The sequence below is a fragment of the Mugil cephalus genome, chromosome 3 (genome assembly GCF_022458985.1).
Source record: "Mugil cephalus isolate CIBA_MC_2020 chromosome 3, CIBA_Mcephalus_1.1, whole genome shotgun sequence".
In the NCBI taxonomy this organism is placed as follows: Eukaryota; Metazoa; Chordata; class Actinopteri; order Mugiliformes; family Mugilidae; genus Mugil; species Mugil cephalus.
The window spans coordinates 14,757,681-14,829,769 of NC_061772.1; the positions used below are offsets into that span (position 1 = coordinate 14,757,681).

The 72,089-nt window shown below is 43.3% G+C and overlaps 2 protein-coding genes across 2 annotated transcripts; both read right to left on the reverse strand.

Moving 5' to 3' along the window:
• Window positions 1-3,646: 3,646 nt before the first annotated feature.
• lpcat2 (lysophosphatidylcholine acyltransferase 2) lies at window positions 3,647-14,516 on the reverse strand. The gene is made up of 14 exons (XM_047581365.1): window positions 14,196-14,516; window positions 13,653-13,795; window positions 11,721-11,938; window positions 11,118-11,230; window positions 10,744-10,804; window positions 10,485-10,543; window positions 10,362-10,396; window positions 9,786-9,840; window positions 9,271-9,353; window positions 7,241-7,366; window positions 6,990-7,143; window positions 6,509-6,607; window positions 5,191-5,332; window positions 3,647-5,005 (listed from the first exon to the last, which is right to left on the reverse strand). Exons 1-14 carry the CDS (start codon window positions 14,304-14,306, stop codon window positions 4,827-4,829), a joined length of 1,578 nt encoding a protein of 525 aa, XP_047437321.1. The 5' UTR covers window positions 14,307-14,516; the 3' UTR covers window positions 3,647-4,826.
• Window positions 14,517-15,372: 856 nt separating this feature from the next.
• On the reverse strand, window positions 15,373-29,574 carry mmp2 (matrix metallopeptidase 2). The gene is made up of 13 exons (XM_047580633.1): window positions 29,264-29,574; window positions 28,844-29,070; window positions 27,948-28,096; window positions 27,177-27,305; window positions 26,265-26,438; window positions 25,489-25,662; window positions 24,602-24,775; window positions 24,274-24,429; window positions 24,038-24,164; window positions 20,083-20,219; window positions 19,454-19,613; window positions 19,057-19,166; window positions 15,373-16,520 (listed from the first exon to the last, which is right to left on the reverse strand). Exons 1-13 carry the CDS (start codon window positions 29,417-29,419, stop codon window positions 16,417-16,419), a joined length of 1,977 nt encoding a protein of 658 aa, XP_047436589.1. The 5' UTR covers window positions 29,420-29,574; the 3' UTR covers window positions 15,373-16,416.
• Window positions 29,575-72,089: the final 42,515 nt, after the last annotated feature.

Sequence of the window (72,089 nt, forward strand, 5' to 3'; positions counted from 1 at the left end):
TAACCTGAGCATTTGATGGGGGTCACAGCAATGATTCTGTTTCGTCCAGGCTTTTTGCCTCCGTGTACGTGTATGAAAGTGCACAATCATGCACTGCCACCTCTTACAGCATCAGGAAAGGCTACATCAGAAAAAAAAGCACGTTAACCTTGCAGTACAACTTAGATTAAAGTTGCCTGCCGCTTTAGTGCGAGCCACGATTTTAAATTCTCAAAGCTCATTGATACCTCATTAAAAGAGTGACATTCTGACGTTAAGGTCTTTCGTCCGCACAGAAGAAATTAAAAAAAAAAAATCTTGCTTGTCATTCCTCAGACTTAACGCACCAGGTCATTACTACATGGCAAACAGGTCATGTTGTTAGCACTGAGTGGGCTTTGTTTTGTTGTGCTTTCTGGTTTAAATCTCTGCAGGCCTCACTAAAGGAGGAGTGTCATTAAGTTTCACCCTCTGGGCTTTACTAGTATCTAAAAAGATTTAAGTACCCCAGCAATGTTAAGTCTGTTTCCCCTACATGCTGTATAGGTTTGTTGAGATAGTAGCGTGCGTCACATCACCTGACAGCGAGTTTGTTTCCTAAACAGCATCCTCTCAACATCTGGAAATGCACTACAATTGCATGAAACGTCATGTTGAGCCGGCACTAATGCTGAAACACATCATAGTTTTTCTCACTTCATTCCCAGACGTTAAAAGGAGAAAAGCTGTTTACTAGCACCTGACCATGTTTTGTCATCGTCTCGTGGAGCATAGAGAGTCGTGTCTGACTGAATTCCGTAAATACTTCTGCACCTTATTTGGACGTTTTTCGCTCACGAGAGAAAGACAAATGTCTTTTCCACAACCTTATGCTGACCCATCCTCGAATATTACACAGGAAAAGTTGCTGCCCCGTCGTCCAAAAAGCCGTCTGGAAAAGAATCAAACGCAGAGATGTGAAACACCCAAAACATTGAGCAAGAAAACAAACCTGGGCTGTAGATAATGCCTCAGATAATGGCTACGATACCGGCGCTGCTTGACTGATGTTTTATACAGTTTCTCAAACCTTGCCCTCACCAGGACCTTCACTGTTTCTATAAACCATCACACAGGAAATGAGAAACAATAACCTTCCTGTGAGAATAATGGGAGAGAGAAAATCAACAAGGTGTCATCTGGTGCGATAAGGAAATGTAACAATGAGGTTTGGAGGAACTCCCCAAAGAGCTGGAGGAGATGGGCTGCCAGGCCCGAGCCCGCAGGAGTCAAGGGTGGTGAAAGATGCGTGTGTTTTTTGGATGTGTGCTTGTGTGTGCATGGACCGCGATAAAAATGCCTAAAAATCCACACCATCCCACACCTGGGTCATGCTGCCAAGCATTGTTGAAATGCGGTGGTTCCAGCAGTAGTGGTGTTAAGGTTTTCTGTTGCAAAACACATTTACAGTCATCTATGTATGACTGATGGAGCGTGACTGATTTTCAGGGCTTTATTCCAGCCATGAGTGGGCTGTACATCTTTCACTTTTTATCCAGCATTTACATCATCTCAGCATGCTCTGGAGCTGCAACCAACAGTTTTCCGTAGTGTCGATGCGCATTCCGCTGCCCCTTTGAATCCCTACATGCATGTTTGTCACGCAGGACGAAGGAGGGGTCACGGGGGTGTATGCACACGCCCAAGTATCCTGTTGTTAAAGTCAGGGAAGTCTATTCTATAGGACCACGAAGTTAAAATAACTGTATATTTTTTCCTCTTACACAACATTCCCATGACATCCTAACACCAACAAAGTCAAATCGCTTATCTATTATTTTTTTTTATTATGCGTTAAACTATTGCACCGAACAGTAAATCAGTCTGTGTTTTTGTAGTCGCACGTGTGTTTGGGAAGGTCTGCATATTCTGTGTTTAAAGAGGTGCCAGAACTATACAAATAATATTCATAACCTTGCAGCAGCATAAAACAGTCGTTAAACATTATCCTGAAAGTTTGTGAAACACGCGCTGGACTGATTCTCAGCCAGGTCTTGTCCTGATTTTGCCTCTTAGAAGCTGGGCCACCTGGTTAAATTGAGCCACATAGTTGTGTCACATCAACTTAATGGCGAGGCCTGTCGGCCCTGACCTTTCCTTCCAGCCTGGCACAGTGAGTCCACCGTCCGTACGAGGCCTGGGTCCAGCCCGCGTCCACAAACAGATGCCGCTCACTCACTCAGGTCCTGAGAAGACCAAATCGGATTACCGACACATATCTCCCACAATCTACTGCGACAGGATCACCCCGCAGGCAGGGCTGAAATGGATACAGCAATATACAACAGCCGTCCAGAGGAGAAGCGGGAGGATGGAGGGGGCGCGGGGGCCAGAGAGGAGAGCGGGAGCTGCGGGCAGGGGAAGGAGTCGCACTGTTGTGCCGCGCTGCAACAATGTGATTTAATTGATTCCATGCCACCTCATCAATTTTGATTAAAATGAAATGAGACTCTGTACGTTTGAAAAGGTTAAAACAAATTGAAGGTGGAAATCACAGCTTGTCTAACAGCGGGCTTTTAATGAAGAGATCCACTCTTCATCATTCATTTCAGCCTCCTCTGTGCATATGGAGAGAGAGAGAGAGAGTGTGCATTTTGAGTGTGTGTCTGTGAGTGTGCGAGCACGTGTTTGCGCGCTGAACGTAACACATTTGCGTTGTCTCGTGAGCTGACAGCCAACGAATGTGTGACAAAGCAAAGGAGCCACGAGGTGAAAATGATTGGGATTTGAGATGTATTCAAATTCAGAGGTACAGTCAATACAAAACTGAATTTCTCAAATTTTTATTACATATAGATATAGTACGTCTCATTCCCATCTCATAAACTTAAACGGGTGGGGTTGGAGAGAGACCAGACCAAGATAAGGAACACACACGATGCTGCATTGTAAAACTACTGCACATAAATTCTCATTCCCAACTTCTATAACCGCTTGTCCTCCAGAGGGCTGTGGGCCTAACCCCACTGCACATAAATTAAAATCATACTTAATTCTCAAAGACTGCTAATGTTTTCTGTGCTTTGAACAAAAATGATAGATTTCCTGAACTGTTTTTTTCTTTACGTTCCGTTTTACTTTTAGCATTTCAGACCTACGTTACATTTGCTGCAGCACCTGCGTTTCCTTTACACAATTAATGCTTCACTTCATAACATTTCAACGTCCAGACCTCCACATACCTCCACATACCTCCATGTAGACAGAATACCTCCCTACCTACATCATTAAATCATTCTATAGATGTTTACGGCTTTCAAAATCATTCCTCGTTGCTCAGCACCGGGCTACACACGAACACACTTGAGCGTTCTCCTACAAACGCATGTCTGACCTCAAATCTGAACTTATTCCTCATTGACATCAAAGGAAAGCACGGGTCAAAATGACAAAAGGCATTGAAACTTACAGGCGAATGGACGGAAAACACTCTCTCACACACACAGACACTTATTAGCACGCACACGAAACAGAATTGTGATAGGTAACTGCTGGCACCTTGTGGTGGTTTTGGAGAACCAGCAGCGCAGCTGCAACACACTCATCACGCTAACACCCTCATTACAAACAGAGTCATTACAAGTTTCCTCTGCGCTGAACATGAAAAAAAAAACTAACAAGGAAAGGGTTTTGTTTCCGTGTTTTATTTTAAAAAGCAAACTTTGCAGTGTTAACAAAAAAGGAAGAAGAAGAAGAGAAAACATCACATAATTGCAATACACTGTACTAAATAAATAACAATGCCTCTAGCTAATCTGAAAGCATACCCCGCCGGAATATGCTGTTGTGAAGAAGCACTGTTGCCTTTTTGCTCACAAATTGCCCTATTTTCAGTGGTTCATTTGCTTTAGTAAACGTAAAGCTGCACAGACACGCTGCTGTCTCAGCAACAACAATCTTCAGTAGAAATGCAAATAGGTACACATGCAAAGCAAACCTCTGGCTAATTATACAGCCTTCTTACAAGGTCTGTGTCCCTGAGCGCTGGAAAAAAAAAAAAAAAGTGTAATGCACAGCGTCTGTGCTCATTGTAGCTTTAATATGGAATATCTCTGAGTTGCCAGACTGGAAATATCTTCATAAAATTTTTTTGTACACTAATTAAACAGTAACACAGAAGCACGAGGACTCTGCTGTAAAATGTGTCGGTTTGGCAATTTTTCCACTCATTTAAAAAAAAACTAAACAAAACAAAAACAAGACAAGGGATAAGGTACACAAGGCTGTGTTAATATCAGCGCCAGAAAGGGTAAGCCGTCGAACACACTGAGGAAATCTGAAGGAAAATTTGAAAAAGTTGTTTTGCCCCGCCCCCTGACCCCACCATGAAAAAACTCATATTTTCCTTGACCAGGGCCCCCAACATTTTCTCTAAGACTAAAACTCTAAATGTTTTGCAGTTCAGACGATTAAAACATTGCTAAAACACTGATGGCATGTTTTTTTTAAACATATACAGTACATATTTTCTTTTTTCATATTCAATATTCAATAGATTTTTCTTGAGATGTTGACACGTTACCAAAAAGCACACACAAAACTTTACAAATGTAAAAAGTCACAAAACAATTTCCTTGTGCGATGACTTGGGGAAGTTTTTTTTTCTTTTCTTTTTTTTTTTTTTTTAAATCTCTCTAAGGCACTAAAATTGAAAATAGAAGCACTCTAAAACCATGTATAAAAATGGTATGGCTCTGGCGTGGCAATGACTTGGATCTGCTAATTATATTGCAACGAGATGACGGGTGACAGATTTGCATTTCTTTCTTTTCTCCGCAGTCAAGAAAAGGTCACTGTTATCCCAGGTCTCAGTCGTCTTTTTTGTCAGAAGCGCCGTCTTCCTGCTTTCCCTGTGAGCAGGCCTGACCAGTCAGTTCCAAATCACCAGGACACGCCTCCTGGATCGCTTGGTATCTCTGCAGCTCCAGGTAGGTCGTGAAGAGCTTGGCATACTCTGGATGGGTCGTAGCAAAGGACTGAAATTCGTCTGAAGAATCACAGGCACAGAGGGGGAAAAAAAAAAGACATCAGGACACAGTGTAGTATGAGGGAGGTGACATCATTACTGATAAAAACCAGCGTTTCATTTTTTTTACTGCACATATCGCGCCGACAGCGAAAAACACTGATTGGAAATGCCGTTTGAGATTTAAAAACTAAAACGCAGCTCACTGAAGGTGATGAAACCCGAGCCATCAGCATCAATCTCCTTGAAGAGCTTGACCATGTTTATATCCGACACACCCAGAGCAGAGCGCAGCAGAGCCGTGAACTCCTCTCGGGTGATTTTCTCATCCTCGTCTGTGTCGAACAGCTGTGCGAGAGAGCAGAGCCAGCAAAGGAAAAAATTGGCGTGCGCATTTATAATGTTTTGCACATTCAAGACAGACAAAAGTGTTATTAAAAAAGACATAAAATACAGCCAGATGGGTCAGGAAATCCTACAAAACAATTGCGGGTATTTGTTTGTATAAATCGGTTGCGCAAAAAACAACAACAACAACAACAAAAAAAAAAAAAAAACGCATTTCAGTTGCATTACATAAACACCAAAAGGGTTTCATCTGACCTTACGGTCAGCAAAATGACTCCATGCTGTTCACAACAGACAGACATTGTTAACTTGACGTTATCCAAGCCTCGCTGAATGTTGCCTCTGTTCTTCCTACAGTACTGTTGCTACAGACCGACAGGCGAGGCGGGGCTGGGAAATTTAGAGGAAACTTACTACAGTTTTCTTTAGCTTATTAATATGAAGAATTTTTTTTAAAATATGTACTGTGTTGTACTGTTTGTGTACACATATATGTGTATATATATTTATTTTTTGCAACTACAATGAAGCTACAATGAAAGTCGTACAAGGATAAGAGTTATAAAATCCAGTCCAAAATCAATATCAGCAGGAAATCTGGGATGCAAATGAGTGAGTGCGGAGAGTGAGAGTTTTCATATGCAAAATAAGACCTAAAATATTTAGCTACCGTGACACGGTGTGGTGGACGCCAGTGCATTTCTGTTTACTTGTATAAAAGCATATACTCAGAGGACAAAGTTCAGTAAGTAAGCAGCAAGTGAAATCGTCACGAAACTTAATAAACTGACTTGTGTCTTGTCACACACAGGACTATAAACCAGGACACTGGAATCCAGGCCCCATGTGGGATCGTTACTTTTTTTTTTTTTACACCAATGTGTTGTTCTCACTTGCTTTTTGTATAATGTCGCTCTTGTCTCTCAGATTTTAGGCTTAAGAAACAATCTACGTTTATTCAGTTTGGGTTCAAATACACTTTTTTTTTTTTTTTTTTAAATACTGTACAAGGTAGAGGCTTGTGGTTCAAATTGCCACCGGAAGGGTGAAATGTTCAATTGAAATTGAAGCTAGAAGTAATTGAAATAATTTATATTAATTTCTAAATTCACATCCCAGGACACAAAAATATTTAGTTTACAGAACGTCAGTGTCCTAACATTATATCTGCCTTACCTGAAAAGCCATCCGTAGAACATCTTCTGTATTTGCTGGCCGGCACAAGATGGTCACGCCGATAACGTACTCTCTGAAGTCGATGGTGCCGTCGCCGTTCTGCACAGATCACAGAGACAGAAATAAGAAGACCTGTGGTGTTAAATGTGCAGCTGGATGTACGTCACTGTTACAGTGTTCTAATATAGCGACAAATAAATGCAAACAATCTGCATATGATACGAATGTGTATTGTCCAGTGTTTACTATATGCATCCCTCGTGTTGGTAGTGATGAATTTAGAAGTGGAGCAACAGAATCCGCATTATCTACGTCAAAAAAAATCATTATGCACCGATAATTTGAACATTTGGATCTTTTTCAATATATATGCTGTGTATTTAATAACAGTCTCAACTGATAAAAGTGGATAACATACAAACAGAAGCTTCTATAGACTTCTATAAAAGGGAATTCTCCATTCTCTATCCACGTCCCTCACCCTGTCAAACAGTGCAAACAGCTCCTCCAGGGCTGGGTTGCGAGGGAGCTTCAGGAACTTGGCAAACTCCTCAATGCCGATGCGTCCTCCCTTACAGGAGCTGGCCATAGTTGCAAAACCCTCCAGCTCCTTCCTCACGTTGTCCCACTTCAGACTAGATGAGCAAAGGCAAAACAAAAGATTAGGTGCAGTTCAGTGTTTTTTTGTTTTTGTTTTTTTTTTTAAAAAACCCTTGCGTGAGATGCTCTTACTTGAGTTTGCGACTAATCTTGGTGAACTCCACCAGGCCAGCCTCCATGGGAAGTGTTAGCTCGCCAGCTGAGATCATCAGGCGACAGTCTTCGTATGTGTGGTCAGTCACCGGAACCCCCAAGGCACTGAAAGCAGAAGGTTTGCGTTCATGGTGGTCAGCTTGAATATTAACTTTGTAATCCCCTTCGAAGGTTCTCAGTCATCCAGGTGGTAGTATGTACAAACCAAGAGACTTGTAGAGCTTTTTGAAGAGCTTTTACCACTTTTTAAAGTAGCTCCTTCAGTTCAAAAAGACCGGTGGGGAGGAACACCTGTGGTTGTTGTCCACCTGAAACTCGCACGACTAAAGTCTGTTAACACTTTGGTTTTGGATATGGTTGCCATGATTTGGAGATGTTGATCCTTTCTGCACCTCAGGGTCCAGTACCTGGGTCCGGAGGGTTAAACGGTGCAGGGGGAAGGGCTGTAGCCTCCCTGTTAACTGCTTCCCTCCAACAAAGTTCTTATCGTTATCAGCGGTATTTTGTACATAGTTAGGAAACAAGTTCCGTAACAACAGCCAGAAGGAAACATTAGTCTTAAGACAGGCATGTCAAAATCAGTTTGGCTCTGGGGCCGGATCCAGACTTTCTGTTCTCAGGTGGGCCGGATCAGTAAAAGAATGTCAACTCCAAATATTTAGCTTTGTTTTTCAGTACTATGCTTTATCATTCAGCCTACATTTGTAGCCTACCCTACATATTATAATCACGGATGACAAGGGATCTTTTCTAAGCACAACACATTTATTCAAAAACAATGGGAAAAAAATGATTTTTCATGTTTGGCCGTGAATGTGTTAACAACTGGTTTATTTTAACAGTTGAGTGAATGCAGTTTTACACCTGAACCAACTCACCACACTAAACAAACTCAAGTGGGAGCTATAAAAAAAATATTTTCGCCTTAATTGTCATACTGCTTTGAAATAAATGAAAAAAGAAATACAAAATAAAATAAAATAAATAAAAAAGTTATAGCAGTGCATGGGCAATAGGATTAGACTACATCAGATCAAACTACTAGGCTGGGCCTACTGAAGTTGAGAATATACTGCACAATATTAATTGTCTTTAATATGACATACTTGTCTTTATGGTGAGTGGCGCCGAATATTAAACTCTTTGAACACTGCAACTTGCTGATTACATACCAAGCACACTGGTTTTGCATTCACTTCTGTGAATAAATACTTCTCGGTCCATTTCTCCTGGAAAACTCTGCACTCCGTGTCCACTCTTCTTTTTTTTGACAGTGCCATTTTGTTGCCATCTTGTTTAGTAGTGGTGAATGGTGAAGCAAGATTGCCGGTTTATTTTTACTTGGACACATCACGTTGCGAATGTTTATTTCCTGTGACTAACTCGTGTCAGTGCCGCATGCTTGACGTGAGCGCTTTTACACATTTACTGCCCTCTAGCGGCCGGAGGGAGCATTTGGTTTGTATTTATTTTAAAAAATAACAACTTTTAATAGAAATTAGCTAGAGACTCGCTTCTTTTTTTGACATACTCAGAAATTTACGCCGGGCCGGATTAAATGACCCAACGGGCCGGGTCCGCCCCGCGGGCCGTATGTTTGACATGCCTGTCTTAAGAGATGGCAGGAACAGACTTATGTTTGTCCCAGTTTTGAAATTGCCAAACCTCATGGTCATTACGCAGACATTTTGTAAACAGAAGGCATCAGTGTGTTTGGAATTAAATAAAACAACTGAGCTCTAACTTTGCATATCACAGCTCAACAGGCAAGTTAGGGAGAGGTCTGAGGCTCTGAGTGTGTTGGTACCGGTTCAAATGACTCAATATGCCTCAAGTACTTGTTGCTTTTAATCGTAAACGAAACTGCACTCTGTTCTGCCCTGCACCGGAGCAATACAGGGGGAAAATGTGCGCTTTTAAGCACGGAAACTATTTGTGTAGCGTCTTTTAACAACCGCACAAAGCACTTTACATAATACGTGACAGGCATGAGAACAAGCCAAACTCACTGGGCCATGGTTTCTCGCACTCTGCTGGCAAACAGCGCCGGGCTTTTCTTCTCCTCCTCCGTGGGGATGTGGGGCGGCAGGAACTGACACAGAAAACAAACAGATGAACAAAGGTCACATGCAAGGTCAGACTGAAAGAAAACACATTAAGCTGGCATGAAAAGTCATGGAAGCCAAATCTCCTCCTGTAGAAAACCCTGCACCCTGGAATATACCGTGCACCGATCAGACACAACATTATGACCATCTCCCTGATGCTGCGTAGGTCTCCCTTGAACTAGTCATTGTCACAACACAGCAGAGCACTATATTGTCACAAGATGGTGAATGTTATTCACTGCCCCTGTCAGTGGTCATAACGTTATGCATGATCGGTGTAAGTCAACAGCAGTGATCATGCAACCAGCAAAACTGCACAAACAGTCACCTTAGAAAGTCTAATGTAAAAGTTATTGAAAAGAACTGAAATGCTTGCTGAACTGAATTCCACCATGCGAGATCAGAGCGCTCCTTACCTCGATCTCTACTGTGGTGTAGAGCTGGCACAGCGTTAGAAGCAGCAACGTCTTCCTGCACAAAATCGAAGCAGGACAGTCTGTTATCGTTCAAGCCCTTTTGCAACAAAACAAACAAACACACCCAAAGAGAAACTGAATGCTGTTCATGATACATTTCTGAGCCCATGCCTGATCTTGGTCTCTTTTGAAAGCCGAGGCTTTGAAGTTGCTATCACAAAAGTCAGAATCACTTTAAGTGGTATTGTTCTTGAGTAATCAAAATTGGGTTAGGCTGAATTTTTTTTTTGTTTTGAAAAAATGCGTGGGTTGTGTCGACTGTGTTGGTTGAATCCTATAATGACTTTTATCAATGCAATCAGAAGAAAATGACACACTTGCATGCAGCATCTACTCGCTCATGTACAGAGCCGCAATTGGTTCAAAAAGCTACCACTGTCCTATATAACACCCGGAATCGTTCAGTACTGACAAAAGGTGTCACCATTACTTTAGCACTTTAGTCAAAAAACGCACATACTGAAGGAGAAACATCAGAAATCTCCCAGAGGCACTAGAGTATCAAAACATACTCACGAGTGGAAACCTTGCCAAGTCCAGGTCACTGTATCCTGAAGGCAGAAAACACAGCGTAATAATTCATTTGTATATGTGGTTCTGAAAATGTAAGGAGATTGATGCGATATCACCATCACTCACCAGTGTGTTAGGATATCTCATAATCACAGGCTGCACAGGGACCCCTGGGATAAATGCACCTAAAGGAGGGACGGGGAACATGACTGCATGACTGTACCGTACTGACATCCTGTTTTGTGAATATCAGTTAACAAGAAGGTAATGCACCGTCCACAATAAATGATGCATGAATGAAAAAGTGTAATATCAGGAGTTCTCTCCGTTGTCTCAGTGTTTGTAGCGTTGTTGAGTTGCATAAAATCCAGGTTTCATATCTCACCCTGTTTGAAAGTGATGAGACACGAGCGATTTGTACACGTTCCCTCCGGAAATATCAGCACCTGAGGAACAAATAATTTGTTAAAATCATGTGCTCTATAATGTTTTATGAAATATGCAATGTTTTTGCTGCTGCTTACGATGTACAAAGTAAACTTCTGAGTTAATTTGAGTCATCATTCACAGTTTGCTTTTACTCAGACAGTGATAAACCCCAGTGTGGTCTCCAAAACTAAGAAAAAAAAACCTGTGAAGCAAAACCAACATCTTGAGGTTTCTACGCTGACGAACTTCTTGATTCTGCAGTTAAAAAAAAAAAATTCACGCTCACACGTGGTTAATTTTAAGGCTGTGTTCGTTTGCGCTGCGACAAACCTGTGGCCAGCGGCCTCCTGACTTGGCTCTGCTGTCAATCTCTTGGATTGTGTTCCTTCTGGAGTCTGGGTCCTTTCTAGACACAAGCACCGGCTGGAGACAACGCACAAACCCTGAAGAGAAGGTGAAACACGGACATAAGCATACATGCTAAGAGGAGGAAAATTAAGTTTGGTTTTTATTTATTACTTCTCGTGCATCTCTGGATTGGTTTTGTTGTTTATTGGTGTTAAATAAGTCACATCTATTACAATAGTCACCAGTGATGTCACTGTGTGACGGATATTAAACCTCTTTCTGTCACTACTATCGTAAAGATGGAAGGACATTCATATTCATAATGTTTACAACTTACAACCCCCTCAACTGATAAGTATACACAGTAGTCTGCGTGGCTTAATGACTACCTGTTACAATTCTTACAAGCCATCTGTAAATGAGCACATCCTCATAAAGGGTGTGAAACCGAACAGTCAGAGGAAGGCAGGCTGACATGTTTTCTCGAGTTCACACACACCATGGAATGAGTTATAACAAGAACTGGGGCCCACACGCCTTTACTTTCCTGTCCTGAAACAACAGTGCAAGTGAAAAGAGTCTCACTGCCAAAGATGGGCGTAGCCAGGTTCTCGACGCGGGACACAGTGGAGGGCAGGCCGGCCACGATGCAAACGATCCCGTCAAAGAACGTGGAGTGCGGGGCCACGGCCAGGATGGGAGCCTCGCTGCTGCCGACCTGCTTGCCCTTCACCACCACTCTGAAGCCCATGCAGAAGAAGTAAGCCCTCCCCAAGGCAGCCATCACACTTCGACACATAAACCTGGACGTGACAACAAAAAAAAAAATAAATATGTATTTCGCACCAGCAGTGCAACATCTAATTGACACCAGAAACAAATACACAGCATTTTAGCTACTTTTTCTGGTTAATCTCGTAAATGCTTTGTAACAAACACACACACGAATGAATGTGTTTTAGAAACAGGAAGAATTGCACCATCGTGTACTTTTTTGTGACCCAGAAACTGCAACAAATGTACTCTCCGCTGTTACTTCCTCAGACGTTTGAGAATGGGGAGAATGTAACAGAATGGGGTACTTCGCAACACTGTGACAAAATGACGAGCGGCACTGTGGAGCCTTAAAAATGTGGTCAGGGAGCGCAAACCTATGACCACCTAAAGCTGCATTAAACCTTGTGCGAAAGCGATCAGGAAGTTTAAAGGGGTGCAACACGGGGTTTAGAATAAAAAGCTTTAATTTAACCCATTACTTTGCCAAGTTATTACAGCTAACATAGGACCCCTTTCATGATGCAGGAGCAAAGAGCAATACGCTGTAGAGCATATAATGGTCTAAAGCCTGGTAGGTGACAGTGGTTGAGGAGAGCTGGTGAGAACCAGCGAGTACTGATGTTGCAAATGATAAGGGGAGAGTGCTTTAAATACGCCTTATAGTGTCAAATACCACGCTGTTGAGATATTGATTCTGACCTTCTCAGAGGAAAATGGTTTTTCAAGACTTGAGAACCAACTTGTGAATATCTGAGTGCACGAACCGTAAAGCTATTAATATGTGAACCCAACAAGATAAGCTCTTCTCTTGTTTCCGTCAGTCACCTGCACCACGTTATTCATAAATGTACAATATGTCATGAGCGTGGCGGTCTAAGGTCACAAGAAGTCAGCTATGTGCAACATGGCACGGTGCAGCAGCAGCAGCTACTCTACCGTTTGTTAGGCCGCACGCCTTTGACACTTAATTGTGCACATTTTGTCCAACTGTCTAACATGTCCAACTGGAGGACACAATAACATGATTACGCGTGATAATATAAGAATTAACATCGCTTCATATTACTGCTGAGCATTAGATGTTGCGTTTTCTACACCTCAAGAGATGAATTGGGTTTTCGGTTCCCCTCAGCCGCGTCCCCAGTAACACCCCTGACTGTTTCCTTCCTGAGAGCTGAGGGGAACTGAGCTAATGTAATGCTAGAGGGACAGATATGATCTTGGAAAGTATGATTCAGCAGACGTGCATGCAGCTGCACATTCTTCAAGTCACGTCAGGCAGAATTATTTTGAGAATATGCTGCCTCTGCTCTGCTTTCCTGTCCAGTTTATGAAGCCAGGAAATGCAGCTACCTCTGCTACTTCTTGCTCCTGCAGCATATATGTTTAAAAAAAAAAAAAAAAAAAAAAAAATCTTCATATTAGTGCATGCACTAAAGGGATTAGCGAGTGCTCCTTCTGCAGGTGAAGCATGACAATGATGATAAAAATAGGAACCATGAGTATTCGTGGTTGCCTTGCCTAGACAGATGTTTGCATGACACTGCAGTGATAGGAAAAGCAAAAGTGAAATTAAGCGTGAGCAACATACACAGCTTGTGCTTGATCATTCTTTTCTTTTCTTTTCAATGTTATTTCTGATTAAATAGGCTTCATAGCAAATGGGCCGTGCTGGTGAGGCGTGGGCAGCTCTAAAGGGAGGCTGTGTTGCAATAGGATGGTGTCTGTAGCCATAGTTACCGTCTCCAGCCTGTCATTGGCTCCACTGCTCCTTTCAGAGGATGCTTGAAGGTTATCAGGACAGACACTGGCCATGTCACCAACAGGACCAGGGACAAGAGGACGGCGCGGACGGGGACCAGGAAGATTCCCAGCAGGACACACTGCGTGGAGAGAGGGGAGGGTACACATTCACAGCCACAAAGTTACAGGCCTACACCGCCCAGCTGCAGCCCGCACGGCTGTTGGCTTTGCAAAGCTCGGGGGGTATATGCACGAGTCTAGAAAGCCGCATCACCGGACAGCTTTCTAGAAACCAAAACAACGAGTCTCATTGTCTGCCCTGCATTTACAAGCCAAAGCCTCGCAGGAGAAGATTAGAGGCCCTGGGTTACACGCCGTGTGTGTGTGTGTGTGTGTGTGTGTGTGTGTGTGTGTGTGTGTGTGTGTGTGTGTGTGTGTGTGTGTGTGTAATCTCACACAGCTGCGTGAGCCGCGTTAACCAAAGGCGACGGCTATTCCTTTGAGTTCAATGAAGGTGTATCGCGTTTCAATCATACTCACTTTGATGACAGCGGCTTTGGTTAGTTTCGTGTCCTGCACGAACGGGTTGATGACCGCGGGCAGGAGCAGAGATTGCTGCCTCGGCAGGGCGAATACTCGCTGCGGCGGCATTGCAGTCCGATCAACGAAGAGGTGGAGACGACTAAAAAAAGAAAAGAAGGAAACCTTGCAACCGATGCGCCGTTATGTTATCATCTCACTTCCTCAACTGCGGCCTTGCTCTCATTTCTCTCCCCTGTGAGACGACGTTGTTGACACGGCGAGCGCAGACCCGAGAGCAGCGAGGAGAGGAACCGGACCGCCGCGTGAAGCTCCACCTCCAACGTGGTTGCAGCAGAGCAGGGGTCGCGTCCCGTCAGTGCGGTTTTGCTGTAGATTTGCATCGATTCCTTCCCTGTGCGAAAACTCATTTTTGTATCGCAGGGATTCTGTCTCTGTGCACATTTTTTTTTTTTAATTTAGAAGAGATCAAAGCGTATATTGAATATTGCGAAGAGAGGAATGAGATGAGGAAATATGAGGTAATAAATGCACAGCAAAGCACCAAAAAATAACAGTACACCTAGTAATATGCATTTATTACTATGGATACGATTTTAAGGGAATGATGTCGACGTGCTTACCAGTTCTTAAAATGTCCACAAGATGGCGCAGTTTCCTAACAAGTTTTTAAAGGATATGTCGTGCCCTAAAAAAGAGCAGTATTTTTGCTTTACTCTTTTAAAGAACTTTTAAAGAAAGTTCTCTTTTATAGAACTTTAAAGAACTGCTTTGAGGTAGCCTACTTTCATTTTTTTTTTTTTTTTTTTTTTACAGCTTTACACTTGTACTTAATATTAGGTGGCAGTAAATTTGAATTTTAAGCCCAGGGTGTGTTTGTTTTGCATCAGCTGCACACATTTTAATACTACACTCTATGTTTGCAACCTGAACTAGCCAGGAATATATAAAGTAGATTAAATATTTACAACATTTAAATTCTGCTTAAATGACTGCCATCATGACAACAAGTAAACATGAATATAAACATGAACCCTGGCAGAGTCATTCTGCTTGGATTGTTAACACTTTAGTTGTGAAATGTGTATTTCTGGTGTAGTAATACTTTGAATTCAGAACTTGTTTTATTTACTTTTATACATTTAGGATGGATTTAATGAAAAGGTCGAGGCCCGTGTAGTTTATTATATTGACCATCTTTATTAACGACAGTAACAAAGTGCACAAGCATTAAAAACCACACAATGACTATACTGTTAAAACCCAGGAAAGAAAAAAATAATATATTTTTATTAAAAAAAAAAAAAGATAATCAAACAATACTACTGCGGTACTCTTGTCATGATTCCATCATGCAGCAAACCTATACAGCCTCTAGAGGCAACCTGTGCCATTAATCCTTCTGTACCATAAGTGAAGGGAAATGCAGCGTGGAGTTGCCATGGCAATAATTTGGTCTCCATACTGTGCAGTTCCCTTGTACAGTCCTATACAAAGTGCTAACCAAATGAAGAATAATGTGTGCCTGCGGATACTACTTTCTGACATCCAGTGGATACCAAGTCGCCCCACCAGACAGTTACACAGAGTATAAAATATATGTATATAGGACTATATGCAAAAAGCAGTCTCTAAAAGCACCATTTTCGGTCACATCGTGCAAATTCATTTTTTTCAAATGTATTGCACAACAATCAGAAAACAAATTAAAACGGATACATTTATAAAATTGCATTTAGTATACTGGACATAGACGTACTTCCAAGCCAACATGAATTCATTGACAGCCTTTCAGAATCAATTTTGTATAAAACGGCAATATCTCACAGCACAGCATCGCACTGCGTTCAATGCAGTGTGGACATACCTGATGTCTGACTTTTAAAACAAATGAACAGAAAAAAATACATAAGAACAACATAACAGGGGGTACATGTTGTGACAAATCTGCATCAGCATAACAAATGTCAAAATCACACAGAAATATAGCAAACATCCAGTTGTGTATGTTCAGCCTGTCTAGAGGGTCAAAAGCTGGAGACTGGTTATACAGGCTGGAGGGACATGTGCCCCACGGAAGCGTGCAGAGTTGCCAGGATAAAAAACTTACAACAGTGTGCACTGCGGCGACCTTAAGTTGTGTGCGATACTACGACAACGCCCCCGTGAGCCGAGGCCGTCATCGAGGGCATTGGTCATTTGCGAGGCGTTTTGGGAGTGCTCAGCAACCCAGCCAGTCCTTTGTGATTTCTCCCAGCTTGACAATCTTCAAGCTGCTGTCTTCTAGTTTGAAATAGTGGCTGCCTTTGAAGAAGTAGCTGTAATCTGTAGAAGGCGAGCACAGTACATCGAGTTAAAATATTCATATTTAAACACAAATGTAAACATATATTTAAACAAACATATATGTGAACATGAAAACAACCAAAGTGACAAAATACCCAATCGGGCTCAGAGTCGAGCCTCGCTCTTTCTGAATTATGCTAATCGGGAAGCATACAGAGGTGCTTCTGTGGCGGGTCACAGACTTGCCTTATATAAATATGTTTGTGTGGGGAAGGGGCTATTGGGTGCTCACTGTAGTGTGTGCATGTTAGCAATGGAAAAACCCCAGGTTGCTAGCCATAGGCACAAATCTGCACAAGCACCACTAACCTCAGGGATACATGGCTGACGGTCTCAGCAGAAGTTTACTGGTGGTGTAAATTCACCACTGATTATGTCTTGCACGATGCCATTTCCTCCCGCAGGCAAAACGAACATAAACTCCCATGTGTTATTCACTCACAGCAAATTAAATCATTGCGCAACCAAGATAGAGCAACTGTACTCTCCCACTGACTGTCTCCTATCATCATCGAACCACACATCACTCCCTGAATTTACAACTACTCCCTTTTGGTCTGTTTTATTTCTCCACATTCTGTTTTCAGTCGGTTCCTCTAAACAGTTCATTTCTGGTTAAATGGCGTCATTGATGGTTGGGTTCTGGTATATGAGGAGTTTTACTGACATGGGCACAGTGCCAGACCCACTCGATAGAGAGAGACGGGATTTTGCTGCAATGTTATGAAAAGGAATGCAACACTAGTAAAGTAGCTCACATAAAAACAGCAGTGTTGTTATTGAGACCTAACAACCACCCCCACAGAAAACCTTTTCTACCAGCTTTAGGATTCAAACAAAGGGTTAGGCCCAGGAAGCCTTTTTTAACTGTGATCTGTGTTGGCTTATATCTGCACATTTTTTATAGATAGTTTTCAGACTGACTGCTACATTAGTGTAGTATTTATTCAGTGCGTAAGGCAGACCGACTTCACTGCCAACATTTTTTTTGTGGTGGAAATGCTCCAGCAAGGAGCTGCCAGGCAATTCAAATTGGATGTGCTTTAAGTGATGGAGGGATGGATGGATGGATGGATGGATGGATGGATGGATGGATGGATGGATGGATGGATGGATGGATGGATGGATGGATGGATGGATGGATTTATGGATGGAGTAGAGTAACTGCAAAAGAGTCAAACGCATCTTCTGAGTGGAGTTGAATGTGTTAAGAATGTCTCTAATTGGTTGTGAGACCATCCAATTGCTAAGTTTTTCTCTCTTTAACAGTTGAAACACGCTCAATAATGAAACCTGTTCAGTCTGTTATCAGACTCATATTCTGATAAGAAATTAGTGTGGTTGCTCTTAATCCTGTTATTTCAATAGTTATATTTAAATTATCTAAATTGTCACAAAGTCACTGTCACTGTTGTTAAAGTTGCACTTTACTGGTAACAAAAGCTCTGTAACATTATATGACTATGGGCATGTCAGCATTCAGGTCAAAGCACTTCTGTTTTAAAGCTATGAGCTACAAAGTTACAAAATCGTCAAGAGTGGCCACTTAAATTCTTTAAGAGTTGTTGAAGTGTTGATAACTTATTGACATTGTTATGTTGTCATCTGTTTGATGAAACTGACATACTAACACGTGATTTGTTGGTGTTAACCCAACTTTCGAACACTGAAAAAAGCCATCTCAGCTTTGTGCCTCCCTGGCTAGTTTCATATTGTGTCTGAAACATACCATAACCATGCTGGTGTTGCTGTACACTCATAGTTTTGGCATAATGTAATCATTGGACCTAAAACATAGACTGTAAATAGAGATGGACAGTGGAACAGCTGTGAAGCTAAAGCAAGTAGAGCTCCTCCTGATCACTGGCTGCTCCACATTAGTGAATGGGATTTGGGCCAAACTAAAACACTAAAGTACACATCAAGTTTTTATTTCAGTTAGGTATCTGATGCTATAGAAACAGGATGTGGCCTCATGATGATTACCAGTTGCCATGCTAACTGTCCCATAAAGCAGTCCCCTAGGACCATGAGAGTAGGAAAAAATAAGTAAATAACTACAGTATATAATCCAACATTTCTTTGTAAATGGTGGCGGTAGAGCAGTAATGATCAAAACATAAGTGAGTCTAGAGGAATTGTGGGAGGCTTATCAATAACACAGCTCCACTCGCGAAACGTACTGCACAGACTCACAAGATGGCGCCACCCACATCCCCAGAAAAGTTAAGTCAATTGGGTCAATCCAAGGAAGTGGGGGTGCATTGACCATATTTATATACAGTCTATGGCTTAAAACCAGTGCTGCTTGTAAGTTAGAGTGAAAAATATTATGCTTTAGATGTATGACATACTTCAGAAAATGGTTTACAGTAATGTCAGTATAACCTGTGGCAAAAGACCATGCAACAACCATTTAGCCTCATGCAAGTCATTTCATACACAGTATTTTTCAAATTATACAGAAGCTCTTAAAACACAAAAAAATAAAAAAAATAAAAAATAGAGATATTACCAATGCCATTAAGACTGAAGGCAGCGTCGATGCCATCTGGGATACCATTCCAGGACTCAGCGATAAGTTTTGGGAAGCCAGCGTCCATTCTCTTCCTATCTTCGTCATATCTGCACACAAAACAAATACAGTGCACAATTTAACAAGTATTCCAGAGTTACCAGAAACACATACTTCCCCTTGGAGATAAAACACTAAACACACGAGCACTGTGAATTCTGATGTTGTGTAAGCACTAACAGAGCTTCACGGTGCAGTTTGACTCACACCTAACTCAATCCAGACGCAGATTCCGCAATAGTGCAACAAGAGGCAGTGGCATCAACAGCGCAAGCTAATGTGAGTCATACAGTGGGTGTAAACTCATAAGTGCTGTTTCAAGTTTCCCTCTCCTTACCGCCAGAATTTGTCCCCAGCAAACAGATAAGTCTTCTGGTTCTTCCTAAAGTTGAAGGCGGCGTCGATTTGCTGCACGTCCGTGGGGAGCTCGAGGCTGGAGAGTCTCTTGGGGTAGCCTCTCTCCAGCTGATCAGCTTTGTAGACCCACATCTCGTTGCCTGGGAGAGAGGAAAAAGTTAAATAATCACACAACCGCAGCTCAAGTAATTCCAGATACATACTGTATGCTATGCTAATTGGAAAGTATTTTAACACAGGACCTTCAAATCAATGTTTTATCCATTTTCATAATGAGATCATCTCTCTGTGTTTGTATTGTGCAAATCTCATCAGTATTCAGGAAAGCTGTCATATTAGTAAAATGCTGGGAATGCTTCATAAACCACTAATAACTATGGTGGAATATCTCAATGTCCCAAGAGTGCACACCGCAAACAGAGAGAGCTCAGCCAACATTCCTGCTTCTCCTAAAGTTTCAGGTTGAAGAAATGGCTGACCATTAAGGGAAAGGCATCCAAGCGGTAAAATAGCGAAGAAGTCTCTTTATCACTCATTGTAAGTGGAGCTATATACCATTTAGAATGATCTGAACTGACTGTGTTTTTTCACAGTTTTCTAGCAGTGTACCTGAGAAGAAGACCGTTTTTTCCTCCAGTGGGTTTTCGTAAGCTGCATCTATCTTGCCAGGCAGGTCAGGCCAGTAGGTGGCCACGAGCATAGGGCCGTTGGGTTTGCTTCTGAAGTTGACTGACCTGAACAGGAACCTGGCAGAGAAAGAATGAGTGGGTGAGCGACCGTGAGGTAGATGAGGTGAAGATGAACTGAGGGAGAGAGTGAAAGATGAACTGACGGGGCCGAAGTGAGGGGAGAGAGGGAGTGTGTGTGTGTGTGTGTGTGTGTGTGCAATGGGGGGTTTAGCTTAGTGCAAGTGCTTCACTGGCCGAGCCAGCCACAATGGCCTGATTCATGAGCATCTGGTTCTCGTTAGGACTGAGGCTGGAGACGCCAGCGGAACAAGACCCATCTTGCCCGGATTTCCAATACACAGCTGCACAACAACAGCAGCTTCCCAACCTCTTTTCCACTGACCTATTTTTTAGAAGGAAAAAAGATCTGCCGAGTGAAGTTGCCGATTAAAGTCAACGAACGCACATGAGCCGTGTACATACATGACACATGCCCCGTGCTACGTTTATCAGGATGAAAGATGAGACATGTTCCAGTCGCAACTAACCGCGTATGAATTTCATTACTTTAGCCATGCTCTTTGCTAAGTTCGTGTCATGCACCAACAACGTCCAGGCGGTTTTCGGTCTGTATCAGAGCTTTCATTTAATCCTTTCCTCCCTTAGTCCTCTCTTCCTGTATGTATTCAATAAAAAGGGGGAAAAAACTTTTTGCCTCTGGGCCTGTGAAAAGGACGGATTTGCAGGATTTGGCGAGAGATGTCTTCAAATAACTGCAAATGTTTTAGATTTTTGAATGTGTTTCAGTTTTGTTGTCTTACTCTTATTCTTGAACTTTATGAATATATTAAGCAGCCAAAAAAGCAGCATCTATTACCTTTATCTTGCATTTATGCATTACACTTTGAGTAGGAGCTGCTGTAAGGAAAAGTAATTTTCCCTTGGGATCAATAAAGTAATTCTGATTCATTTGTTGTTGTAACCTTGTTATGACTGTGTATTTATGTGGGTAGTCGATTATTTTATGATGCGATAACGCATCATAAAAAAAGCAGTGCAATGCTCAAATGTATTTTATGTATCACACAAGTTTTATAGGACATTTTTAAATAATGTTGCACATGTGACTTCCCATACATGGACTAAAATATAAAACATGCTGTACTGACCTAAAGCTCCCATTATAACAGTTCTACACAGTCATTAATTATACATATTTACATTCGGTATTTATCTCACTGTTTGGTCGTTTTGATCTGCAGTGGGCAGAGTTGCGTACACAGAATAATAGTATCACAGAAAACTGATACACGCATGCAGTGAGTGTTGACCTCATCTGTTCATTAAAAAAGCCTGTAAAAACAAGACTACAGTCTTTTGAAGCAATTTTTCATCAGCATGTGCAAAACTCCCAGGTAACCAAGCCTAACGCTGTATGGTCTGGCATTGTGTGGAAAACTACCCATGCTGTGGCTGTGTGCAGTGTACCAGAACTCAATTTTGAGTGAGTGAGAAGAGGTTGAATTTGTTTGGTTTTACCATAGATAGACACACCTTTTGCTCTTCTGGAATCCAATTAGTCAGAAATAAAGCAAAGTTGCAACAGCAAAAAAAAAAAAAAAAAAAAAAAAAAATTTAGAAAAAAAGGATTACCAGTGCACATTGCAAGCAACTTCTAACTCTTCTTGGCTCTGTTTTGTATGCAAGCACCTGAGCCTGAGACTGTATGTCACTTTGATTGGATCTAATCAGCAGGGTGGCCAAACTGTTACTATGAGACAGACATTATAATTGCCCTCTCCTTAAGCCTCCAGGCAGACAGATACTTTATGCTGAGCTCAGGGAGTGCTCCAAGCATTACTCACGGCTTCATGTCAAGATTTGTCCGACATCATAAATTTGCTGAGTCAGAACAAAGACAGATTCCACTTTTACAGTGGGATAGTCAAGTGAGCTTTAGCCCCTGAGCCCAGAGGGCACCGCTCTTTCTGTGAAGTTACAAAACCTCTCTGCCGCATAAAAAGCCCGACGTGGAACTTTAGCTCATTAAGTCAAATCAACAGGTCCACACTGAGAAATAAGGCGCTGCAAGTTCACTTATGTGCATTCGGTTCTCTCTAAAATTTTACTTAGAATTTCAGTTTTGAATTTGTGATGCATCAAATTAAAAATTACTTGAAACCTCACACAGCGCGTTTGTCTGAGCCGATTAATCTGCTGAGCATGGTCAAACATAAAGCAAACATACAATGAGCACACAAAATTTTAATCTAGTAACTGTAGTCTGCAGCTTTGACTGCTTTGAGCTTTGACATATTTTAGCCGGGTTGTGATGGTTTAAACATCTGTTAAAAGAATCACTTTGCAGCTAACAAAAAGAGACACAGTCCTCGAACTCAAACAGGGAATATAATCATCGTCGAGGCTGCTGCTACCCCACAAGTATTTACATCTGCATAGAGTAGTTAACGGTCACAGGATAGAAGATGACATATGTTTATCTTTTCATTTCTGTCTGAATCTTTAACCCGCTAGAACTTAGAAGAGAAATCAGTTCCAGCTCAGCTCCATTTACAGCAACTGGGCCAAAATTTCATGGTCCGCAGAGCGCTCCGGCAGTTTCTGTGCTGCCGCGTCGATCAACTGCAACTGTGTGGAAGGGAGCCACAGCGAGGTGAAGAGTAATTCTGCATTAAAAGCAGGACTTGTGAGCAAGACTGTGGCTTGATTCTCCCAGTTTCTCACTCAAGGTTTTCAGTGAGGTGAACCAAGCTGTGAAAGAGTAGACTCTCGCACGGTGGTCTGCAGGCCTATTTGTTTTGGACAATTTTCCAAAACGGCCTCAACAGATGTACAGCTCTGTTACCCTTGAAATTAAAAAGACTCAGCGCGGCTACAATGTTATTTGTGTCTTGTATCAGTTCCTTTACTGCCATGTCATTGTTTTTCCGACTATCAGGGGAATTTGTCGGTAACAAAGTTCAGCTGTGGTGAAGAAATGGTCACCTTCCTGTGGGAAAGTGCACTGACTCACAAAGGCTGTTGCCTGAACCACAGCACTCCGTGGAACTCCTCTTCCACACAGGGTCAGCCAGTAGACATGCACTAAGCTTACCAGACTTTGGATTCACTGGCGCCGGTGGAGAGAAGCACTGCAGACTGTGTTTATGAGTGATGACTATTTTGGTTGTCACTGTATGATTGGGAGAATAGTCTGCGTCTCGCTCTCACTAATTGTCCCGTCATGACACGAGCATTTAACGCGCAGCGTCCAAATGGCACAAGGCTGCGATATGAGAAACGATAATTTACAAGAAACCTCATGTCAAACTGCTCATTGTTTGCGGGGAAGTGATTATGAAACTGGTCGGTGGCTGCTCTGTTTCGGTTACAGCAGATAATAAAATGAGAAGGAGACTGTTGGGTTTTGTTTGTCACTCTTTCCATACATCATTATCAGGATACTCAACCAGGCTTTGGCAGTGATGATATCATCACATTTTGAGATGCACAGATCCAGTGGTAACATTATGAATTGTACATTTAAGCACCTTGTTGAGACTAATGGACTGTTTGCTGTTATTCCCAATAACCGTTCAGTATAAGTGTAGACTATATTTATTCTGAATTTTCTCAAAAAATCCACAACTCTGTGCGACTTAATTGCCAACGCATCAATGAATACAGAGGCAGAGCAGCAACTTTGGCGTTCTGTGAGATAAAATTACTGTTTTGGTCAACAGAGTCTGGTGCCTTTGAAGGGAGTGATGTAATGGGTTCTGTCCCCTTACAGACAAGCCTGTCTGGCCACAGTTTAGACCTGTGACAAAAGTATAGTACACATATGGAGGTTTTAGACGACTAAAATACACAGTGCTCCCGGTTGAAATGAGTACCTGTCTTTGAAGAAGAATGTCTCTCCTCTGATTTGTGCTACAGCATCAAAGATGACTGGCTCCCTGCAGATGTCCATTGGAGTGACAGGACCCTGGGTTGGAGGCAAGGGCTTGCCTGTTGCCGGACCTGTCAAAAGATTTACACTAGTATTTAACCTCTGAGAGGAGTTACCCAGCCATCTTCGTGTGAGGAAATCTTATTTTTGTGTTAGGCCTCATATTGCAAATCCTCTCACCATAGAGCTCCTGGATGCCTTTGATGTCATCGTTGGACAGTCTGAAATCTTTCGTGAAAGTGTAAACCGGGGCCATCAATGCTCCGGGGTCCTGAGAGTGCTCCAAACCAAGGGCATGGCCAAACTCATGGGCGGCCACCAGGAACAAACTGTAGCCTAGGAAGAAGTCAGTATAAATGAGTCCAGTAATACAGGTTTGTTGTACAACTAATTTCAGAAATTCAGACTGTATTTTCCTGCTTGGTGTGAATGAGCTTGAAGTTAGAGCCGGAAAACGTAACACGAGAACAAGAATTGTCCACAAAACTACAGGTCAGTGCCTTTATACCTTGGTCGGGACAGAAACCCCATTTGCGGTCATCATCGTAACTCTTGGTGGAAGCGCACCACATCTTGCCGTCGCTGCGTCCAGAGGAGGTGCAGGAATCATAGCTGTCTCCCAGAAAAGTGAAAGGGAAGACACAAGGGCTCCCTTCAGCATTTCCTCCCACTGTTGACATCGCTGGAGACAGAAACAAAAGGGCTTAACTGTGAAAGTGAAATGTGCAGTGAACGCACTTCACTTCGTTGCGCTATGAACTCGTTCAGCTGCCAAAATGTTTCCCCAGAAAAGTTTGTTTTGTATATTGTGAAATGAGCACAGATGCTGTCGAAAACACTGCCATGAAAGCAGCTGGCAGAACACGTAACATCAATACCTAATCCACTGGGCGCCGAACCAGAAAGCACCCGCCCACATTGATTTCCTTTCAAAGAGAGATCATTTTCAATCTGGCAAAACTTGCTCTTCGGAGATTTTCGTCATAATTTCTTATTCGGCACAAGCGCAAGGCTCCGCGGCAAAGCTACATTTCTAATCAAATTAAAAACAAATGAAAGGCCTAACGGTTGTTTAATGGTTTGTACCTCCCCCTGTCTATATCTCTCTCAACCCCTCTACCTCAACCCTAAAAGCAGTCCCACTGACAGAATGGAAAATAAGCTCTGCCACTGCACATTAAAATACTTTCACAGCCATTTAGTCGACCGCGAGCAAGACCGAAAACCCCAGCTGGAGGATTCCTGTCGACCCACACATGGCAGGGCACCATACATTGCACATCAAAATAAACATAAAATGTACTATATGAAGACACTCGACCAGTATGAACATATGTGGTATGTGAACATTTTCAAATGGCAGAAGATCGCTAGCAGACAGTAGATGAAACCTACCAGTTTCGGGGCAGAAGCCGTAGGTTTTGTCGCTGTCGTAGTCCTCAGTAGTGGCGCACCAGCGGTAACCATCATCCCTGCCTTGAGTGGTGCAGCTGTCGTACTTCTCCCCCTGGAAGGTGAAAGGGAATTTGCATGGAGCACCCTCTGCATTTCCACCCAGGGTGAAGAGCACTGTAAAGATACGCAGTGTCATACATATCGGTATGTGCCCGGCGAAGAAGAGAAATTCAAATAAAGGAAACATTTTTTTTTGTTTTCTTTTTTTTACTTCAACACAAAAGCTTGAGCTCCAGCAGAAACAGGCCTCACTCATGTTTCCATCATATAAAACAACTTAGTACATGTGTACTTTGGCAGTTGGTTATAATGGGCGCGTGATCGTGTTAGTACCATGGACAGCAACATAACACAGATAAACAAAATGTTTGACAAAGCCGCATGTTTAAAAGTGGGGCAGTGACTTGGAAAAGAAATGTTCCATAATCCACTCCGAACAAAGACAACACTCTCCTGGCATACTGTTCAACCTACTTTCTTCTCATCCAAACTCAGCAGAGCTGCTTTGGATATAGCGATAGTTTGATATGAAGTACTGCTTTGCCAGTACTGAAGCACTGCCTTTCTTTCTTTACCAAACTGCAAAATGCTCAATAAGATGCAAGTAGGGCATGATAACAATGAGGTTACGGTTGCGTGCGGCCACAGAATCGTAAAACTTCACAAACACACGAAGGCAAGATCTGTGAGGAGGCATCTAAAAAGGGGAGTCTTACATTCGTGAGGGCAGAAGCCGTATTTGCCGTCCTCATCAAAGTTGTAAGTGGTGGAGCACCACAGGAAGCCGTCGTCACGGCCCTGAGACGTACAGCTGTTGTACTCGGTGCCCATGAACAGGAAGGGGAATTTACAGAACTCTCCGTCGGCATTGCCAAACTTCACCTTCACCACTGTGAAAAAAAGGATAAAGACTCATAATGAGGCTTTTTCATGGGTAAACTCCTTTACTATAAATCATCATTACCATCAGCCGTTTCTCTGGAACCATAATTTTGCAATTGAGGTTGGGGTTTGTGAAAGGACCAAATAAAACACCAAACGGCATAACGTAAAATCCTCATGATTTGTTATGTAAAAGAATGAAAAAGGAGGCACATTATAAAATACGACAACAGGTCATCTTAGATCTCTGTTCTGAGATTTTTTTTTTTTTTGGACCACAAGGCAGGAAAAATAGGTTTATAGATTATTTCTGCACAATTATAAATCCATACAAAGGATATGAATAATGGAAAATATCCTGAGCAGAACTATCTGGGTCAATGCTTGTGCAGATACAAATGTGTACAGTGCAACTGAGACTTTTGTTTTCTATTCAGCTTCCAGATGGCTGTGGTTTGTCATATCAAGTGCCAGAAAGTTCACACAAAGTTAAGACAATCAAAACAAAGTATCTGAAAAGGAAAAAAAAAACGGTATCAATGTCAAAAGCTCATCTGACGTCTGTTAAAGATGATAAATCATATAGATCCCTTTTATTGCTTTTTAATTACGAACATGCATGTATCTTGAAGCACCGTGATACAAATAATCTATTAATGAACAAATCAGAAACAGTTGGAGTCAACAAAAGAGTAGAGTTTATGCAGCACACTTGTTTTGTTTTTGTTTTTTTCTGTCTCCTTTACCTTGGCCGTCTCCCAGTGTCCACTGCTCGTCATCATCAAAGTGGGAGTCGCCCCCAATTCCTGGCCCAGGGGCAAAGGCGTGAGCCAAGAGGCCATCCTTACCATCAAAGGGGTAGCCGTCTCCGTGCTCTGTTGGGAATATCAGTCAACAGGAAGAAGAAGAAGAAGAAAGGAGATTTAAAACCCGACGTGTGGAGCTACGGCCTACTTCCTGACACGAACCAAAGTTTGTGTTTCACATCATCTGAAGTGGAAAGCTTTTGTTTGTGTTCCTCCATAATTACTGGATTATTTCTCAACAGGGTCAGCTCTGGCTAGACGGACTGATATTATAACACTGTGAGTAAATAGCGAATGGTTATTTTAGCTGGAGTGACTGGGATGGCCTGCGTTAAGACCGCAATTCCCACTGTTTTATGAAGTGGCCCTGAAATATAACATGACAGGGTGCGGAGTCACTGCAACAACATGACAACATGTAGGTTATTGTTCCTTTACACTTAATCTACGGGGTAGTGTTCATCTGTTTCCTGGTTATTGGAGTACTTACAACAAAACTCTTTTAACGTTAAAGTGGGACTTCATTTGTGTGCCAAAAACCCAAAGAGAGTTATACTAAGAAGGGTGTTTTGAGGACATATAAGTCTCATTTGTTCATGACTTCATTTTTGAATTTCAGACATTCAAGTGACTGCAGATGTTTTTTAGATGTTTTTTTTTCCATATGAAATATGGTTTCTATATATTTTCCCCTCTATACACAAGGCATACCATTTCGACCAAAGTTGATCATGATGTCCGCCTCGCCATCCATGATGCGGGTGAAAGTGAGCGGCGTGACATCACTCCAAACTTTGAAGGCCCTGAAGAAAGCGTCGTTGATGACTTCCTCGTCCAGGTCAGGAGTGTGACCCAGGATTCTAGACAGTGTTCAGAGAATACAAATGAGACGGGTAGAGAAAAAGAAAAGCGACAGCTCTTTGAGTGGTGCGTTTTGCAGCACATGTAGGCCTATCACTAGATCTCCCTTCTCTCCTAAGTATCATGGAAAACGAGTTGGCCAATAACACTCTATGAGTCATCTGCGAAAGTGCTTCCTGAAACAATGTTCATCTGGCCGCAAAGCCTGCTTCTCTGTCTGTCGTTTTCCTAAAAAACAGTCTTAGATTTCGTAGTTGTTGTTGCCTTTGGCATGCAGTCTTCCTCACAAACACGCAGGCAGACGGGCTGGAATGATCAGGACACACAAAGCCGCAGATATAAATAAACTAAGTCCACATTGTTGCAGACCTCAGAGCATAATGAAAACAAAGGACCTGACACATACTGCGAAGGAATGCTGGTGTTAGCAAGACATGATGAGATGCAAGCGCTTTGGACTGTGTGGATGGGGGTGGGGTGAGCTGGAGTCTGAGGAGCGGGTGGATGAGCTCAAGGGGTCAGGACGGGTCAAGTATTATTTCTCAATGTTTTTCTCAGCCGCTTTGATTTATGGGTGGGAGGGGTCAAGACTTGCAAACATCATCCTGTACAGTGAAGGAGGATGCATCTGAAATGACCCAGTTCTTTCGTAAAACCTATGTGACCTATATGATATCATTATTTAGGCACTAATCTCATCTGAAAACATCCCAGAAATGTGTAGGTACTGATGTTAATTCTCTGACCTGTATGTGATGTCGTTCTTCTGCCACATGGGTTTCCTGTGGAAGAAGTTGTAATTGGCCACATCTGGGACGCCACAGCGGGGCTTTTTCATGATCTCCACAGTTTTGGCATCGATCTCTCCCGTTTCTTGCAGAGCGAAGAACTTTTGCATTTTCTTCAGGGTGTCTTTGAGTACCATAAGGTTACATCTGTCTTGTGGGCATCCATAAAACTTATTCAGATAGTGCTGAGGGGGAGACAAAAGTGGTTTAAAGTAGCGTAAAACTAATAATATTTACAATAAATAGAACTACTTCCCTAAAGTTCTTGTGCGTCGTGCGTAAAACCCAAATTCAACACTGCATGACTCGCTTAGATGTATTTTCACATGCAAAAAGCAAAAAAACAAAAAACAAAACAAAAAAACTAACAGAACTTACCAGAGCAACTTCTTTGTCTGTTTTTGGTGTAGTGTCGTCTCCGGGAAACCTGATAATAGGAGAAGGACGCGCATTTGCTACTTGAAAGGCGATGAACTGCAGCAAAAACACTTTAAGAACAACCCGACGACAACTAAATATCGTCGGAGACCCCATTTTTCCTCCGCTTAACAGTACTTTAGGTGTGGTGAATGCCGTTCGCTCTGAGCAGCAGTCCTCTAAGCCCCGTCAGTCTGTGTTGCCTCAGCTCCTCTGGAGTTTTTTTTTTTTTTTTTTTTTTTTTCCTCCTTAACGGGACATCCTGCGCCTCGGCTCTATGAACTTTTTCAGTTTTGCTTGCACATGCACTTTTTCCCCTCGATGCTTTCTGCGCAGTCTCCAGGTTGGGAAAGGGGAGCGAATGGGTGGGGGCCCGCAGAGCGAATACGTGATGATGCACTTGTGGTTACTTTTCTCACTCATCCGTGTCCATACAAGACTAAAAGCTTAAGATGAGAGCAGAGGACGTTTTTGACAAACTAACAAAAATAAATTAAACACCGCCCCAAAAAGTGTAAATTGGTCAAATAACTCAAATGATGCCTGCCAGTCTTCCTTTTTGTTTTGAATGAGGGCATGGCCCAGTGTTTAGCATTTTTGCAAAATTGTACAAGTCTCGAAGTCAAGCGATGAAATAATTGCCCATAGAAACAGCCTGCTTGCGACTTTTCTGTTGAAAGGAGTGGGTGGTATTGCCTGCATCCTGCACATCTGTTAACATCTGTTAATTTCAGAATCCCTGATCTCCCACCATCTGGGGAAACTTTTTAGCCTCGCAGGGACAAGAAATGTCTAAAAGTCACAATAACACTTGCTCCATTTTGTCGAAATCTGTGGCGTAAGTTTTATTCCACATGCCACGAGGCTCTCCGCTGGATCAAAGGAAGGAGAATGAATCATTCTAATAAACTGATATCTCTCGCAACTACTTAAATTATGGAGCAGACATTTTAACAGTAGAGAACCACAGCGACACCCAGCTGCAGACGGGTCAAAAGTTATTTAAGGTGGTATGTTGACATCTGGCGGTGAGATGGGAAAACTGGCCCCTGTATCGGTCTGAAACTAAGTGCACCGATCAGCCCAGCAGTAAACCACCTTCCGATTATTGCGTAAGTCTCCCTTGTGCTTCTGAAACTGTTGTGACTCACTATAGGCCTACTGAGGGTGCCCTGCAGTGTCTGGCAACAGAATGTTCTAAGTGTTGACCTTTGGGTCTTAATAAATCCATAGAAAAACAGATTATTTTCACTGATCGTCTGCACATGAAAATTCAAAGTAAAAGGACAAAATATTTAATACTTAAATTTAACCATTTGCAAATTAAATATTTACATCTTGTTGTCAAATTATTCTTGAACACTGCAGATTTTAAGATAATACCCAGAAGGCACCCAGAAATGTTCTGACTTGCATCGGCGCGTTCAGAATTGTCGCCCTCTGGTGGTTAACACACGCCTAGCACCACTGTCTGTTCCGTGGAGCCAGTCTCCTTTGCTGGCGTGTAATCTGCTGCATAGATTTAGGATTTATTCTAACTCTCTTTGACATCTCTTTGTTTCCGCTCTCATACTGGATTACACTGCACAGCATAGAGCAGACTCTTTAATAGAGAGAGCTGAAGGACTTTTTTTGCAAAGAGATCTGACAGATGGATAGCTCGCAAACAGGATTTTGTGGTATATCTAGCAAAGCAATTTCCCTTCCCTTTAGCCAGAGTACAGTTAATTTTTCATAGCCGGGGCTGCTGTTGGTGGTTGCAGAGTGAATTTAACATCCATTTGCCAACAATATCCAGGGCCTGTCACTTTGGAGCAGGAGGTTTATTTCATGCACTGATACATGCTGCCATCTCCTCTAACTGACACACTCGCAGTGATCTCTCGCAGAGCTGGGGGAACAGAATGGCTACCTATTAAATGTACATGGGGCTGCCTCTCCAAATAGAAAACGCTGAGATGTGAAAAGTTGAGCCATGGCTACAGTAATTGAATGCCTTTGTGCATATGAATGCAATTTTGCGGAAAGTGGCATAAAGAGATTGTGATGATAAGGTTTGATTTGCATGTAAATTGTTTTCTTTTTCCCTGTGTCGAATGCTTAAGCTTTCTCCAGACTTAAGCCCCTCACAGTATGTGTGTGTGTGTGCGCGTGTGTGCGTGCGTGCATACGTGTGTGTTTCGATGAAATACTGTTGTCTTTTTGTGAAGTGGGTGTCTTGTTGCTGTTGATTGCAAAGTGCATCTCCTCCATTTGTATTTGTTTGTGGCTTAGATGGCTGATTTAAACACAATCATGGTGCTACACAATGCTTTATACAACTAGAGCTGATTTGTACTTCGGTGTTAACACCACAGCTTGCAAATCACACGTGTTGCCTTAGTTGGAAGCAATTTCCGTTTATAAATATTCATGATTTCATTGTATTTTTCAGTAGTTTCTACTTACGGAAGCAACTAAATGCAACTCTGCAGTATGCTTGCTCTGGTCGTACACCGCGCAAACTTGTGCCATTAATTATGAGCACGAGTGGGTTCCTTCATCGTGCCAGTGTGGCCTCCTCTTGCGACTGGGAACGGGACATTCTGGACATGAAGGCCAGTCGTATCAAGGCTCTCCAGCTGGCTGTGGATCAGCAGACCCACTGATTGACCCCAGTCCAGCTGAACAGATCGCAAACCTGGATGTCACCCTCCCCTCCCCCCTCCCCCCACTCCTCTGGCTCTGGACAGATTCTCTGATGGGTCATCAAACCAAACAGCCTGTATATGGCTGGCTAGCACCAAGGTCATGAATGACAAATATCACAGTATCCCACTGCTCTCCTCTCACTCCAAGTCGCAGCTTCTCAAAGTGTTGTAGGAAGATAGCGTGTTATGTTCGGCGCTCTCCGGTCCAGCCGTGAAAGCATAGTTAGTCTGAGTGCGTAGTTAAGACTGACACTGAGTGGTTTAGAATCAGTCTATTGGCATTGTTTGTTTTATGCGCTTTGCAGGAGTAATTAAGCAATGGTTGCTGAGTAAATGAATGCAGCAACAGCCCTGTCAATAAATCTGTTTCAAGATAACTTAATTTGGCTAAGCACTGTGTTACAGAATACTGTGACACATATTATATCACTCTGTTTGAAACATTCGGATGATGAATTATTGAACATAAATCCATTATCTTGAACATATTTTATTTATGAATGCACCAAGACACTGGAGGACTTTAACACTGCGGGGTAATTATTGTTCCACGTTGTGTCACCACTCTTCTCTCAGATGCAACTGCCAGAGCAAACGGCAATGAATCAAAGAATTGCGCATTTTGATTGACACTTCGTGTGTGCACAAGGCCCAAAGCGACATTAGCAGAATTGCTTTATTTAATGCTTTCTCCCTCATTCTGTTTCTCTTTTAGCACGCCTTGTAAACACTGATGCAATAATGCATTCCATTATACCGAGGAGAGGAGATGACTGTCTCGCGTGGCTCCTCTCCATCTCAATAATAGGTCAACAGCTGTATTTAAAAAATTAATCACATTCTTGGCAGTTGCAAAGGTTAGTCGCAATGCTCCGAGATGCAATATTGGAAGCTCAGATCAGCAGCAGGTCTCGGCGGAGACGCGGAAGAGTTGCCTTTGATGAGTACAGCATGTAAATGATTTGTGTGTGTTTATGGGACACAGGGCTGGCCCTGCCTCACTCCAAGACGGCAGCGTCGGCACCACTCTGTGGCAGATGTTGGCAACAGCAGACGAAAATAAGCAAGAGAGGGGAGGGCTGACCCCGCTGCAGCACTTCACAGTTTCTGTCCTCTACCGGCAGAATATTTGTCTTTCTCCTCTCCCAAACCATCTCTGTAGAAGCTGAATCCTTGGTTAAACTTGTTTTTGTTCTTTTATTTGTATTTGTCTTAAATCAGGATCCTGCATTCGACTTTCTGCTGTATTGTTTCTTGTATGGCATGTATGTACAGTATCTGAGCGATTTCAGTCTTGTAGAAGGTCCCGGTGCGTGTAATTTGAGCTATGAGTTTTCACAACTCGGGCCAGCCCGCTTGTTAATCCAGCGCTTCGTGATGGACACCGTATCGGCCTGTTTGTTTGTCTGATCTTTCTGAATTCAAATATTGATGCCTTTCTTACATCAAGGACAAATCAGTCTCAAAGATATCTCGAGGTAGGAAGACACGCATATGAAATATGAATGTCTACCTTGGATTGCTTTTAGTAACTCTGAAATATTCACAGTGGTATTTTGGAGTGCCGTGCCTCTTGCTTGTTGTGCGCATGCAGGCTGACACTTGGGGGATGAATTTTTTAAGTAAGGATCTGATTTGGTCGTCACAGTAAATGGATAGCCTTGATAAGTGAGGAACATCGGTACCTGGATTGTTGGAAGAAAATGAAATACTGCATGATGCAAGTGAGTGAAAGCAGTGCTCAAATGTCTGTCTTGTGCTCCTGACAGTTCTGCAAGCTGTGACAGACTATTAGCTATTATGCTGTTTGCAGTGGAAGCTTCCGGCTCTTCAGCAGTACTCCTTTTTATTTTGGAATGTAAACTACTAAACCCTTGGACAATTATTACTTAATTCTACCATTTCAATCTTCACTGGAACAATTTACTTGTAAATATTTTGGCTCATAATCTGAGGGTCCCACCTCAGCCATAGTTCACACATTAACACCATTTTTTTTATGCAAATTGTGATTTATTTTCCCTTGGAGTGTAATTAGGAATGAAAAAACAATCAGAAGGTAAGTAATTGTCCATTAAAAGAGAATGAGAATATGGTTTCCAAATCATCAGAGACCCTCTGGGAAATCAAATGTATCATTTGCTTTCACTCATTAAAGGAAGAAGGCGACCATGTCTGGCACCATTTTTCCTGGCTCCTTTAAAAACATCTAGCTGCCTTTTAACATATTATGTGGCCATGCTGTATCATTATTTGCCAGACAAGAGCAAATTAAGGTATTTAATTCAAATACATGCTGAATTGTAGAAAGTTGACAGGCTTTTATTCATAGAAAGTGTAATATATCTAGGTAAACAACTTTAATCTGGTTAGAGTGCACACAAACATAATGATTTTAATTATATGTGCAACTTGCAGCATGCTTCAACAGTTGGACCAAATTTAACCTCTCTTTCTTTTGCCATTCACCCTAAATTCAGACATCAGTCACATTTGAAGTGGCTCAAACTAGTCCACGCATTCACTTTACCAAACCGGCTTCCTGGAAGATAACAGTAATTCATGAAGTTCAGTAGGTCATTGATAATTGACCGACCGTCACAAATTCCAAACAAAAGTGAATTTCCTATTCCCTGTCAAAAACGAGCTCGATGTCACCTTTGAAGATGAGAGAGCATGATTCAATAAAGCTTTTCTTATTTTTTCAGTTTGACCCTGTGTCACCTTGTTAGCAAGAGAGTGTTGAATTACTTACCCCCACTATGAGTACCCTACAGGACCCCAAGAAACCCATTGCACACCACAGCAGTTTGAGGGGTTGGTGGGTGGCCATGATGATTCTTTATTAACAATAATCCTTTATAGCAATCATAAAATGAATGAATAGTGCAATGATTGAAGGTAACACAAATTAAAATAAAACATGGAGCTGTTGAGGCAAATATTAACGAAATGCAATTACTGGAAAATATTATTATATTATATTATTATATCTTGGGTGTCCAGTCCATCTGCACTTGTGTATGAAAATTTCCCAAACAATGATGAGGTGGAGGGGTTTTTTTTGTTTGTTTTTTTTTTTTGATGTCATGAGGCTTTATCGCTGGTCACATGACAATGACAACATGTGCGCAGGTGAGAAGACAGGTGAGGCAAACTGGCAGCGCTTCATAAAATGTGTGGAAATACTTCACTAAAGATGAGGCCCATTCTACAGCGTCATGAAAAATGTGTAAGTCAATTCTGAAATACAACAAACGTACTACTGCAATGCACACTAATCTAAATTAGGCATCCGCTAACGCTAGCAGAGGAGTGATACAAATCCTCTCGACAGCAGTCAGTTAACAACACTAAACATCCTGCGGTAACGAACAGTTTGCCGTTGAATTTCACTGTAAATGACATTTCGCCTTTAGTTGCAGCATGTAGACGGCTTCGGACAAATACCTTTTTTTTTTCTCAAAACCCGCTAATGACAGTGCCGATAGGCAATGCCTAGCTATAGGCTATATCTGCAACGCACAATATCTAGTATCGTTTGTACCGCATTTAATGTCTGTTGTAGCTTAACGGACTGCTTTCGAAATTTATTTTCAGTTCCGCTGTTCTATTAGTTGTTTCTGTGTTTGTGGAGTGTGTTGTCTGTGAATGCATCATGCGCGAGCCGGAAGTTGCGCCATAATCGAGAGCCGCAGACTGACCGTGTTTACAGTGTTGGCTTCGGCTCCGACTGAGTAGGCCGTGTTCAAGCTTCATACACTTGCAGAAAGCCTCAGCGTCCTTTGTGTGTGACGCTACAATATATCTGTAATGCAACAATAGAGATTTAAGTATTGCAAACCATTTCTTCCTGATTAGTGACGTAATTGGCGACTTGTCGACTGGACTTTAAAAGCATTCAATTCGCGCAACACCTACTTCTGAGAGGTTCATAAAATAATTAGAACAATTATAGTGTGTAAAGCTGTTGAATAAGTATACTACTTTTCCATTTTGGAAGATTTGATTTCAGATGACTGTCAATAGTAATGTCCTGTTCCACCATGTGGTCAGTATGTTGAATTTGTTGCATGAAAACAGCTTTGTTTTGTAGTGTGACAGAAGAGGTGCGTCAATGTATGAGTCAGTGTTCTGCTCATGGGCGTTGTGCCTCCTCCTATCGCTGCTACCTGTGATCTGCCTTCCGTCGTTGGGTCTTGTCTGCGGTCCATAGATCCCCTCTGTGTTTTGAGTACCGGATAGCACGCATGCCACCATCGTCCATGTTTGCAGGATATTGAAAAAGACCTTCGCCAGGAAGTTGAGGCCCACTGGCCATTGGGGAGTTGCGATCGTGCTGCTGGAGATTACCATATCGCATTTCAGTCTCCCTCCTAATAAACAGCAAAGTGTAATGTGTGACACTCAATGGGCTCTTTTGCTTTAAAGAATTGTACCTTAAAACAAGCACCAGAATCCAAGTAATGTCTTCTTGGTTTTGCACCAGACTGTATTTATTGCTGCAGAAAACAATAAATAACACATGGCAGGCGGTAACATATCTTCCTGAGTGCATTGTGTTTGCAGCATTGAAATGTAACTATAAATGAATCAATGCACAAGGTAGCTGTTTGCCATTACTATGCAAACCAGATAGATGGCTTTTGTTTAATTTAAATAATACTCCCAGAAGAACCATTTTTATTACGGGGGAATCCTGGTAGAAATATTTGGCCTATAAAGAAATTAACTTTGTCTCTTTGCTAAGTACACCAATGCATCAAGCCATTATCTCTATGATAGATGAATCATATTTGATATTACACGAGACAAATGTATTCATATTGCATATTTTTCTAATTTTTCCTGTCTGACCATCTGGGTGTGTTACGTCTTACCAAGATTAATCCGATGATCCTTCTGGGATAGAGGGCAGGTGTTTTTTCTCTGACACACAATAGTAAGTAAGAGCTGATATCAAAGCATAATCCCCTACATTATATTTTAGATCTCTGTAATGTATCAGCGACAGTAATTTCCACAACTGGGCCATATTGAAAGCTGATTTTGTTTTGGGTTCATGTGAGTGTGTGTGTTGCAAAGAAGCAAAAGGGGGCAGACTTTGGCCAGAAAAATCATGTGTAGACCGTTGTGAATATCAGTGGCATATGAAATAGTGCTTTGTGTCCTTGGATCACCGCACTAAATCAGTTAAGCAGAATGACCCCTGACTGGATTGAAGGGAGAAGGGTGAGTAAGCCTGGAGTTAGGTGGATGCTGAAACCTGTTTTAGTGGTGGGACAAAGGGCAAAAGTCCAAATTTAATTTATTCCCAGCTACAAAGATCTGGTGATTACTTTTTTCTTTCAGGAAACCACAGCGTTCGATCTCAAACATGCAATCTTTTTCTTTACTTATATGTTGCTGGGTTTGGTGTGATTGAAGTCCGATGATGATTTACACAGACAAAGTACACCCAGCACACAGCTTGGCCTGTTATAGCCACTGTCTTACACGCAGCCTCCTAAATTCACTTATGTAGAACACTTGTCGTTCCCGAGCCGTTAGACAGGACGAGTGGATGCACAGACAGATTGCAAACTAGCGTTAATGATCGGCCTGTCAAGAAGAATCTGTATTACTTAATCTCCCGGTCCTGCTGTACACGATCAAAGCAATGTGTATGCAGTGCTGTATTGATTTCTACAGCATCCCTGCTCTCACGCTTATATTGCCTTTTTTTCAAGTGCTACTCACAGTTTCTATGCACATCTCTAATCCCAGAGCTAGTGTCATTAAAACAACAAAGGAATTGTTTTTTTATGTATTTTTTTGTGTGTTTCAGGTTTGTGTTGATACTAAATGTTTAACAAAATGCAGGCAACGATATTGCACTTTGTCATTCTGCAAGTATAATCAGTTAACAATCTCTAGGTACGAGATATTCTTGCACAGTCAGATATATTTTTTGTAAATCTGTATGTGTTTAAATCTCATGGCAGATTTGGAATGTGTCAGTTGAAGATCAGGAGATTAAAGAAGATACCGAGCTGGAACAGATGGTTTTTCTATTATGTGCCCTATATGCTAATCCTTTCACAAATTTGATATGAGACATACTGTATAGGTTACTCTGTGTATACTCTGTGAAATTCTCACCTATGTGCTCTCTAAAATCTTGTATTCTCAAATAGGCCATCCCAATAAACCACAATGAACTGTAAATAATGATGCAGTTTTGATCAAGAAACCTCGAATTAATTTAAAATCCTTGTTGCTACACATAAAGAATACTCCCGGACAGCAGTGAATCCAATTTAAAATCCCATTCTTGATTTGTGAGCAGCCAGAGTGAACTCTCTGTCACGGTGAGACATGGTGATTAAGACAGCCGGTGGGATATGAAAATGAATTCCTTCAGGGAGGTGTTGTATGGAATTGTCACAGGTCACCCTCCAGGCGCCCAGTGTTTGCAAAGTAATTCATCCAATACATTACCCCAATAATGATATATTTCAAGAATTATGAGTTGAGATGTTTCCTCATGCAAGGCTTTAAATGACCTTTAGGTATGAGGTGTAAGGATGGCCTGATTTTTTAAATTTTAATATTTGCTGCTGCAGACTTTGCGTAATGTCCAAAAGCAATTTGTAACAGACACATATCTGGAAGGGTTTTTATTTTATTTTCATAAATTTCAGTGTGTATTTCTTTATTTTTAATCTGTTTAAATAAAGCAAATTCCACAACTGCTGTTTCCACAGCAGAAAAAATTGACAAATATCCATCTTAATCTTATCTATATGCAATGGCAAACTTTTTATCAAAGAGCCGCCTATTTACAGGTCAAGCATACATATATGCAGCAAGTTTGCCCATGATTAGGAGCCATGTTTCTGGCCCTTGGTGAGTATAAACCGCTCTGTTAGCTCTGGTATAGTTTTCACCACCTCCTGTGGGAAACTATCTGGCTCTGTCACTAGCTGCTAATTTTGTCTTTCAGCTACCAGCTGCAGGTTTTTAGAGGCTTTACACAGAAAACAGATTGTGGCTGCAACCTTAAATAATGCAGAGACAAAACATGATCAAAACGTTTCAGCGTGAAAACCAATACAACCAAAGAGACATAGTTGCAGGATTGGGTTCATCTGTGAATATCCCTAACAGGGATTCAAAGATCTCCTACCCTTGATTTTAAAAACCTTTTATAAACTTTTAACACTGATAGACCAAAAATAGGCCATGCTGTGTGATACTGAATACAAGAAAGTTTATAAAAGCTTTGCCGTTTTCAAGAATATACAAAATAGAATAACTTTTTTTTTTAATCACTCAAAAAAAAAAAAAAAAAAAAAAATTCTTTGGCAAAATCTATACTCATACACTAAGCCTGTGAGGCTAGTGATCTCATAATAGGCTTTCTTCATCCCAAACTTCTAGTTGAAGGGAAAATGTGTACTTAAATGTTACCCTATGTGCATATTTGTTGCCTTGTTTTTGCGCATTTGAAACTATAAAACAAAACTTTGCTCACTTTACAGGACAGTGATCATATTCTGCGAAGGCCTTCTGTGAATCTAGTCCTGAAATATTTTCAGCATTGCTGTCAACTAAAACCCAAATAGTGGCTTTACTAGTGTGTGGATGACACCCTTCAGTTTTTCTAATTGATGACCACTGGGTACAGTCTGATGGAAGCAGTGAGCTGGCAAACACACGGGAGGAAACCACTGCCAAGACAGATTTTCTTTCATATTGCTCTTTGAACTCCGAGCTTATGAGCTGCTGACAAACTCAGACTCTGCATGGCATCGTACTGCAGTGCCCCTCGCCTTCCTTCCTCCACTCAATCCCCGAGACCTTGTGGAATATACAAAGTCAACAGTGGAGTCTGAAGAAAGGAAATATCCTGCTGTTTTTCCTCACAAATGTGTGCAATCTTTGGCGCTCTGTGATTCCGTCTTAACTCTAAATGGAAACAGTGTTGTTTCTTTTCTTTCACGCCACCACCTAGCAGCAAAACAGCATGTCAGACCACTTTCCTCTGGATAATTTCAGACATGAGAGGCCCATTTCAACCCTCTCTTTTCGCTCCACGGTCTGGCCTTCATTAGGTCAACTTATTGGTTGCACATGGCCAAAGTGGATTGTGTGTTATCCTCATGCAAAAGGTGCTGAGGAAATTGCTGAGTCTCCTGTCATGAGACAAGTTCTAAAGGAGATTTCCGTGGCTTGCCTTGCACGCGTGGCTTGGCGTCAGCCCCGTGGCAAGGTGAATAATGAGGCTTAGACAGAGCAGGGCCTTAAACCTGGCAAGTACTTGTGCCTCACTGAAAAATGATATCTACAGTGGGCCGGACATGGAGCCCTGAGGGATCTCTGAGGCCATCCTATGGGAGATTAGCTTTGCTACCCTTCACCTTGTAGGCTTCCTTTCTTAATTCACTAAACTAATAATGTTCCTTCACATCAGAGAGAAAATGAAATTGGATTAAACAGTCTCAGAAACTTGCTACCGTAGTGAGTATATGTAGTGGGGTAATTCACACTTGCAGGAACGCAAAGATTGGAGTTTATCTTGAAGTAACAGATAAAACAAAAAGAGAATAAAAGCAGTGAAAACTGTTGCGTTTTGTGCTTTAGTTTATTGAGGTTATGATGAAAAGGTATATTAATTTCAGTGCACATTAGTTTGAGTCAACAAAATTATAGCATCAGTATTTAATGTTTAGACACTACAGCTGTCACCTCGTTCATTATACTAAGCTACCAGTGGTACAGATAATACTGTATATTGCATGTGCAACTTTGCTGTCCACTGTGGAGTACGAAAGCATTCAGAGCCTAAATGTACTCTCTTCTTCACAAAAGTCATGCTCAGGGTCTGTCCATCTTGATAAGAGACTTAAATGTCAGCTAATGTAGTGTTATTATTACTTTAGTTAACATTTGGAAGAAGATTTAGATGATTCCTTTAAATAGCAGCATGAAGGCAGCAGACTAAAAGTTCTATTTAGTCGCTAAATGAACTCTTTAACAAATAAGAGTTTGGGTGACAGAAATAGTATAGCAGATAATATAGAGATACGTCTCGTTTGTTTAATTTCCATTCTCAGTTCCATTGTGAAAGAAACTTGCCTGAGATTTTTTTTTTTTTTTTTTTTTTTTTTTTGTCACTGTAGAAAAGAGGAGTTTATCTTCTCTATGCTGGAGACAAAAATGTGACCCATACATCATTTCACATTGCTTATCTAAAGAAATATATCGCTGTGACGAACAGAAGGCACAGATGTAAAGAGACATGTACACAAGCTCCGTTCTTGCATATTTATGTCTTTCTATGTGTGTGCTCTCATGCCCTGGGTGAAGATGAAAAGTTTTTTGGACTTGTAACCCCACTTTCCCTGCCAGTAATCACCCCAGAGCCCTGTAATCCCTGGCGCATGCAGATGCCGCTGGGGGAATATTACTGTTCATAATATTAATCTGCTCTCAAATTCCTTTCTGTTACCAAGATGAGGGGCCTCGTGCACCATGTTCTTATGGGTATTAAGTGTGCTACAAGAGATTCATCGAGAGGTAGACTCTGACTCGTCAGGGATCAAGCCCAGCCTGAGGTCGTATTGCTGCTTTAAGGAACACCCACGAGCACGCAAAACCCATCTCCATATTCTCATAAACAGCCTGACATGAAAGACGCTGTGCCACAGCAGGGACTCAAATCCACACCCAGCCCACATGAATCATGTCAGCCTGATCCAGAGGAGGGTTAAAGCCTCTTTAAGGTGCTCGGTCCCTGGCTGTGATACCTGACTTAGCAGCAGGTAAACCCCCGTGCCACCGGGTTGAAGAGTGCTGCATTGTCTCCATCAGCTGATCAAAGGCATGGCAGCGCGCCGCCAACACCGCACGCTTCTAAAACCACAGGAACAAAAATGAAGAAAAATCCGCCCGGTGGATTTGAACCCATTTCCAATTCTGCTGCTGTTCGTGATCCTGTACCTGGAATTTGGCATTGTAACATTTGTTGTACATAGCTTAGCGCCAGGGCGGATTTGTGACTTTTCAAATTGCCTCCGCACAACAATGTAATGGTACTAAGCCGTCGGGAATTTATTATTAAAATAATGCAAGGCTAATGACGACAATTACTTTAATCACAGAGTAGCTGTTTTTGAGGTGTGGAGATGTAGAATAAATAGCTAAGAGGAGCTATTAGGCACTCTGATGACCCTTTTCCCAAGTGACTAATTTCCCAGCTTTACTCACGTTTATGCTGGTGATACAACAATTGTATATATTTTTAACGACCTCGCAGGAGGCTTTAATATCAAAGCCTCACTCTGCCCTAAACTGGCGCTCTGTGTTTATTAGTTAATGTTTCTTCTTTCAGCTTTCCCTGAGATGTCTGAGCAGGTGTGGAATTGGATGCAGTCCACTGTGTCACCGGGAGTATTTATGCAATCAGAAAGCGAGCAGGCAGAGGTGCGCCGGTGCCAGTGGCGTGTGAAATCTGCAGGCGGGATTGACACTCGGATGACGGATACCTGTAAAATACATTCACGCCTCCAAGAAGGAAGGATTATTTGTCTGGTGTTACACAAAACACTCGGCGACACTACCGAGGGATTCCACCCCCCCCCCCCACCCACCCACGCCCCCGCGGCATAAGAAGAGAAACCCCTGTCTGAAGTTAGGAGGATGTAAAATGAAGAGAAAGGCCTCTGCCAGGGCGTTGAGATCATTTTGATGTCTGTGAAACACACATTCAATTATAAAGGCAGCGCTGCATGTAAAGCTGTTTGTTCTGTTCCCTGAGCAGAACAGCAAAGTGAGAAGTTGTAATGGAAAGTCATTCTCTTGAAACATTGAGCCTTTACATGCCAGGTGTTTATGCACTGCCTCCACGGGAGATTGGATGGAAATCTACATTATTTCTACATTAGGTGTCTCTACGTCTGATCTTGTAGAGAGGAACAAAGAAAGATGGAGGAACTTGTAATGCGGCATATTGATCAGTGTTAGCTGGTGTCTCTGTATCGTCGTCCTATAAGTGGTGTGGCGTGTTATGACCCTTCGTTTCCCTCTACAGGGGTATTAGTCACCATTAGCTGTTCTAAGGTCACCTTGCAATGAGCGTGCTGTCCCTGTGGAGGTGACAATGTCGGGGTGTTACTTGGCTCGTGTAGACTTGAATCTTAACCTTGACCAAAGAAAATGTATTTTCTAGTAGTTAAAGATTTTCAATGGGGCGGCAGGCTATAAGGCCTTAGGGATTTTACTGTCCAACCCCCTCTGCTCACGCTGCTGCCTGCCCTGTTAGCTATCAGTATAAATGCAGACCACCAGTCATGCATTAAGTGCATAATTATTCCATTTCCAAGATAAATCTGGTGTATAGTGTCATATCCATCATGGCTGTCACCTCCTACATGGAGAGTAGGGCACTAAATGAAAGCCTTTTTGCTCATATGCACTTCTATATAGTCATCAATTTTGAGCAGTCAATTCATTGTTTGGTTTGACAGACGTGAGCTAATAATGAATGATCAAGCAATGCCCCTCAAACAAGAACAGCCAGCGCGAGCATCCACAGGCACCGAGGAAGGGAAGAGAGAGGAAGGGGGGTGAGCGGTGTCATTCCACAACACGGGCAGAGACAGGCAATCCTCTTCAGCATTGGCCCTTATTTTTTTCAAGGTTGCTGTTTTGGCAATGAGGACAATGTTGGAAATTTGTAGCGATCAATATTTCTGAGTGTGTCTGATCAAGAGAGGGGCCAATATACAAGTGTTAACAAAGGCCCTAGACCACACCAGCGTGGTTTTACAGCTTGTCTACACTGGAATATGTTGTGAAAACAGTGGTTGAGTCCTCAGATGGAGCCCGGAGAGGGGCTCTGATCCTTGTCCCCGCCTTGTTTCACAATAAATAACATTGCTTGTCCACTCAGGACGGACATGGAAAAAGAGATTTAGGCCGTGACCACAGGATGATGTTCCTCTATCTTTTTTTTATGATGTTATTCCATTTAACACGGGATTACGCGTGTTAGGCATGATTGGAAGCAAAGAAGTTTATGTGATGTACATAATAAGAATATTTGGGCAATATTGGGGTTATTTTGAAAGGCTTAGTTGACGGCACCAATACACAAACCATTGGTTTCCCCTTGTTTTTTCCCTCTGATTTGAAGACGCATGCATTATGTATGGCATTCAAGGATGGAGAATAAAAGACATCGTTGCCTCTCAGAATCTATATAAAGATGATTCAAAATCACATTGCCAGCTTAGGTATGTGTTATTAAGGTAGCCTAAATTGCAGTGGTATTGTTGTGTATATATATTTTATTTTTTTACCTGAAATGACAGTTTGACCTGCTTTGATTCAATGACAATTGAAAATATCATTGGGTGTGTATCTGAAATAACATATCCGACACTCTTTGTTGGCTGATATTAGCCTTTCATAAAAGATGCATTAGAAATGTATCCAGTGTCGTTCCAGACGGTGTATGTGCTCCACATTTCAGATATTAGGGTGGAATAATGCTGGCTACCCTACAGAATTTCACTATTATAGATAGTCCAGAGGCTACTTCAGACTCCCCAAAGATATGTCATGCGTTACATGCTTGACTGCCCCTGTTGCATTTACAGTAATTGATTCTTTTCAATGATTTTAAAATTCGGAGGCGCCTGCTGGCATTGCATGTTTAAAAGGAGGGCAGGCATGTCACGCATGGCTCACCTCCACAGATATGCCGCTTTCTTGTAATTCAATCCAGCCTTTCTGCACATAACCGAGGTGATTAACTTCCCTGGACACAATGCTGCTGGGCGTTCTCCCCGGGATTATGCCCAGTGGCTATCATTTGGTCCATGTAATGTCATGCATAATGAGACACATGCAATACATACAGTATACACCGTCTTTTTTTGTTTGTTTTTTAACTTTCTCTCTCTTACTATCTTTATATTTTCCTGACTTTTTATTGTAAAATTTGTGGAACTACACTGACTTTGATGTTGCTTTATCTTCTTGACTTAAATATACCAGATGGACAAATGATCGTTCAGCAAAACAAGAGTGAAAGAGTTTAAAGTTGGAAATAAATTATTAAAAAATACATTTATTTTCGTAGAACATTTTCCCTAAAATGGACAATATAGCTGAAGGAACACATTTTATACATCAGATATCAGCATCCAAAATGTTAGAGGTTCTGTGATATGTGGAGGGAAAATAAATAGGCTAAACAACATATGAGATTTATTGTTTCTTGTATTGCTGTCAAAGGCACTTCAGCCACTGCATTTTCAAAAGCAGCTAATACATTTCCAATGAACACACCATGAACCAAATAGTGAATAAATGCACACACAATGCAAAAGAAAAAAAGAAATGGGAGGCATCAAATGTGCTACAGCCCTGCTGTACACAGCCTTTATGTGTATTGTGCTGGTAAACAACACAGAAGTTATTTTAGAAATGAAGCAATTAAGCAGATCCAAAATGAACACAACCCCCTTGTAAACCAGCACATGGCAATGTCATTTGCATGCCTTTGAATAACTAATCTCTGAGGGGAGTTCCTTCAGATGGAATTCTCAATGCCATGCGCTCTTTGTTTTAAACACCGCAAACAAACAAACAAAAGCGTCCTGGGTCCAGAGTTTCTTCAGCTGCCCCCATTCCCCCGTCCCCACCTCCCCGCGTCTCTCGCCGCCGTCGGGTGACCTACGGCTGACGGACTGTAAAGGCCATCACAAAGCAGTAGCAAGAAAAAGAGATGGGGGTACACTCTTATTAGATAAACCTGAAGGGGGGGTGGGGTGGGGGGGTAAAACAGGGAAATAGCATTTCAAGTTTTTTCTTTCTTTTTTTTTTGGTGGGGCGGTCTTAATTAGAATCACCATCCATCATGGTCACTGCCATTCTATTCATCCAGCTGATTGGGGACATGACAAATGAATGTGGGAATAAACGGAGTGTCAGGCTGAGGAGGGAGATGGATGTTCTCTCAGCAGGGAGGAGCGGGACAAGTACAGTTAGCGCTGGCAAGTGGCCAGAGCTTCTGGGCTCCACGTCTCTCCGCTCATCACCCCAGGGGTGGCGAGCGGGGGACCCTTTCCCTCTTCTGGTCCTTCTGTCACCCTCTCTCTCCCTATTTATTACTAAATGAGCACCGTGTCACGCTGATGCACCCCCCCCGCTACCACCACCGCCACGTTCACACCTCGACTATCCCAGGCTCACCTCCGTGACCTGAAGTATCTGGACGTCAATCAAATAAAACATTTAAATTTATGCAAATGGCTTCTCTTCACCATGGCGTGAGGGAGGGACGTAGCAAGAATGTCCAACGAATGTTCGGAGTTGTACTAGTTGTCGTCTGGATGTAATTACGGAACGGACACAGCGAACATTAGCCGAGCCGTAGCAGTGAATAGATTAAAGACAGTTTCGCACTGTGCCCATTGATGTGTATAGCAGAATGAGCAGCGCAGTTGGGTTGTTGAGTTCAGACTGAATTAGACACCATTAGAAAGTGTTTGACTGACATACAGTAAGCCCCTTCTCCTACAGACATTATTAGCAAACTCACTTTGATCCTATTATACGGCAGACAATTGTTATTCTGGAAATGAGGGAAAAATAATAATGTTATAAAGATGAATGCACCCCTACACCTCATTCTTCCATCCGCCCATTTTTGCATAGACCTGGCACTCATATAAATTTGAATTGGTTTTTCAATGATTGGAGCTCCGCAGCTCACTCTGGCTAAACAAAGAACTTCCTCCGGATCCACTGCGATGAAGTTAGATTATGCATAACCTCAATATCCAATTTAATAACTCTGATTTTCCTTTATTGTTTTTTTTTTTTTCTGTTTGCATTGTAGTCCTTTAAACGACTTATCCGGGGCCGGAAGGCAGGCGGGCGTAGACAGGAGTTCTGCAGCTTCGCCTGACAAAGACGTACACAGGGCTCGCGTCGGCGACGGAGGGCATGAATAAATACAGGGCCTCCTCAGTGAAGATGGCAAAAAGTTGAATTCACGGCTCGGCTCACTTAGCGGTGCAGAATGAACGCGATTAAATTAATTACAGAGTAAATTGGCGCCTGCCTCAGCTCATACAGCTCCAACAATTGCAAAGAATATTGTCAGTTTTACTTCTCTTAATCAAATTTTAATCACATTCCATCTTGGGGCTGTTATTTTGTCACTTTAATGGCACATACAGTGTGAATAATAAATTGTTTAACTCTCTCTCTCTCTCTCCATGTGTGTGTACACATATATATATATATTATTTTTTTTTCTCTTCAAATGACAAGTGGGTAATCTTTGCACATGAAGATCTCTCAGCTCCACGTCTCTAAGAGGAAGCATGCCAATGGTGTCATTTCAAATTTGAAGACTTATGGTGATTGAGCTGCATAAACAACCTGCAGAGGAAGTTAGATTCACTGTCACATCCAGGCGCTTTAGTTTGGGAAACAAAGAGAGTGGAAAAAGGGATTGTGATCGCAGCTCCGTGGCATATTGGAACAAAAGCCCAACCTGAATCATTTATCTTTTCCCCCGCTTTGAAGCGAAAGAGACGCTGCCTCCCCACCGCCTCCGTTTGAGCTGCGCTGGTGGAGTACCTGGGGAGGGCAGCGCCACGCAAGACAGTCGACTGTGAAGCTCTTGTCCCTGTACTTAGTCTATGCAGAGACAGTGCATACAAAAGGGGGAAACCGAGTACATCAGCTCTGGCCTGAGGCTATCTTGTGCAGGGCTCCCTGAGCTTGAACAAAGTGCGTGAGACATTTTCGAAACACAGATGCATTTTGTTACAGAAGAAAAGAATAGATGAGAAGTAATCGCAACTCATGAAAATTAAAAAATAAATAAATAAAAGGAAAGCTCTGATGCATGCCATGTTTCAGCAAGCTCCCCGGGTTATTAGATCTTATTGAAATATCCAACACTTGTGCTTGTTTTGGCTTGCTGGTACTAAAGCTGGAAGGCAGCGTTAAATAAGGCCATTTGATCCAAATCTGTCACCTGACGCGCCCTCTGGTACCTTACCACGCATGATGTAAGCACTCTTGAACTGTTAGGTGCCACGCCGGCAAGCCCGGGTGTCTTCACGTCTAAACTTTTCCTTTACATATTTATTTATATTTGAAACAAAACAAAACAAAAAAAAAAAAATCAGATTTTCCTCATCCAAACCAGAGACGCGATATTCTGGAGACATCTGTTATGTTATTAATTTCACATAAATCTTAAGCCTCTCTATGCTTGAAATGAGGCTTCACTCAAGCTGAATTAATGAAACATGATTGTAAGTCCCTCACGTGGAGGAGGCTGTCATACAATATTGAGTTGCTTATAATCACTGTGTAATCTCACTGTCTGCCAGGGGAGGGCGGCGCGAAAGCCCTCCGTAAAACAATGTCTCGAGATCAGAAGCCTTCGCCTGAGTCTGGCAGGGTAGAAAGGAGTCTGAAGCGAAGAAGGGAAAAGTGACTCGTTTGTCCTCGGCAGAGAAAAGCTGCAGATTTATGGTGTGATACGCGGTAATTGTTTAGATCAGACTCCGGCGTGTTTGCTTGAACATGAAACGGCGCTGACGACGCCCACTGCCATGACTGACAGCGCAGCTAAATCTCACGCTAGCAGGTGAAAGACCCGTGGGTGTGAGCTACAAACAGGACTTGCTCAGAGACAGCCACGCTAGGCTGCTGTCACATGAGCAATAAAATGTATAAACGAAAAATCGAAAACCGCGCACGGGCTTCTCTGCGTGCACACATGCTGCATTTTGCAGAGTTTTTTTTTTGGTCTGTGTTTCGTCTTGAGAGGCTTTCGCTGAATGTCCCTGGTGTTTTGATGCGTTCGGTGTCAGGTGTGAGGACTGTAAAAACCAATATCGCTTTACCGCACAGAAAGCCCCCCCCCCCTCCCAAAGCCAGGGGTCACCGGTCGCAACCCACTGGATGCCTGGGCTTACACCAGGCCTTTATCGTCACATCGTGTAGTGTTTGTCACACCTCCACCACAGTGCCATTGCTTTACTTGGCGAGGCTTGTTACACACCTGCCCCGGGACTGACAAGTCTCCAGAATAGAGTCATTTTGTAAATCGTTTTGCGATGCCAAAACCGCACATGGCATTCTTCCTGAGTTAATACCCAGTGACGTAATGCACTTCCTCACCTACATCAGTCAAGGGAACTCTGGGCTTTATCGGCAGGCTCCATCCAACACTGCTGCTCCAACCCAGCCTAATTATTTTTTTATGCAAAGCAACACAAGAGGAGTGAGTGACACAAAAACACAGTTGAAATTGGGATAGACCTCATCATTGTTTGGCTGCGCCCACGACTTAATTAAAATTCGCAAGGAGCCTAGCTCCTTTGTTCCCTCTGTATTGCAGCATTGTTCATCAGAAGTGAGCAGCAGTACAAATAATCGAGTGCAAACACTTCCTCCGGTGCAGCTAGCCCTTTCTCTAGAGGTTTACCCTACTTTACTTTTCAAACTGACAGAAATGGGTTGTCTCAAATCTGCCACGGCATCACTTCATTAAAGAAGTAGCCCGCTTTAAAACAAACAATAAACAAACCCCGCCCGCCCCAATGCCACCCCACCCCTGGAAATCAGGCGCACGCACACTTGCCACCCCACCCATCCGAAATGTGTCACATCCCAAGTAATCTGTAATTTTGGACTCCAGGGGTTAATTGCCTGCCATGGCATCAAAGGAGAGTTTTGATGTGCTTTTTGAGGGCTGTCTTTAGCCAAGCTAGGGAGTAGAAGAGGTAGAGGAGTGAAAGGAGGAAGGGATGTGGTGAGAGCAGAAGGAGAGGAGGGCACATGAGATTTCACTCGCGGCATAGCAGCGCAGGCGTCTCCTCAGGTAATCCTGCCTCTCAAAGGCATTATTGAATTTTCTTGTTTTTCTTCTTCTCTTTGTCAAGGCAGGGAGGAGAGAGTGTGTGCACAGGGAGAACTGGGGAGGGGGGGTTAAACAGAGTGAGCCTGACTTCTGAAGGGTCTGCAGCGGGTGCTTGATTCTCATTCACCTCTGCAGATCCACGTCAAAACACAGCCAGACCTTTTAAGGCGCCCGGCTTTGAAGTGAGAAGAGAGCCTCAAATCCACGCTCTCCGCCACATATGCCCAGTCTGAAAAATTAGCAGCCATGTGCGTCTCCCTGCCCCTTTGAAGTTCCACGGACCGCTCTTCTCTCCATGTTCTAACAGAGAAATCAGAAGGTATGCGCCCTGACTCCCAGATTAAGGGCAGCGATCGTGCTGGATGGTAGCTCAGACAGAGGTGCCTCGTCTCTGGCTTTTGTTCAGTCAGACCATGAAAAACCTCTACCTTGTTAACACTGTTTACCTAACTCTCGAGAAAAGCTCCGCAGAGTTGAAACAACTGGTAAAACAGTCAGTTGCGACAAAACCCCTCTGTGATCCGCCTGACGTGGATCTTAAGAGGGTGCGAGTAAATCAAACCAGTAGCTGTGCGCGTCGAGGACATTAACTCATTTTCTTTTCCTCACTAATAAAGCCTGCAGATAGCTCATCCATCCCGACGCGCACGTGTTATTTATTACAAATAGCCACAACTGTCCCGCCTCATATAAAGTTACCTCAAATTCAATCAAACGTGCAGCAGAAGGGCAGCATTAAAGGGCAGAGTATTTGCCCTGAGGGACAGTAGTGTAAAAAAAAAAGAGCAATGGTGTAAAAGGACTGCTCCTTTAGAAAAAGAAAAACAAGAGGATTAAACAAAGTGCTACTGACATAAATCACTGCAAAGCAAAAAATGTTTCTGGGTGTTGCTTCATTGTACTTTTCCATAACCTATTTTACAAAAAAAAAGTAATTATGAAAACAATGCACACTCTCTTGACATGATGCAGACCTTCCCTGGTCGTAGGGAGAGATCTGCGGAGGGCCCTCAAGAGAGGAGTATTAACCACACATTGTGTTCAACCTGCTTATCCTATTGTAATCTGACCTGATTGGAAGGGTTTGATTAAAAGTGAAGGGGGCCACACGCCTCCTAATCCCCGCCGAGCGGCGCTCCGTGACCCCGTCTAACCTCCTCAATTGCCATACGGCTCCCTCCTGTCAAGACGGCTCAGCGCGCAGTACCAGACGGAGGAGAGAGCCTTGCCGGAGTTTAGGGCCACTAATCCCCGAGCTTGTCTCGTCCCTTTCTCCTCTTATCCTCATCAATGAGACTTTCTCTCCCCACAAGAAGATTTGCGAGATGACTGCTATTTTGGTGCTGGAAAGTGAAATAGCCCAGAGGGGCTGTGTAAACATTGTGGCTTAGCGCTAACCGTCATAAGAGAGGCTTCCAGACTAGTCTCCACACTTCCAAGGCAAGCAAATCCGCATCTTGTTATGAGGGAATAGGCTGCGCTAAAGCCTTGCTTAGTGACACATCTTGTTGTCAGAGGGTTTGTCTAAACAGGTATCACAGCTGTAAGCTGTCGTATCACCGCACATCATCAGCATCCTCTGAACTTACTGTCATCGCATCATCCACCCAACTCTCGAGGAAGCGTCGCTATCAGGGTTTTTTGGTGGGAAACATCATTTTAGTGTCAGTAACACAGGAATAACATCTGGGTTGCGGCGCACCTGTGTGTGCGTGTGTTCAAACAAACATGCGTTTAGGTAAACCCCCGTCCTCAAGAGCATCTTTAAGGCGGCTCGTTTGCAGTGAGTGTCAGGAGTCATCTCTAAAACCTTCCCAAATCTCTCCCGTTTGGCACCTGACTACAGTGATTGAAATTTCCAGGTAGACGTGTTTTTTTTTTTTTGTGTGTGTGTGTGTGTGTGTGTGTGTGTGTGAGAGAGAGAGAGAGAGCGAAATGAGGGGACCAGATCAGCTTGCTGTCAGTGTCATGTTAGTGTCAGTACATACAGTATTTTTCACATGTCATGCGTGCGTGTGCACTCCTACATGTGTTTTTGAGGTAGCGTAGCGGTGCTGGTTCTCTGCAGGCAGCCTGCCACGTGGCTCTGATCAGATCTTATTGAGACCAGAGAAGAGGCTGTTGTGAAGCTGCTGGGTGGGTCTGGTTCAGGTGTCAGAAAGAGAAGGGAAGAAAGATTAATGGCCTCTCTGAAAATAAAGGCCTTCCTCCCGTTTGCCTCAGCCCTGCCTATCAGGAAGAGGTCCGCTAGCTTGCCAGGGATTGCCCGGGACAAGTAGAGTGATTTTATAAGGCCCCTCTGCTGATTGGTTTGGTGTGTCCTGTGGAGGGCCTACTGAGTGATGGAGCAGCAGGGACAGGGGCCTGCCTTTGGTTGGCCTCCTTGAACAGCTCCCTCTTTCATAGCTGCCTCCATAGCAATTCTCAGGAGGGAACATGGAGATGAAAGGTCCTAATAGATTGTCAGTGGGTCTCAACACGCCGCAGTTCTCCTTATCTAATGAGGCTATGAAAAGAAGTTTCAGCCAAAGAAAGCATCCAGTTCCTCCTCTGCTATTTTTGCTATAGCAAACAATTTGTACATATATGCCTTCTAAAAAGCCATAGCAGTGATGGTTTTGATTGTTTGTTCCACTTTATTTCGCATTTTCAGGGTATCTTGCGATGCATGTATTTATTCTGTCCACTGTAATGTTTTCAAGAGCGTTTTCGTGCATTTCTCAAAGGAGGGCTCATTTGCAGGCAGGTAGTACGCGCACGTTTCCCTGGTTTGGGAGCGCTTTTTAAGCGAATAAATGAAGTAATAAATAATCCAGTTTAAAGCTAAATTAATATGTTTTTGTGTGCCTGCCCATACCTCTGGGGTCTGTGAGGAGGCAGCGAAACTGTGAGTGTTGCCAGATTTGTGAAACACTTACGAATTGCATATTCAGTGTGTTTTAGTTGGATTTAATTAGGGAAAGCAACACAGGGAGATTTAATTTTCATCAGTCCTGGCGGCAGCCAGAAACGGAGGCCTTTGGCGGGAATACGTAAGAGTCTCCTATATTGTTGTGCTCGGAAACCCCAGTCATCTCACCTTACACACCGACACTGGATCAAGCTCTCAGGCAGGCTTTTGTTCTGTTCAATCCAAGCACCATTAACCAGTCCCTACCAAGGTTGTTTTGTGTTATGTCAGAACGGTTATTTTCTACTCCCTGATGGGCTCAGACACTTTTTTTTTGGCTGTCGTCACCATAGTTCCAGGCCTTTATTGCATAAACATGTTGACAAATGGTCCTTTGTGAACTTTGTTGCTGGCGACATTTATTCAGTAACAAAGCAGTTACTTGAGCTGGCTCCCTGGGCTTGCTTTCCATTCAGACTAGTGATCAGTTGTCTGCACGCCAGTGGCCCCTGGGCTGCTAGCCCACCCATGACGGGGGGCTCCGTGAAGGAACTTATTTATAATTGCAACTGAGGAAAGGTTTCCTAAAAGCATTTTTCGCCTTAATGAAGTTTACTGGCACCGGTAAGCTGGTACGTAGCCAAAAGGTTTAAGTATTCTTTAGTAATGTGTTAATATGATTTGTCTTGGCAACAAGCAAAAAAAAAAAAAAAAGTGAAATTGGCACAGAGAGTAGCCATGAGCTGGAATCCCAATGCCAAATTTGTCATCCATGTTTTTACTTTGAGGTAGGGTTGGAGGAAAAATGTAATTAAGGGCATTGTTGCAGTTCTCTGTGGGGAGGCATTTGCGTTGGCTAAGACTTGTAATTATGAATGATATCCTCTTTGGCCTGCTTTGCTTTCTGTCCCCGCTGCAAAAATTGGATTTGTTCAACGCACCCCTGCAAGATGCAAGATAATCTTTGACCTGAATTGTCGTCACCTGCATTTGCCACTCAGAGCATCGCCTTCCCCGTTTGTTTAGCCCATTCGCTTAAAAGCTTCCCATCTCATAAGTGACCGCGCTAACATGATGATCACAAAAAATGACCGCCCTGCCTGCCGAGAGGCTGAGTGATCCCATCAGCGTTGGGTTACCTGGCTGCCCCCCTGCTCACTGTACCTGTTGAGAAAGACATTAGCGCAGCGGTATGTTAAGGCTAGGGCGGGTGGGATGGCCCCCGAGGGTTTGGTTGACGGTGTGAAGGCTCCTCCAGGCCTGAGTGCTCTCTCTCACTGGGTGTCTTGCCTGACCTGACCAGTTAGGCCCAGCACAGACCGGGCTTTCATTCCACATAGCCCTGCGGCTTCAGCTCCTAATAAAGCTACCATTTGATCCCCTTGAATTTCTAAATCGTTCTCCTTTTGATTCCCTCTTAACTCTGCCTGCGTTTTTCCACTTTGTTCTGAATGGAGAGTCAGGTTTCCACTCTCTGGATGTCAGGTGAACTGTGTATGGCCATATGCGTGTTTAGTAGAATGTCGAGTGAATTTTGGCTCCGTGATGAGATCATTTCAGGTTGTTGCTGTGGAGATAATCCTTGACTTACATTCTTCTTTGCTTGGTAGAAATGTCAAATATAATCTTATCATGATATATTGCATTTCCCTTGTTGTTATTCACTTGACAGAATCTGCCTCTAAATATTCTGTTATTTGATTAGTACACTGTTAGGGCTGTATTTGTGTGAGGGAGGGAAAAAAATACATGTCCAGCTAAGAATATGATCTCCTGAATACTGAATTTATACTTTTTAGTCACATGTCACATGCATTATTTTTAACTACAAGTATCAAATCAGCTGCATCAGGTTTATGAGTAAGGCCTCAGAGAATAGCTTTGCCCTACGCCTTACTACACACTACAGGAATGCATAATCAAATCACAGTCCATGTACTTACACACACAGGTATAATATGCTTGCCCAGAATTTACAGCTGGATGAGCGACTAAATGATGTGAACAGACCTAATGGCCAAAGAAAATGATAGGCTCGCTCTAAAAGCGTGATTATTTTTTAGTGTAACTGTCAAAGTACACCCATAGATTAGGCATGGCGGACTGTGTGTCCTTGTTCCTGGAAGTCAATATTTAAATACGTGTGTTCAGAGTAAATGTGACTGGATATTGATATTTTGTTGTGTCATATTGTAATGCATTCCACTGTGTTGCATCACAACACAAAGTATGGCTTTGTGTTACATTGCATCACATTGTATTGTCGCATGTCTGCATATTTCAGGGTCGTATTGTATGTTATTGCGACATATCATATTGTATTGTATCCTATCAATAATGTCAACACCAAAGTGATTGCAAGCGCTTTAAAATAACATGGCTTTGGTCCTTCAAGGGAAACGAAGGAGGAATTGAGAGTGGGGAGGATGTTGTGGCGGCTGGATGGGCCAGTGAAACATCTAGGTTTTACAGACTGGGTCGGAGATTGTTAATCTCATTTAACACCTGGATGTCTGTGAGAAAACAGCAATTCCAGTCTTGAATATACCAACGTGACTACGTATTGGTCACCCAAATACTTTTTACAACTATGCACAGTACTGATTGTATAGTGTTGCGGTATTAATTTCTGTTGTTTGTGCCATATCACATAAAACCATACTTTATACATCAAACATGCATACATGTTATGATGACTTAAGTAGGAGTAAGGGATGCTCAATGAAAAACTAATTTTAAAATGTAGATACAGTTCAAATGTGCCATTCGAATGACGTAGAGCATGGATTCATCATATCTGCTATGTATGTCAGCTTTCTGGCTCCATAAATTTTTTTTTCGGGAATAAAATTAGGGGCCTCCCACTGGAATGTCTGCATGATCCTTTTCTATTTTTTACATTCAGTGCAGCTTTCACTCTGCTGTCCAAATGTCAGGGGAGCATTAACTTGGGCCCCGCTCGCTCAGATCACAGAGAAAGTATTTCCTGACATGTGTTGGTGCCCTGGCCTGTACCAGTGCCCGGCTCTGTGTGTGTGCCCGTGGCACTCAGCAGAACAGGGGGAAATGAAAGAGCTCTTATGCCGGTGCCAGTCACAGATGCCCTGCACCACCACCCGCCCACGTCACCGCCTGCTCTGTCTGCATTCCCCTCTGACACTGTCCGGACGGGGCCCTGTGCAGACCTGCAGGTGGCCCCATTAGCAGGGAAAGTATGTCAGTGGAGCTGCCCAGGGAGTGTGAATGGAGCAGGCTGTTCCTGAATTTTGGCTCCTCAAAAACAAAATTCATAGGGAGCAAGGTTGTTTGCAAAAACACGGAAATACCAACTGCTGAGCTTGCTTAATTATGATAGCAAACAAGATGGAGTAAAATCTCAAATGTTATGTTGATATATTTAATGATGTGTGTATGTTGTATTTAAGTTGGACATTTTGTATTTTTACGTATAATTTTTTAAGTATAATATCATTAGTACGTACCGTATCATATAAGTAGGTTTTTGGCCAGTTTTTGGTAAAAGACAAAGGTCATGGTAGTGCGTAAGGGGAGCGGGGGGCCTATGGGAATGGGGCTCCTGTGTGCGCACCGTGCATTACAGCATCCAAACTCCAGCCTACAGCTAGATCCAGGGCCAGCCTCACAGCTATCTGTTCCACAAGCTGAGATCAAAGAGTCTGTGCTGGCAAATACACCCGGGCTCCGGCACAGCCTTGCTCCGGCAGCTGCCGAACAGGAACAGCCCCAGCATGCCTTGTTGAAGTTGGGGAAAGGAGCTGAAAGATTCATGGGCTGGATGTGTCATTAACTCGCTGCATGATTGATGTACCACATGACTAATAATGTCACGGCTCAAAAGGAGACAAGAAAAAGGCAAATATTTTCAAACGCATCGTTTCTCGTTCATTTTGCCTCTGCCAGAGAGACGGCGAGAGCGAGCTCCCTGCCCGGGGTCCCTTCGGCGACTCCTTCCACTCTCGTCGCATGAGCTCTCCAGGACTTGTTTGGCACTCCGGCAAGGGAGAGGGTGATGAAATCATTTACGTGATTTTTGGACCCGGGTGTTGCTGTCTGGGTGGCCTCGCGGCTACAGTAGCATAGCATTTCTGTATTAGCATTTGGTTACTCATGCATCTGTCTTTAGTAGAAGCTTGTTTTCCTCGGAGTCAAGCCGAACATGACTATAGGAGTATCAGACGAAGACAGATGAACACACTCAGTCAGTACACAAAGTAAATGTGTCCTTGGCAAGCGAAGGAAAGCGGATAACATGCAGGAGACTCAATTAAACGTGAGTACATGTAACTCTGGACAGCTACTACAGCCGCTGTACAAAGAAATTCTATTCCGGTTCAGAATTTTCTGACCATCATGAAATATTGAACTTCTGCCTAAAAGCATTTAATCACCTCTCAAAAACATACCCCGTCAAAATCCTTGTGTGACATTTCATGCTGTTGGCTGGTACATTCTGTCCACTTGATCTAATTTATTTCTCTTTTCAATAAAGGGCCTCCTGAGGCAAGGTGGTGCACGGAGACAGACATGTGAGCCTTTGGCCGTCTGTGAGTGTCTGCTCATTAATTAGGCCAGGGAATTCCACCGGCCCACGTTCCGAGGGGGAGCAAAAGGTACCAGATGGACTCTGGGAGGGGTGTTCAGATAAGGGAAAACAAAATGGACAGGAAAAAAAAAAAAAGAAAAAGAAAGGAGAGGTAAGCAAGCCCGAGGAAGAGGCATGTTAACGCCCACACACAGACAATTGCAGCATTGTCAAAATTGCCGTGAAAGATTAGTCAACCCAAGCCCACATTCCCCTCGCCTTGCATCAGTCCTGGTGATTTCTTACAATATAACCTAATAACGCTCAGTATTAAATGGTGGAAACTGTTATCAAACCACTATCAAACTGAATTTGTGTACTCCTCTGGAAAAAAGAGGGCATAATCTGCCATAAAGCCAGCTAGGCTGTGTTTGACCCATAAATACCCTGTTTGCATTTTGCCACAGTAAATCCTCCACCCTCTCCTCGTAAATGCCAAGTCAAAGGAGCTTAAGAAAAGATAGAGCAATGAATTTGTCGCTCGTGAACACAGTTAATGTTGTTTTTCACGTCTCATATGTTACTTGATTTGATTTTCTGTTATTGTTATTTCGGCTCTTAATCCTTTAGGATTGGTACTCCGTGGGGAGAGCGTATCTGAGCCAGGCTGACAGACAATGAAACTACCACCGGTCTCGGCACTTGAAGCAAATACAGATACTGTTTTGCTGCATGAGATTTTATGCTTGTTTTTTTTTTTTTGAAAACCTATCAGTCTGACGCAAACAACAGAATTCTCAGAGTGAGGATAATATTTTGAAGCTACGGCCTCTTGCATATCCACAATCTGTGTATTCTTCCGCACATGTTTTGCTGAGCGGCAATTTCCCCCCCTGCTTCAGACTGTATTTCATCAATAAAAAACATTTTCCTTTTATTTAGATGGGAAATGACAAAGAAGCATATATGTTAAAGATGAGTGATGCACAGGAGAGGAAATGTGAGCGACTGAATGATTTTTTTATTTTTTTTAGGAAAAAAATGGAGAGGGGCCCGAGGATGGTGACAGAGCGAGAGTGAACAGGAGAGATTGAGAGAGTCAGGGGAAAAAGCAGCAGATAGATAAGAGTCAGAGTGAAGGAGAGAAAGAGCTCCGTGATTGCCGGTCTCGGGCAGCTTGACTGGTCGGTGACAGCATGCTCCTGCTCCGACCATACGGCCTGTCTCCTTAGCTAACAGCCCAGCTGCACGGGGAATGTCCCCAGGCCTGACATTTTGACACGGGCGCCACGTTGACAAATAGCTGGAGTTTTCACCTCCTGCTACACTGTCTGCTTACTGGCTGTATGAAGTGAGGGGCCGGGGGGGAGGAAGGGGAGGAGGAGGGGGGTAGGGGGGACGAGGAGGAGGATGGGGGCTAACTGATCTGCTGTCAGGCCGGGGGGCTGCCGATCGAGGTCTCTTTGGGTGGCAGGCTTCTATAAAGAGCTCGGGCCGCCGCTGGCCAACGACAGAAAACGCTTGAGCCTTTTCTTTTTTCTTTTTTTTGTTTTGGGTGTCATTGCACATTGGTTATTTCGCACCATGCCATATCTCCATCCATATCCCCACCCCCCCACCCCGTCCGCTAAGCTTTTACATAGCGTCCTCCCAGCTGAGAGGACTTGTCAGCTTTGTGTTGACGAGGTGGCGTAATCACAGTACAGTGAGGGTCAGCGGTGTGCGCAGCTCTCCGATGAGGGCGTCAAGTCATGGGAGGGAGGTCTGTAGGTGGAAACTTTCTGCAAATAGAAATTCTGTCGCCATCATAGTCATTTAGGTTTGGTAACCTGAGCTTTCTTGACAAAAAGGTACAACGAATGTATTTGTACTGAATCTGCTACTTCTTTTCGCCTGAGGTGTCTCCATGCTCCTGAGTGTGGCCTGATCTTTGTAGATCTCTGGTTACAGAATGTCTTTCACACAGTCTTGAATGGGGAACTCAGGTGTGCTGCCTCCGTGTACCTGCGAGCGAGCGAGCGAGCTGGGTGACTGCGCTGCACCTCGGTTACCGGTGGGGCTTTAAGTGCTGGTGGTTGGCTGTTATTATGGGGCTGTATTGATTAATCCCCTCGCCTGTATAACCTCCAGCTCACTTTGAGGTGTCCCCCGTGTGCCTGTGCTCTCAGCAGAGCACACGCTGTGATTAATGCCCATCTCCCGAGTCTACCCGCTACAGAGCACGGTGTCAGGCCAGATTTGTCAGCTCACAACTATAGATTAGTCTACGTCTCCTCCTCAACTTCGGAGCCACCGGTGCCCTGTAGTGTAAATCTGTCCCCTCTTTCCCCTCTCGCTCCCGTGCTCGTCCCCAGGGCGCGAAGAAGGCAGATGCATTAAACAATTCACTTAACAGATAAGCTACAATATGCTTGACTTTCTTTTCTCACACCTCCCTTCTTTCCTCCCTCTCTTCCCTCCTATCTCCCGCTGCTGGAATGGAATTGGATCAAAGCGGGAGCGAAGGGGGGGGCTGGCGGAGGAGGGAGGGAGGGGGTCCTCATTGGGTTTTGTTGAAATATTTATAGGTCAGGGTTGACTGGTTAAATTGAATATCTATGCTGATCTCACTTGCCTGTTTAACTTGCGCCTAGGCAAATATGTTTCCTAGGTGATAACCTTTTATGTACCAGTCTGACTTCATTGAAATGCATAGAGATAAAAATGTGTCACACTTCACAGTCATGCCAGGCAGCCGCTGATGCTCGATTATTCAAATGATAATTGACCCCCACCTGTAGCTTGCTTATATTCAGTAGTCAATCACTCCATCCGCTGTTAAGATATGGAGAAAATACGTCCTGTCATTTACATTACAAACCACTGTTGAATGTCAAGTACCCCAGGCGAGCCGTTTGTGTGGAGAAGAATGGGAAAAATATATGGCCAATTATGATTTCCAATCTTTTTAATAATTTAAACGCTGTTGATATGTGAATTACTGGCAGCATAGCTCTCAGTTCTGCGCCCTGTTTATTTCCAGCAGTATTATTTTCTCCCTAACAAATGACTTGATGTTAATCTTCATATATAATTTTCATTTGTCTGCTATAATGGCTTCCAGTGGCTTGCTGTCACAGGCTGATAAATTGACAAGCAGTGTCATAGAGCTAGAATCAACAATGCAGAAATGTTCGTCGGCCAAGACAGGGGCTTTTTCTTCCACCGTCGGGCACTCTTAGTAATGAATGAATGCATATTCATGTATGCACGAACACACGTGTGCGCGAACGTATTCAATCATCTGATACTTTTGCACTGCAAAGCTTTGATCCTCATTGCACACAACATCACACCTGTGCAGGGTATTTCCTCCCGAACCACCAATGGCTTGTCAGGTTCTCCACAGCGTTGCTCTCGGTGTTAGTGTCTGATCTCGGTGAGAGCGAGCAATGTGTCTTAACGTTGTCAGTTTCATCTAAGAAAGCCCACGATACGGGTACAATTTGCATAAATATCCAAACGGAAGGCGTGAAAGCATGCTCGGCAACTGTGCCTGTTTGTTTAAAGTCAGCCAAAGCTCTATAATTAGCAGTGTTTAATTATGGAAATGGCTGCCGAGGAGAATTTCAAACACACTTCTTCCCTGGATCATTAGTCACAGGGGCAAAAAAAAAAAAAAAAAATGAAATGCTTTCAGCAATGAAGGGTTCATATTTCAAGCTTATAGCTGCTAAAAGGGTGTACTCAGAAAATCAATTTTATGAAAGTCCGTTCAGCACTAAAGGGAGTTCCATGCAACTAAGCAATTTTGAAATAATGTCGGTTGGGGCCTGATTCATGGATGGTAACAGGACTTTGCTCTCCTTGCCTGGGACATTATCCTCTAAGCTCAGGTCAGAGGTCAACCTCTGGTTTAAATCAACCTCTGTTTAGCATAACTCGATTCTTAAAGGGCTGTTGGCAACTCCACGCTGAATAGATAAGTAGTCTTGTGCAGGCGGAGGGCATGCAGTGTAGCAGATCAAAGGTTCCGAAAGCCATCTCAAAACTGTGTGTGTGATGGGGCAAAGTTCAGGTAAACCGTGCCCCAAAACCCAACCCTGACCCCGTGAAGCGCGAGTTATGCTGTACCACAACAATGATGTCTTCCTCTCTGCCGCAACCTCACACGCTGACAGTAAACATACAATTTGTGCATACCTCCTAGCACACAGGCGCCCTCCGTGCTATAAATCCAGGCCCTGTTGCTGCTTTCATTGCGCCCCACATCAAGCTGGGTGTCGCTCCCCGGTCTGGAGGATATGGACGACACATGTTCAGGAGACTGTCGGAGACGGATGGGAACGCCGGGTCTCCTGGGCTGCGCTTCAGAAACCACATCACCGCTATGCGGCGCCCACACGCTCGGTGGGAGGCCTCCGCGCTAATAGCTTGTTGTGGGGCTTTTTGTGTCTGTTGGTGTGTGCCTTGTGCTCGTCGGTGGTGGTGGCGGCGGCGGCGGCGGCGGCCACGGCAGTGCCGGGGACATTTTGGTGGGTCGTTTAAGCTGGGAGGTCACATATAAAAATGGCTACAGCTGCGCTGGGATGGCTGGCCCACGCACCTCACTGGGGATTGCCATTAGGCAGATTGATTGTTTCCTCTCCTCTCCTCCTTTGATTCATGTCTTCCATCTGAGCTCTAATGAGCCATCGGCCGTATGGCACCAGTCAGGGCATCTGTGCATCGCTCCCGGACTGTACTGTACACGGCTAATAGGAGTACCTCACTGTAAATACACGGGCATACAGTAGTGAACACCCTCACACCGGGCGTATTTATTGTCTACCCGTGCTCTTTTCTGCCACGTTTAGACGAATACACCTTGTTCAGCATAAAAATGACTTGAATGCACGCAAAAACCTGAGTGACTTTAATCACTGTGATACAAAATGTAAACCTGCGGGCCCGTCGCAGCACTGACCTCCCAGAACAAAACAGATGTGCACTGAGCATGTGTGCGTGTTATTTATTTCACCACAGAAAAGAAGGGACAGCTTTACAGCCCCGGACCAGAGCTGTTATTTGCAGCCTCAGCCGTCCATATATCCTCCATCACCCGCTTTTATGGTACACAGAAAATGATAATTATGATAACAATAATAAGTACCCGTATAAAATACCTTTACTGCACTCGGGAGTGTGAATGAGCTTTATTCTTTCCTAGATATTCCACGTTCCTCAGCGGAGAGTTAAAGCAAGCGGCGGTTTTCCCTCAAATGAAACTCAGCCTGCATCTGATATTGATTCACGGCTACGTTTTGGAACATTTTATTCAGGATAATTTTCTACCCTGGGAATTTCGGGGGTGTAAAGGCTCCATAGCGAATCATTCAGCATGTTTTTCACTACGTTTTTTTTTTTTTTTTTTTTTTATTTGAGCCAGAGTCCCTCTTTTTTTTTTTTTTTCTTTTGCCTAGTGCAACTGGAGGTTACGCTCGCTTCTCTCTTGGCGTGGTGGTTTCGCACATCAGAATGAGCTGGAAGTGTGTATATCTCCATCTGCTTCCTTATCAAAACATTTTCCATTTTCTAAAAGGAACCGTAAAATACAGTTTTGGCTTCCCTGCTACCGCGGCGGTTGCGTCGAGGACCCGAACTCCCAGCTCTTGACAGAGGTATTTGTTCAGAAAATATAACATAAAATAACATTTCCTCCCCCGATTTGTGAGAGAGTGATGGGTGATAAACTGGACTGGAGCAGGCTAGAGGGGTAGAACAGTGTTTCGGCTTCGGTGAACTGCGGATGAACTGAGTGACTTAAGGCCGAGTCATAAACACACGCTGCTCTGTTATTGATTGGAGAGAATAAATGGATGTTTGCTAAACATATTAGATCAGAGGGGAAGTGGCTCCCACACTGATCAGGGTGATCTGCAGGGGTGGCCCGGGGTCTCGGCGTTTTGTGTTTGTTTAACTGTGTGAGTGCGTGCGAGGACCGGTGTTCACCTTTAATGATGCGTGTGCGTGTTGGCGTGTCTGTTTGGGTTTTGGTTTTTTTGCGCAGCCCCGTCCCCCTCTCCGTCCACACAGTCTCAGCCGGCCTCTCCGTCTCCCTCGCACGCGCTCCTCACCTCACCTAATCTGTGCCAAGGCACCTCAGGTTGCCTCCACACTGTATGTGGAGAGAGCTGTCTCTAGAGGTCACTGCAGTTCCATGGGTGACAGGCACAGCTGGGGCCGGCAACAACACCCTGTTTAACAGAATGATGGGAAGAAGGAAAAGCTGCACGAAAAGCAGAGAACATCACAGTGAGCTTTGCGCTGTCAGGTAGCCGCAGGCAGACACACACACAGACAGACATGCGGCCGTGAATCCAAACTTTGTGACCCTGTGACAAAAAGCAAAAGCAAGAAGTTCCAAATCCGCTTTACACTGACGCTGAACATGTCCGCACGCTGCTGGACGAGTACACAAATACTCTCCTTTCTGGAGTACTTTCACAGCTGTTCTTTAACACCTTGTTCGCTGCCATTAACTACAACAGCATGCGCACGGTGAAGTAAGTCATTACGTTCTCTCGGGAGCATTAGCAGCGAGTTAATCTCCCAGCCAGAAACAACTGATGAGAGCGATCTAACGCACACAGCAGCGGCAGCAGCAGCAGCAGCAGCAGCCAACCCTTAAGGCCATGCTTTCCAAACTGTTTTAATTTTAATTTGTTACAGGAGTCAAAAAAGGTGGGGAACATGCTGCCAGGCGCCTCTCTCCTCCTAATTCTATTACGCCGGGTTATTTTTGAAAGTTCCCTTTCTAAACATTTACTGTCAGTAGTACACTGGGAGCTGCTGTCCCATATGCTTTGTTTGTATTGTGGTTGTGGTCGCAGTGGGGCTGAACCCGCCTGCTTCCACTGAGCTAGTGGCAGCTCCGTGGTCCGACATGCCAAGTTTAAAATTAGTAACAAATTTAATATGTACTCTGCTGGCATCCGGTGCTTTTTGCCGAGTGCAAAATGCTCCGATAGTTTGTCGCGGGGTCTCTCTGGAAGACCACAACCAGGCCCAATATAGAAACTTCAATCGGAAGAGAGGGGGTTTAAAAAAAAAAAAAAGAAGAAAGAAATGAAAGGAGAAATCCGGAGCAGATGCGGACGGCGTCCACAGCGATCAGGCTAAGACAGCTGAAGCACTAACACAGGACCACCAAGACAAACTCCCACAATGCCTCCCTCTCGCTGGCAAACGGGAACACGCGCTGCTCCATGGCCACAACCTCAAGCCCAAACTATTAGCATGACCCAAACGAGAAAACCATGCTCCTGTTAATGGTATAATCGGGGAAGGGAAATGATTTATGACTTTCATTTTTAAGGATCACTCTCCCCATAACTCCTAATATGGATGAAAATATCTGTTTTCACTATGGGAGCCCTCCCATGCTGCCTTATAGCCTGTTAAAGCATGGAAAAGAACATATTGGTGTCATAAATCTAGGTTTCAAACGAGACGGCATAAAACATACTGCGGGATTTCAGACGGTGACAATGGTGAAAAAAAAGTAGCAAAGGATTACAGACTTGACTGGCTTGGACATGAACTCTGGAAGTTTGAGGTAATTTCTATTTATAGTATTTCATCAGCATATCTCTTCTTGGATTCCTTTGCTATCCATCAGCTGCCCACAGTAATATACCGGGGATTTACGGCGCATTTTAGCAATGAATGGGACTTGTCTTAACATTTCACTGATGGTAGGTAATTCGAGGTATCTGGGAGTTTTAAGGGGATTTAAGCTCACAGGATGTGGGTAATTTGTCCTTTCTATTCTAGTATAATCAGTATTCACCTCTCCAGTGTGCGCTTTAGAATTTTTTCATAACTTCTGCTTCTTTAAAAATGCTCGTAAAACGAATTCAATATGTTAAGCATGCAGTGATCCAATGCAGAAATTAGGAAGTGTGGTTTATGTTAACGGGATATTTCCCTGACAAGCGCTGGCTCACCTTACCTTTATTTTTCCCCTCTGATCACAACAGCAGACAAGAGTCGGGGAGGGTTTCGCTCTACTGTAGTTTGGCCTTTGACCAGTAGAGGGAGGTCATTGATTTATTTCTGCCATGTTACAAGCAGGAATCTGCATTCGCCTCCTCGGGGGTTCTTGATTGTGAGTGATTCTAAAGAAATGTGTCAGTTATTATTTTTAGACAACCACACAATGTGAGCACAGTGGGCCCTTTGAAGGCTCATTTATTACGGGAGGAAGATAAGCATGTTGCGGCAGACAGATTCCTCAGGAACAGGTCACCGGCCCTGATTAAAAGTGACTTCACGTCAGGCCATAAATATTTGTCAAGCCTACCTTTGAAAAGCAGGCGAGCCGTGGCTCCTCTGCTCGTTTGCCACATGAAAGTGCAAATGGAAACACTTTAGGGTTGGGAGCTGCATCAGTCATAGCTGGAATAAGATGGCCAATAAAAAGGGCGTAATTATGATGCTCCATCATTTGACACAGCCTGAGGGTTTTGGGCTGTTTGCCCGCATGCAAATAGACAGAGAGAGAGAGAGAGAAATCCCACCCGTGAATAATGGGACCTGTACTTTTATGAGCGCACTGTGTTTAAGAGTCAACTTTGAAAATGTGTGGTCTGTGTGTCACCTCCCCTCCCTCCCTCCCTCCTTACCTTCTTCCTTCTCCACCTCCTCCTCTTCTCCCCTCAGCTGTTTACCTTGCTGCGTAGTGAGTGCGCGGCAGCGGCCCCACTTTGATGCCTCTCATTGCTGCGCCGTTATCGAAGCCGCGTCGGGACCCGGCACGCCACCGCAACAACAGCTCCTTGTTTCAGGCCGCCCCGCTCGCTCCCGGTCGGGGGACGCTTTCGGCCCGTGCGCTGATGCCGCTTGATGAGAGCCCATTCGGTTTGTTTGTGATAAACAAAGCCATTTTTCACATGTCACGGCCTCCACGCAGCATATTTAAAGAATGTGATTCGATTCACAGGCCGTACAAGTCTCCCCCGGTGTCGTAAATTACTTTTGTTTTTGATCAGTAGCCCTCTGTAGGTAATCAACATGGCTTTCTGTCATTTTTACCCACTTTGCATGCATAGGCTTTTGAGGTCAGCTTTGTCACTGTAATGATACATTCTGCAATCATGGAGATACTTTTCTTGGATAGGCCTCCGCATTCCTTGGTGTGTCTGCTTGAGGGCGGTGACTAACAGTAAGCAGAGCTGATGTAGACATCAGGCAGGTGTGGAGACTCCATTAGCTAGGAAGCATTTGACTTGCACACCGGTGTCTAATCCTACACAGGAGCTTCACACAGAGAGGCAGGCCCCCAAGCAGAGCCCAGTGGAGAAGTGTGCTGTCTACGCCATACTGTTACACAGCCCCGCTGTGAGTTTTCCTCTTGCCCACATGATGCCGATGAAACTAATGTAGTGGAAATACTCCACATTCGGGTGGAGGAGGGTGTTCATTATAGGTGCTGCTGTATTCAATGTACTGCATATCTGCAAAGAAGAAGTAAAAAAAAAAAAAAAAAATGAAATGTCAGGTGCAGAGTCTCCCAGAGAGACAAGCTGCTGGCTTCACATGCTGGACTTCATCTGTCAAATCTACAGTGGTGTTGGCACAGGCTGAACTCAGGAAATTGGAGACATAAATTGAAGAGAATTGATAGTGCTGCTGCTGCTTTGCAGAATTCTGTTGCTGAACATTGTTTCTGTCTGCAGTCCAAATGAACAGCTCTGCAGCCTGTCACCTGTACAGCTCCACAAAAATAAACCTACCGTGACGATTTTTTCCCCCCGTTTTTTTTCTTTCTTTTTTTTTCTTTTTGCAAATCATCCAAAACTATCCCGAACCAAAAGTTTGAAGCCGAGTGTGATTTGTGTCCATGTCATGTGAAGTTACAAAATCGTGCCTGTGTACGCCAGTGTAGAAGCTTGGGGACTTTTTTTTTTCAGAACGAGCTAAATATTATGAAATCTCATCTAATACCTGAAACCACACTGGAAAACTTACAGGGGACATCATGTTGCAATTTGGTACTGTATTATGCAATACTCCTCCTAACTTACTTACTTTAGCTATGACTTTCTATACTTTACATACTCCCCAGGTAACACAGTCTGTTTGAGGGTCAGGTTAGATCAGTTGGCATTAGTTGGCATATGTTGAACAATTAGGGCATCTGTGGCTCAGTAGATAGAGAGGGTTGTCCATATACCAGAGGGTTGGTCCCACTTGGACTGAAGTGTCCTTGTGCAAGACTGTGACAGTAAAGAGCTTGGAGTACCAATGGGTAGAATAGCGCTATTTAAATAAAAGGCCATTTACAATTTTCACTCGTTCTCGTCAAAACAACAACAGCAGCAGTTTGTGTGAATAAGTGGGTTGGATTCACCAGCATGCTGCCCAAAAAAAAGTGACTTTGAACAGCAGAAGTTGCTTTGGGATTCAACTGTTGTATCCTGTAGTTTATGAATGAAGCTTTGTTGTTAAAGCTGCGCTTATCTGCGCTTGACCACTAGAGGGTGATAAAAAAGAACCCATCACAACAGGAAAAGAAAGCACAGAAATTTGTGTTGAGCAAACTCGAATCCAAATTATTATTCATATGCAGCTGTGTTTCCATCCACTTGACTGAATCGAATCCAATATTTATCTTTCGGCTCTGTTTTTTGTCTCCGCCATTCAACATTTGGGTACAATATGTGGGTCTTCAGCTGCCAGATGCTCAGCGTTCTTCACCAATTAGTCACCATTTGTTTTTGAAAATCAAAGCTCCCTTACAGCAGAGAGTAAAGTTAAATAAAGAAAGTAGCATGGGTATTGACTGATGAAGGTGAATTAACACAGAGCAGCATCCACCAGCCGAGCTTAAACTAAAACCTCTCTCTACTACAGTCCCTGTGAGGCATGCGACTCCTGCCTTCTTTCTATTTGACGTGATTCATAGGTTTGCTTGTGTAGTGCCGCAGAATTTGGAATTTGATATCCATTATGTGGTCAATCTCTAACGCAGTGGGCCCTGTTTAAAAGTCAAGTGTAGATTCAACGGCAAGCATTAAAGGCCAACAGATGCCGAACGTAAAGGGGAAGAAAAACAGAAGGAGAGCTTCAGATTAAAAATGAGATGCAGGGGATTATTACAGGGCATTAAAATGGCACAGAAGATTAATCTAACGTTGATGACGCTGACCTAAGGCCTAAAGCAAGAGAAAACTGCCGGACCAGCAGACAAACATAAAATAACAATCAACAGGAACACATATACGGTAGTTTAGCTGGTGTCTGGTTGAACATGAATGGTCCTCTTCAGGAAAGAGGATTTTCTCTTGTCTGTTTGACCTTTATATCATAATTGGAGCTTCTTAAACTCATCATTTCTGTATATTTCCAAAGTAACCATCTTGGCTCGCACTATTAGTCAAACAGACACGAGGGTGGAACCACAAGACAAGTGGCACAAGTCATGAAAGCAAAGATGTAAAGCTTTGTTACAGGGCGAGTCTTACCCTCATGCTCTAGCATCACTTGAGCCAGGGGGCAGTGACACTGTTCCGCACCATTCAGTTGGGCCGTAAAAGATTGTCGGTGAACTGAGATGAGGGCCGAAACAGAAACTCCTCTCTGGTCAGCATTTGTGTCTTTATTCCCACAGCCAACAGGCCAGAGTAGACTTGAGGAACCTACTTACTTCCGAAGGGAACGAGCCCTATAAAACGAGGCCCTGGGAAATGGCAGCAGTAACATCACTTTGTGCCATGCTCCAGATCCAGTCTGGCACACTGGGATGTTTTTTGGAATGCGTATGCATAGCGAAAGGCCGCAGGAACGGAAGGAACGGATCACTCACCACCGAATGAGCTGAGGCCTGGACTTTCTTTATTTCTTTCTTTTTTTTTTTTTTGGACACGAAGCACAGGTCAAACACAGGGTATAGAAAGAAGCAGGGGTCGCAATGCAACATCTACCCAAACCACACAAAGCCAGCTTTTCATCCCCTCTCTGGCCATTCCACCAAGTCTCTAATTGTCTTTGACAAAACTCATTAGCAGAGACCTTGTAGCAACATCGGCAATCAGAAATTCCATGGAGGGAGACATGCACAGAAACAATGTCCCACACACATTTCATTGCGCCTTTTGACTAAATGTAATGAAGTGTGTATATTGTCCCCCTCGTCTGAACTCTGAGCCATTGGTACAAAGACTTTGTTTTATGAGCCTTAGCATGCCCAGCGTGGGACACATCAAATGGCACCTCCATGCTGGCTCTTTTGTCAGACTAGAGGGCAAATTATTGTCTGCAATGTTGTTGTTGTTGTTGTTGTTGATGTTATTATGGCTCCTATTTATACAAAGAGGCCATTGATATTGTGTCAGAGTAATTCCTATTCTTTTACATCGAAGGCACATGCTCATTAAGGGAGAGCCTAAATGTATAGTGCGCATGTGATGGATGTCCCTGACAGTGCTTTGTCAGAAGTTAACCCCGTCGTTGACCTTGCACGGCATTTTATCGTTTAACACACAACAATCATTGTTAGCCCGGTGCCAGGACCTTTACAGGCCTGGTTAAGAGAAAAGGCAATGAAAATACATAAAACAAGTGTGCGTTATATTACGCCTCAAAATGCACAGCCCAACCTCTGACTCGTGTTCTTGATGGCGATTCTGCATGTCACCGTTATTTTAAAGTATGCAGCGTTTATTCTGCATTACTGAGTTACATTTGGGCATTGAGATGACACCTGCGTTACAGACTATACGGCAGGAGTACAAGAAAAAGAACGGGCTGAGAGGGTTGCACTTGAACCCAGTGCTGAAATAGACAGTCATCACTTCAGGAGGTAAAAGTTGCCTCTGGTATATAGAGGACTAAAGATGACCTACTTGGAGTCGTACAGTTTGACTGTGTACAGTTCAACGGCCAAAGAAGCGAAAAGAGAGGATGTAGTTGTTCGGATGTAGTTTGATGGATGGGTGAGATTTGACTTTAAGTAAACGTGTTCATAATTGTAGGTTTTCTCCTTTTGACACCTGTTCCAAACATTAGCCTAACGGAGACCGCCGCCATCTCTGACAGTCAGTTGCCCTGTTGACTTGAAAAGAGCACAGAGTGCAAGCAGCAACTTGGCCCACAAAGGACCTAATGATGCATGATAGTACAGGAGGGGGGCAAGGGGGGCGTGGTGGTCGTGGTGTTGGGAGGGGGGGGGGTCGCACACTGAATGTAAAGACAGTAAGATCCATGTGAGCCTAAACACAGCCTCAGATTTCATGCAAGGGATGGGCCGCAGATTAATAATGTCAACCCTATTTAAGTATTCATGTTTACCGTGGCTTGTTTTTCTTTCTTCCTCTCTCTCTCTTTTTTTTTTTTTTTTGCGTGGCATATTTGTGCCTCATTCACAGATTATCTGAAATCTGTTTTGGATTATGCAAACATGCTCTCTCACGGGCATCCGCCGCCATTCACCCCCTTCCTTTTCCTGCCTAATGAAAAATGTAATTTACTAAGGGGGAGGCGTGTATTAGGGAGATTTAGTTGTGCGTCGGCTACCTAAAGAACTTATTATTCTGTAGTTTGTCACAGATTTCATGTCTCGCCCCAGATTAAAAATGTCAGACAAACAGGAATCTTGTTTGTCTCCTCCCCCACATGTCCATCAACAACAATAAATGTTCCTAAATGTCTCTTTATTCATCCTTTTCTACTTATTATAACTAAACTATTTAAGCTTCGTTTCTTGTCTCACCTTTATGTGAATGGCAGTAATGAAGTTTCTGATCCATGGCTTCCAGGCCAGATTACCTCGATCATGTCTCCTCTGTGCAGCTGTTTTAGCCTATATGTAAAACGTCTTGTATAAGAGACACTAATTGACCTGTTAGCTGCTTCAGGCATAGGCGACTATACGAAGAGCCCATCATGGCCATTATCTACGCTTTCCCCCAGGTACATGCAATGGTGGTAATCCCATTGCGCATGGATCATTACCTTCAATAGCATGGGGCAGACTTTCTTTACTGCGTGCAATTTAATTACATTTGGCAGTGAATATTTGATTCACATCCAGCCTACATTTTAATGTAAAGAGCAACGCACCACGCGTCATGACTGATTACTGCTGAAGAGAACAGAGAGAGAGAGAGAGGTCCCCGTTAGCAGCGTGTCCTCATCAGGCCTGATGTTGCAGTTATCATCCCGCGGAGGGATCCGGGCGCGGAGATATCATGCGTATTTCCTGCAAGCGGCCCTCACTTGAAAATGCGTCACTGAAGACAATGCCAGTGGTTCATCAGAACGTCCTGTTTGCGCCTGGCAGTCATCAGTAATACGAGCAGCTTTGTGCATGTTCATGTTTTGTGCATAGATTTTGTTTTTTTCCTTCCATCGTTCATTGGTCCTCAGATTAACGCAAAGGGGAAAACTGGACTGGGGTCATAAAATAAAATAAGATAAAATGTAATATAATAGGCCTAAGTTATTATTCGTGACCTTCCTCGTGTAGATTTTGCCGGATTTATCAGGCTCCTCGCGCTGCTGACAGCTCCGCCATTGGCCAAGGACACATAGGATGACCACAGCGCCTCAGAATCGCCCTAATGCGCAAAAGTCTTTCATTACAAGCATAATCCCACAAAGACGACCTCAAATGACGCTTAGTGGAATATTTGCCAGGTATTGTTTTTTTATTATTATTATTTTTTATATGGTGGTCTGAAATCAAATGTAGTCTTAAG

Bases quoted from the DNA above. Each gene is read 5' to 3' on its own strand.
- lpcat2 (XM_047581365.1), bottom strand. From the start codon at position 14,306: ATGCCGCCGCAGCGAGTATTCGCCCTGCCGAGGCAGCAATCTCTGCTC. The intron at 11,939-13,652 runs GTAACTATGGCT...TGTCACGTCCAG, and splicing joins CCAATGACAGGCTGGAGACG to GTTTATGTGTCGAAGTGTGA. The intron at 5,333-6,508 runs GTAAGGCAGATA...TCTCTCGCACAG, and splicing joins TTCTACGGATGGCTTTTCAG to CTGTTCGACACAGACGAGGA.
- mmp2 (XM_047580633.1), bottom strand. From the start codon at position 29,419: ATGGGGTCTCCGACGATATTTAGTTGTCGTCGGGTTGTTCTTAAAGTG. The intron at 25,663-26,264 runs GTAAGACTCCCC...GTATCTTTACAG, and splicing joins CGGCTTCTGCCCTCACGAAT to TGCTCTTCACCCTGGGTGGA. The intron at 24,165-24,273 runs GTGAGAGGATTT...ATCTTTTGACAG, and splicing joins AGGCATCCAGGAGCTCTATG to GTCCGGCAACAGGCAAGCCC.